The sequence below is a fragment of the Hordeum vulgare genome, chromosome 2H (assembly GCF_904849725.1).
Source record: "Hordeum vulgare subsp. vulgare chromosome 2H, MorexV3_pseudomolecules_assembly, whole genome shotgun sequence".
In the NCBI taxonomy this organism is placed as follows: domain Eukaryota; kingdom Viridiplantae; phylum Streptophyta; class Magnoliopsida; order Poales; family Poaceae; genus Hordeum; species Hordeum vulgare.
This window is the reverse complement of record NC_058519.1, coordinates 491052672-491124760: the sequence shown is the minus strand read 5'-3', so window position 1 is coordinate 491124760 and position 72089 is coordinate 491052672.

Here is a 72089-nt window from a genome sequence, read left to right as displayed (position 1 = left end):
AGGAGAAGGAGGAGGAGGAGAAGACTGGAAGAAGAAGGAGAAGAAGGAGGAGGAGGAGAAGAAGAAGCTGAATATTATTACTTATCTTATTTTGAGCTTATTATGTCATTTTGGAGGAAAATACGCTAAGCTATGAGCTAACCAAGGTTCTTGTGCTATTTTTGACCTAACTAAGCTAATTATGTCATAAATCAACTAAATAAGATACTTATGTCATTTTGGAGGATAATTAGCTAAATATGTCATTTTGGAGAATAAAACTAGAAGAAGAAGGAGGAGGAGAAGAAGACTAGAAGAACAAGGAGAAGAAGAATAAGAAGGAGAATAAGAAGGTGAAGATGATTACTTATCTCAATTTGAGCTTATTATGTCATTTTGGAGGAATATAAGCGAAGTTATGAGCTAACCAAGGTTCTTGTGCTATTTTTGACCTAACTAAGCTATTTATGTCATAAATTAAATAAATAAGGTAATTATGTCATTTTAGAGGATAAATAGCTAAGTATGTCATTTTAGAGGATAAAACTAGAACAAGGAGGAGGAGAAGACTAGAAGAAGAAGGAGAAGAAGAAGAAGAAGGTGAAGATGATTACTTATCTTATTTTGATCTTATCATGTCATTTCGAAGGAAGATACACGAAGTTATAAGCTAACCAAGGTTCTTGTGCTATTTTTGACCTAACTAAGCTAATTTTGTCATAAATGAACTAAATAAGCTAACTATGTAATTTTGGAGGATAATTAGCTAAGTATGTCAGTTTGGAGAATAAAACTAGAAGAGGAAGGAGGAGGAGGAGGAGACTAGAAGAAGGAGGAGAAGAAGAAGAAGAAGGATAAGAAGAAGGTGAAGATGATTACTTATCTTATTTTGAGCTTATTATGTCATTTTGGAGGAAGATACGCTAAGTTATGAGCTAACGAAGGTTCTTGTGCTATTTTTGACCTAACTAATCTAATCATGTCATAAATGAACTAAATAAGCTAATTATTTTATTTTGGAGGATAATTAGCTAAGTATGTCATTTTGTAGAATAAAACTAGAATAAGGAGGAGGAGGAGGAGAATACTAGAAGAGAAAGGAGAAGAATAAGAAGAAGGAGAAGAAGAAGGTGATGACGATTACTTATCTTATTTTGAGCTTATTATGTCATTTTGGAGGAAGATACGCTAAGTTATGAGCTAACCAAGGTTCTTGTGCTATTTTCGACCTAACAAAGATAATTATGTCATAAATGAACTAAATAAGCTAATCATGTCATTTTGGAGGATAATTAGCTAAGTATGTAATTTTGGGGAATAAAACTAGAAGAAGGAGAAGGAGGAGAAGACTAGAAGAAGGAGGAGAAAAAGAAGAAGGAGAATAAGAAGGTGAAGATGATTACTTATCTTATTTTGAGCTTATTATGTCATTTTGGAGGAAGATACGCTAAGTTATGAGTTAACCAAGGTTCTTGTGCTACTTTTGACCTAACTAAGCTAATTATGACATAAATGAAATAAATAATCTAATTATGTCATTTTGAAGGATAATTAGCAAGTATGTTATTTTGGAGAATAAAACTAGAAGATGAAGGAGGAGGAGGGGGAGAAGACTAGAAGGAGGAGGAGAAGAAGAAGAAGGTGAAGATGATTACTTATCTTATTTTAAGCTTATTATTTCATGTTGGACGAAGATACGCTAAGGTATGATCTAACCAAGGTTCTTGTGCTATTTTTGACCTAACTAAGCTAGTTATGTCATAAATGAATTAAATAAGCTAATTATGTCATTTTGGAGGATAATTAGCTAAGTATGTCATTTTGGAGAATAAAACTAGAAGAAGGAGGAGGAGGAGGAGAAGAAGACTAGAAGAAGGAGGAGAAAAACAAGAAGAAGGAGAAGAAGAAGCTGAAGATGATTACTTATCTTGTTTTGAGCTTATTATGTCATTTTGGAGGAAGATAAGCAAAGTTATGAGCTAACCAATGTTCTAGTGCTATTTTTGTCCTAACTAAGCTAATTATGTCAGATATGAACTAAATAAGCTAATTATGTCATTTTAGAGGATAATTAGCTAAGTATGTCATTTTGGAGAATAAAATTAGAAGAAGAAGAAGGAGGAGGAGAAGAAGACTAGAAGAAAAAGGAGGAGAAGAAGAAGGAGAATAAGAAGGTGATCATGTTTAGTTATCTTATTTTGAGCTTATTATGTTTTTTTTGGAGGAAGATACGCTAAGTTATGAGCTAACCAAGGTTATTGTGCTATTTTTGACCTAACTAAGCTAATTATGTCATAAATGAATTAAATAAGCTAATTATTTCATTTTGGAGGATAATTAGCTAAGTATGTCGTTTTGGAGAATAAAACTATAAGAAGAAGAAGGAGGAGGAAGAGAAGACTAGAAGAAGGAGGAGAAAAATAAGAAGAAGGAGAAGAAGAAGGTGAAATGATTACTTATCTTGTTTTGAGCTTATTATGACATTTTGGAGGAAGATACACTAAGTTATGAGCCAACCAAAGTTCTTGTGCTATTTTGACCTAACTAAGCTAATTATGTCATAAATGAACTAAATAAGCTAATTATGTCATTTTGGAGGATAATTAGATAAGTATGTCATTTTGGAGAATAAAACTATAAGAAGAAGGAGGAGGAGGGGAGAAAACTAGAAGAAGGAGGAGGAGAAGAAGAAGAAGGAGAAGAAGAAGGTGAAGATGATTACTTATCTTGTTTTGAGCTTATTATGTCATTTTGGAGGAAGATGCACTAAGTTATGAGCTAACCAAGGTTCTTGTGATATTTTCGACCTAACTAAGCTAATTGTGTCGTAAATGAACTAAGTAAGCTAATTATGTCATTTTAGAGGATAATTAGCTAAGTTTGTCATTTTGGAGAATAAAACTAGAAGAAGAAGAAGGAGGAGGAGGAGAAGTCTAGAAGAAGAAGGAAAATAAGAAGAAGGAGAAGAATAAGGTGAAGATGATTGCTTATGTTATTTTGAGCTTATTATGTCATTTTGGAGGAAGATACACTAAGTTATGAGCTAACAAAGGTTCTTGTGCTATTTTCGACCTAACTAAGCTAATTATGTCATAAATGAACTAAATAAGCTAATTATGTCACTTTGGAGGATAATTAGCTAAGTATGTCATTTTGGAGAATAAAACTAGAAGAAGGATAAGCAGAAGGAGGAGAAGACTAGAAGGAGGATAAAAATAAGAAGAAGGAGAAGAAGAAGGTGAAGATGATTACCTATCTTGTTTTGAGCTTATTATGCCGTTTTGGAGGAAGATACGCTAAGTTATGACGTAACCAAGGTTCTTGTGCTATTTTTGACCTAATTAAGCAAATTGTGTCATAAATGAATTAAATAGGCTAATTATGTCATTTTGGAGGATAATTAGCTAAGTATTGCTATTTTGGAGAATCAAACTAGAAGAAGAAGGATAATTAGCTCAGTTATGAGCTAAGTATGGCGCAGAACACTAGGGAAAACTTACCGTCGTCGTCATCAAGGGTGTGAATCATGGGGGTTGCTAAGGCTGGGTTCACTTGGAGAAGGTTGCCCTGGAGAAGGGGTGTGCGATGCGACTCGGGAGTTATTCTGCACCAAAGATATTTTGCAATGCCTCGTTAGCATGATGACACTCAAATGTTCATACTAGTAATAAACAACCATTGAAATGAAACTCATCGTTCCAACCCCAGAAATGTCCGGCATTAGCAGAGGGGTTTGACCATTCTAGAGGCACATAAACTGCACGTTTGGTTTTGAAGGGTCAATCATATTAGTTAGTAATGAAACTAACATTACATGCATGTTTTGGCTAATATGAAAAAGAAACTTACCACAAGGAGATCATACATGGCCCGATTATCCGCCTAATTCTATGCCCTCTCCTCTTCCAACAACCGAGTCGTGTTCTCCTTCGCGGCCAGGTTCCTCTCCTGCAGAAGCGTCTGGGTTGCCACTCTCTCTTTCTAAAGAGCAGCCTCCAACACGTTGACACAGGCTGGGCTTGCGTTGGTTTTTCCCTTGAAGAGGAAAGGGTGATGCAGCACAGGAGCAGTAAGTACTTCCCTCAGTTTGAGAACCAAGGTATCTATCCAGAAGGAGGGTCTCGTCAAGTCCAGAGTACCTGCGCAAACACAAACAAGCTTGCACCCAACGCTTCAAAGGGGTTGTCAATCCTTTCAAGATTGTTTGCAAAGTGAGATCTGAAGGCGGAAAGTGCAACGAAGTAAAAAGTGTAAGGCTGAAAATATGGTGTGGAGTAGACCCTGGGGGCCATAGTGTTCACTAGAGGCTTCTCTCAAAATAGCAAGTGTTACGGTGGGTGAACAAATTAATGTCGAGCAATTGATAGAACCGCGCAAAGTCATGACGATATCTAAGGCAATGATCATACATATAGGGATCACGTCCGAGACAAGTAGACCGATACTTTCTGCATCTACTACTATTACTCCACACATCCACCGCTATCCAGCATGCATCTAGTGTATTGAGTTCATGACGAACAGAGTAACGCTTTAAGCAAGATGACATGATGTAGAGGGATAATCTCAAACCAATGATGAAAACCCCATCTTTTTACCCTTGATGGCAACAACATGATGCATGCCTCGCTACCCCTTCTGTCACTGGGTGAGGTCACCACACGGTATGAACCCAAAACCAAGCACTTATCCCATTGCAAGAATCATAGATCTAGTTGGCCAGACAAAACCCACAACTCGAAGAGAATTACAAGGATATGAAATCATGCATAAGAGAGATTAGAAGAAACTCAAATAAGATTCATAGATAATCTGATCATATATCCACAATTCATCGGATCTCGACAAACACACTGCAAAAGAAGATTACATCAGATAGATCTCCATGAAGATCATGGAGAACTTTGTATTGAAGATCCAAGAGAGAGAAGAAGCCATCTAGTTACTAACTATGGACCCGTAGGTCTATGGTGAACTACTCACGCATCATCGGAGAGGTCATGCTGTTGATGAAGAAGCCCTCCGTGTCCGAATCCCCCCTCCGACAGGGCACCAGAACGTGGCCCAGATGGGATCTTGCGGATACAGAAGCTTGCGCGTGGCGCAAAAGTGATTTCAATGATCTCCCAATTTTTTTGGGATTTTTAGGGAATATATAGGCGCAACCCCTAGGTCAGGGGGCGCTCAGGGGGGCCACAAGCCTGGATGGCGCGGCCTCCCCCCTGGCCGCGGGGTGGGGGCTTGTGGGGCCCCTGGGGCTCCCCTCCCTTTGCTCCCAAGCTCCCTGATCTTCTTCCTTCCAAAAAAAATCTTTTCGTTGATTTTCTTCCGTTTGGACTCAGTTTCAAAATCTCCTCTGAAAGGGGTCAAAAACATGGAATAAACAGGAACTAGCACTTGGCACTGAGTTAATAAGTTAGTCCCAAAAAATATATAAAAGGCATGCAAAATATCCAAAGTTTGACAAGATAATAACATGAAACCATCAAAAATTATAGATACGTTGGAGACGTATCAAGCATCCCCAAGCTTAACTCCTGCTCGTCCTCGAGTAGGGAAGTGACAAAGAATGAATTTTTGATGTGGAATGCTACCTAGCATAGTTGTCCTTTGCAACTTCTTTCACGTGACATGAATGTTCAGATCCGTAAGATTCAAAACAATAGTTTGCTATTGACATGAAAACAGTAATACTTCAAGCAAACTAGCGAACTAATCATGAACTTTCAAAATAACAAGGCCAAAGAAGGTTATCCCTACAAAATCATATAGTCTGGCTGTGCTCCATCATCCTCACACAACTAATGTAAATCATGCACAATCCCGGAATTGGCCAAGTAATTGTTTTCGCACTCTTACTTTCTCAAATTTTTTTAACTATCACGCAATACATAAGCGCAAGCCATGGATATAGCACTATAGGTGGAATAGAGTGTGGTGTTGGTTGTGAGACAAAAAGGAGGAGATGGTCACACCGACTCGGCGTATCAATAGGCTATGGAGATGCCCATTAATAGATATCAATGTGAATGAGTAGGGATTGCCATACAAAGGAGGCACTAGAGTTATAAGTATGTGAAAGCTCAAAAGGAAAACTAGTGGGTGTGCATCCAACTTGCTTGCTCACGATGACCTAGGGCAATTTTGAGGAAGCCCATCATTGGAATATACAAGCCAAGTTATAAAATGAAGATTCCCACTAGCATATGGTGGTGACAAAGCAAGAAGCTCTGAGTCATGAAGAACATGGTGCTAATATGAAGCACAAGTGTGGAAAAAGATAGTAGCATTGTCCCTTCTCTCTTTTTTTCTTTTTTTATTTGGGCTCTTAGGCCTTTTTTTTGTTTTTTTTTGTTTCTGGGCTCTTTGCCTCTTTTTTATTTATTTCCTCACATGGGACAATTCTCTAATAATGATGATCATCACACTTTTATTTACTCATAGCTCAAAGATCACAATGATGATGACTCCATAGGAAATGCCTCCGACAGTGTACCAGGATGTGCAACGATCTAGCATGGCGTATGACGTTGAAACATCTCGCTAGCTATCTTACAATCATGCAATGGCAAAATGAGAGTGACGGCACAAGTCATGAGACGGAACGGTGGGAGTTGCATAGCAATATATCTCGGAATGGCTATGAAAATGCCACAGTAGGTAGGTATGGTGGCTGTTTTGAGGAAGGAATTTGGTGGGTTTGTGCACCGGCGAGAATTGCACGACACTAGAGAGGCTAGCAATGGTGGAAGGTGAAAGTGCATCTATACCATGGGCTCACATTAGTCATGAAGAACTCACATACTTATTGCGAAAGTTTTTATTAGTAATCAAAACAAAGTGCTAAACGCATACTCCGAGGGGAAGGGTTGGTAGGTGTAAACCATCGTGCGATCCCGGCCTCAACACAAAGGATGACAATCAATAGATCAATTATGCTCCGACTTCCTAACATAGCGGTTCACCATACGTGCATGCTACGGGAATCACTAGCTCCAACACAAGTATCTCTAGATTCACAATACCCTACTAACATAACTCTCAATATTACCGAACCCACGTCTCAAAACTAATTGAGAGGAATCGAAACTTCTCTTTCTACTCAATGCACATGAAGATGGAGGTTTTTTGCATCCTCTTTGGGTACCTAACACATTTGGGACTACTTTCATAGCATAAGACAACTACCAAATCACGCACCGCCGTGGTCTAAAGATATAAGTGAAGCACAAGAGCAAAAGTATCTAGCTCTAAAGATATAAGTGAAGCACTAGAGAAAAAGTATCTAGCTCAAAAGATATAAGTGAAGCACTATGAGCATTCTAGCAAAATCACGATGAGGGCATGTCTCTGTATCTCAAAAAGGTGTGCAGCAAGGATGATTGTGACACAACAAAAAGAAAAGACTCCTAAGATACAAGACGCTCAAGCAAAACACATATCATGTGGTGAATAAAAATATAGCTCCAAGTAATGTTACCGATGGATTGAAGACGAAAGAGGGGATGCCTTCCCGGGGCATCCCCAAGCTTAGACTTTTTGGTGTCCTTGAATTTGGCTTGGGATGCCTTGGGCATCCCCAAGCTTGAGCTCTTTCCACTCCTTATCTCTTTGTCCATGAGAACATCACCCAAAACTTGAAAACTTCACAACACAAAACTTAAACAGAAACTTGTGATAACATTAGTACAAGAAAACAAACTACCACTTCTTTTGGTACTGTAGCAAACTTGAATTCCATCTATATTGATGATGGACTACTGTGTTCTAACTTTTCCATGGCTAGTACCCCCCTCCCCCGATACTAACCATAGTTTCATGAAAACAAGCAACCAACTCAACAAAAACAGAATCTGTCAAAAACAGACCAGTCTGTAGCAATCTGTATACTTCGTATACTTCTGGGACCTCAAAAAATCTGAAAAATTACGACGGCCTGGGCAAAAAGCATATAAATCAGCAGCAAAAATAGTCAACTCAAAATCTCTTTCTGAATAAAAATGAAAAATCATCTCGTGAGAGAAAAGTTTCTGTCTTTTTCCAGCAGGATCAAACAACCATTACCAAGAGTAGTCATAAAGGCTTTGCTTGCCTCAAACAAAAAAGAAACACAAAAACACAATCACAATAGAATTATGAAAGTGTGGACGCAAAAAAATAGAAAGAAAAAGATAAATTCATTGGGTTGCCTCCCAACAAGCGCTATTGTTAGCCCTTAGCTAGGCATAGAAGCGATATAATCACGTATCGTTGTCTTTGGTGCTCAAACCATAAGTGGCCCTCATCATGGATTCATAAGGCAATCTTATTTTCTTTCTAGGATAGTGTTCCATGCCCTTCCTTAAAGGAAATTGAAATCTAATATTCCCTTCCTTCATATCGATGATAGCACCGATAGTCCTTAGGAAAGGTCTACCAAGAATAATGGGGCATGTGGGATTGCAATCAATGTCAAGCACAATGAAATCCACGGGTACATAGTTCCTATTTGCAATAATAAGAACATCATTGATCCTTCCCATGGGTTTCTTGACCGTAGAATCAACAAGATGCAAATTAAGAGAACACTCTTCAATCTCATTAAAACCCAGAACATCACATAAAGACTTTGGAATCGCAGAAACACTAGCACCCAAACCACACAAAGCATTGCACTCATAGTTTTTGATTTTGATTTTGATGGTAGGTTCCCACTCATCATGAAGCTTTATAGGGATAGAGACTTCCAATTCAAGTTTCTCTTCAAGATATTTTATCATAGCTTCGACGATATGATCAGTAAAGGTTTTGTTTTGGCTATAAGAGTGTGGAGAGTTTAACATGGACTGCATCAAAGAAATGCATTCAATCAAGGAGCAACTATCATAATTTAATTCCTTGAAATCCACGGTAGTAATTTCATTACTACTCAAAGTTTTAACGTCTTCTACTCCACTTTTAATGCTTGTAGCATCAAGATAGATGGACTCCGAATCATTGGGGCACTTTTCAACCAAAGTGGATTCATATCCAGCCCCATAATCATTAGGTTTGACACAAGAAAACAAAGATTCAATGGGAGTCACACCAAGCACTTTAAGATCTTCGTGATTCTCATCACGAGAACACGCCTTTTTAAGCCATTCATGTCTAGCACGAATTTGGGCGGTTCTTTCTTGGCTCTCAATCATGGAAACACGCATAGCTTTCAAAGTTTCATCCATGTTGATTTTGGGAGGAGAACGTCTAAATTTCAAAGCATCAACATCACAAGAAATTCTATCCACGCTCTTAGCCAAATCGTCAATTTTGAGTAGTTTTTACTCTATGGATGCAATGAAAATCTTTTGAGAGTTGATGAACTATTTGATATTATTCTCTAGATCAGAGGCTAATCGATTGTAATTTCCATGAGTATTGTTGTAGGAGTTGCCAAAGTTATTAGAGGAGTTACTAGGAAAAGGCCTAGGAACATAGTTTCCTCTAAAGGCATTGTTTATTGCCAAACTTATTCCTACCAACAAAATTAACGTCCAAGCTAGCGTTTCTACTCTCAATCAAAGAAGACAAAGGCATATCATTAGGATCCAAAGCAACACTTCTACTAGCAACCAAATTCATTAACGCATCCATCTTAGCACTCAACGAGTTAATTTCTTCTATAGCGTGTACCTTCTTACTAGTAGGTGACCTTTAAGTGTGCCATTGAGAGTAGTTTGTCATGATGTTGTCTAAGAGCTTTGTGGCTTCCCCTAACGTGATTTCCATGAACGTTCCACCTGAGGCGGAGTCCAAGATATTTCTAGAAGCGAAATTCAAGCCAGAGTAAAAGATTTGAATAATCATCCAAAGGCTCAAGCCATGAGCGGGACAATTTCTAATCATTAATTTCACTCTCTCCCAAGCTTGTGCAACATGTTCATGATCAAGTTGCTTGAAATTCATGATATCATTACGGAGAGAGATGATCTTATCCGGCGGAAAATACTTGGATATATAAGCATGTTTGCACTTATCTCAAGAATCGATACTATTTTTGGGCAAAGAAGAAAACCAAGTTTTTGCACGATCTCGCAACAAGAAAGGGAAAAGCTTCAATTTAATCACATCATTATCCACATCTTTTTTCTTTTGCATATCGCACACCTCAATGAAGGTATTGAGATGGGATGCGGCATCTCCACTAGGAAGGCCAGAGAATTGCTCTTTCATAACAAGATTCAGCAAAGCGGCATTGATTTCGTATGACTCCGCACTAGTGGCGGGAGCAATCGGAGTACTAATAAAATCATTATTATTAGTATTCGAGAAGTCACAAAGTTTGGTGTTTTCGTTCATGGTGACTTCAGCAAGCAAGCAAGCACACAAGCAAACAAAGAGCAGGCGAGAAAAAGGGCGAACGAAAAGGCGAACGAAAAAGGCAAATTGGTGAAGTGGGGAGAGGAAAACAAGAGGCAACTGGCAAACAAAGTAAATGCAAGAGATGAGTTTGCGACACCTACTTGGATGAGTTCTTGACTTGATCTTCCTCCCCGGCAACGGCGCCAGAAATTCTTCTCCTATCCCACAGACAACAGCGCCAGAAATTGACACGTTGACAGAGGCTGGGCTTGCGTTGGTTTTTCCCTTGAAGAGGAAAGGGTGATGCAGCACAGGAGCAGTAAGTATTTCCCTCAGTTTGAGAACCAAGGTATCGATCCAGAAGAAGGGTCTCGTCAAGTCCAGAGTACCTGCGCAAACACAAACAAGCTTGCACCCAACGCTTCAAAGGGGTTGTCAATCCCTTCAAGATTGTTTGCAAAGTGAGATCTGAAGGCGGAAAGTGCAACGAAGTAAAAAGTGTAAGGCTGAAAATATGGTGTGGCGTAGACCTGAGGGCCATAGTGTTCACTAGAGGCTTCTCTCAAAATAGCAAGTGTTACGGTGGGTGAACAAATTACTGTCGAGCTATTGATAGAACCGCGCAAAGTCATGACGATATCTAAGGCAATGATCATACATATAGGCATCACGTCCGAGACAAGTAGACCGATACTTTCTGCATCTACTACTAATAGTCCACACATCGACCGCTATCCAGCATTCATCTAGTGTATTGAGTTCATGACGAACAGAGTAACGCTTTAAGCAAGATGACATGATGTAGACGGATAATCTCAAACCAATGATGAAAATCCCATCTTTTTACCCTTGATGGCAACAAGACGATGCGTGCCTTGCTACCCCTTCTATCACTGGGTGAGGTCACTGCACGGTATGAACCCAAAACCAAGCACTTCTCCCATTGCAAGAATCATAGATCTAGTTGGCCAGACAGAACCCACAACTCGAAGAGAATTACAAGGATATGAAATCATGAATAAGAGAGATTAGAAGAAACTCAAATAAGATTCATAGATAATCTGATCATAAATCCACAATTCATCGGATCTCGACAAACACACCGCAAAAGAAGATTACATCGGATAGATCTCCATGAAGATCATGGAGAACTTTGTATTGAAGATCCAAGAGAGAGAAGAAGCCATCTAGTTACTAACTATGGACCCGTAGGTCTATGGTGAACTACTCACGCATCATCGGAGAGGTCATGGTGTTGATGAAGAAGCCCTCCGTGTCCGACTCCCCCCTCCGGAAGGGCACCAGAACGTGCCCTAGATGGGATCTTGTGAAGATAGAAGCTTGCGGTGGTGGAAAAGTGATTTCGATGATCTCCCAATTTTTTTGGGATTTTTAGGGAATATATAGGCGCAACCCCTAGGTCAGGGGGCGCTTAGGGGGCCCACAAGCCTGGATGGCGCGGCCTCCCCCTAGCCGCGGGGTGGGGGCTTGTGGGGCCCCTGGGGCTCCCCTACCTTGGCTCACAAGCTCCCCGATCTTCTTCCATTCGAGAAAAAATCTTTTCGGGGATTTTATTCCGTTTGGACTCCATTTCAAAATCTTCTCTGAAAGGGGTAAAAAAACATGGAAAAAACAGGAACTAGCACTTGGCACTGAGTTAATAAGTTAGTCCCAAAAAATATATAAAAGTGATGCAAAACATCCAAAGTTTGACAAGACAATAGCATGAAACCATCAAAAATTATAGATACGTTGGAGACGTATCACACCACTCCTCGTTAGCATTGTAATCATCGATGGCCACACACACAATGCCGTATAACTAACCTCGATGGCAAGATCGACTGGCTGTGGACGAGGCCTTATCTCAGGACAGTAGCTCGTCTGGCACACCTTGATCTCCGGGAGAGTGAGAGGACAACATATCAGCCCATGTCCAATGGCTATCGAGCCATGGGGACTCCCGCCACAGATATCATCACCAGCTCTGGATCCAAAGGTTCTTGGCTCGGGTTAAAGTCCTCCCCTCTCCTCTTCTTTCCCTCGTCCTTGTATCTCACAAGCTTGTGGTTGGAGGAGATGTTGGTGAACTTCTCTGGATGATCGAGGTCAGAGTCAGAGAATGCCTTGACCTCCGTCTTATTGTGATGCGCCTAAAAGAGAGGAACAAAGTATTAGTAAAGGGCTCAAGATAGAATGAAGAATGAATTGCATGAATCATGAAGAAAACCACATACCCAGTTTCGTGTGAACTGAAATAAGTTGGCGCTCCCTTGATGGTGTGGCACACCAACCATTTGGGTACGCTAGTCTTTTGCATTGTCGTGGACGGCTCGCCATTGGCCTGTGCACCACTCATCCACCAACGCCTCCCAACAATCCATCTGATCCACACACCATCTTGGGGGCACCTATAAGTTAGTAAGGAGAAATTTGAGTGCTACGCCTATGAATCAAAGCAAGAAAACTACGTACAAGGCCATAAGAATAGGTAATTACCTTCATTTAATGCTCCTTCTTCAGATACTTTCCGCAACACAACTTCTTGTCCTTCCTAATACCACACATGGCATAGTAGTCTCGAACAGCGTGCGGCCGAGCCTCGTGGCGTAAATTCTATAATAGCCGCTTGCACTCGGCCTCGATAACATTGGCCTCCTCCTCCTCATATCCGTCTTCACACCTGTGGAAGGTGATTAGTACAATAACTAGCTATATTGTTAATTTTAGATTGTGTAAAAGGAAAAATTACCCAAAATATATTGATCACCATCTCGGCCCTCATGTGGCACAAGACACCATCGATAATATCCTTCGGCGGGGCTTGGGTAGCCTCGTAGTGCTCCTAGGTAAATCCTAGTGTAGGAAGCTCACCCTCACCGGGCAACGTGACAAACCCTGGGAAGTTTCCCCGACAAAGCACATCAAGGATAGTGTTCAGCTTGCAGACTCCAAGGGGGTGATCCCAACCTCTACAGTATGACAAGGTCAACACATTAGATATTTGAAGAAACTTGAAGGCAAAAGGTACAAAAAGAGTAAATGCACTTACTTCTCCCCTTCAGGCCTAATCACCGGCCTCTACTCGCCGGTCGCCGGCACGACCGAGAGACGTGTACTACCACGCTGGTACACGATGACCCCCTCAACCACCTCGCCCTCACTATCAGTAGACTCATCATCGGCCTCCCCGCCTCCATCAGAATGGCCACTCGGACCTCGGTCCTATTTGGCTAGGTATACCATCCAGACGTCTCCGTGTTGGCCAAAGCCTTTGGGGCGGGAGTCTCCTGGGATGTAGCCCCTAGTACAGGAGTCTTGTGGGCCGAAACCTCAGGAACTGGAGTCTCAAGGGTCGAATGCTCGTCGACCCGAGGCTCCTCGACCGGAGTCCCCGTAGCCTCCACCTCAAATGGGTCCACCATATTAGTCCCGTGCTCGGGTGAATCAGTTGGGGGTGGCGGCAAGGATGGCGTAGCAATCTTTCTACCTCCCCCACGGCCACATCCTGTACCCTTCGCCTTCTTCCCATCTGCCCAACCTATTCTCCCGATGGGCAACAACGCCGACGAAGAAGCACCCGCGGGTGTCCCTAGACTGTCTTCCAAGACTCTACAGAGAGACTGGGTGGAATGGAAGTACCCCTCGCGCGGGCTGCCGAGCGATCTGGACCCGCGCCCACCATCTTTCAACACGTGCCATGATAAAGAGTAAAAGAAATTAGTACAACATAAAAAATTGAATTCTTGACATGAATAATAATATGTCGATATATTATTTAAGTTGGGATGTATACAAACTAATAATAGTCTAGATCAATAAATGCATCATCATCATTATCACGCGTGTCTTCATGAATGTCGTGCTCATAGGGTTCACCAACATCAACTTGTGGAAGGCCTTTCTGTAATCAGTCAAGCATTGACAGGTCTGTCAGGGAACGTTGCATGGGAAACAAAAATTTTCCTACGCACACGAAGACCTATCATGGTGATGTCCATCTATGAGAGGAGATTTGGATCTACGTACCCTTGTAGATCGCACAACACGAAGCGTCAAGAAATGCGGTTGATGTAGTGGAACTTATTCACGTCCCTCGATCCACCCCACGAACCGTCCCACGAACCGTCCCGCGATCCGTCCCACGATTCGTTCCGATCTAGTGCCGAACGGACGGCACCTCCGCGTTCAACACACGTACAGCTCGACGATGATCTCGGCCTTCTTGATCCAGAAAGAAAGACGAAGAAGTAGATGAGTTCTCTGGCAGTGTGACAAAGCTCTGGTGGTGGTGAGGATCTACTCCTGCAGGGCTCCGCCCGAGCTCCGCAGAAATACGATCTAGAGGAAGAACTATGGTGTCTAGATCTGAGTTGCACGTGGCAAAAGTTGTCTCAAATCAGCCCTAAATCACCACTATATATAGGAGGGACCGGGAGGAGGCTTGCCTTGAGGGCCTAGCCCTCAAGGGTGCGCCGGCCAAGGCAGAGGAGGAGTCCTACTCCAATCCTACTCCAACTAGGATTGGAAAGTGGAGTCCTTCTCTTCCTTCCCACCTCTTTTTTTTCTTTGGTTTTCTTTCCTTGGCGCCAAGGCCCTCTTGGGCTGTCCCACCAGCCCATTAAGGGCTGGTGCACCACCCCTAGGGCCATTGGGCTTCCCCCGGGTGGGTTGCCCCCCTCCCGGTGAACATCCGGAACCCATTCGTCACTCCCGGTACATTCCCGGTAATGCCCGAAAACCTTCCGGTAACCAAATGAAGTCATCCTATATATCAATATTTGTTTCCGGACCATTATGGAAACCCTCGTGACATCTGTGATCTCATCCGGGACTCCGAACAACATTCGGTAACCACACATATAACTTAACTATACTAAAACATCATCGAACCTTAAGTGTGCAGACCCTGCGAGTTCGAGAACTATGTAGACATGCCCCGAGGCACTCCTCGATCAATATAGAATAGCGGGACCTGGATACCCATATTGGATCCTACATATTATCCAAAGATCTTATCGGTTGAACCTCAGTGTCAAGGATTCATATAATCCTGTATGTCATTCCCTTTGTCCTTTGGTATGTTACTTGCCCGAGATTTGATCGTCGGTATCCGCATACCTATTTCAATCTCGTTACCGACAAGTCTCTTTACTCGTTCCGTAATACAAGATCCCGTGACTTACACTTAGTCACATTGCTTGCAAGGCTTGTGTGTGATGTTGTATTACCGAGTGGGCCCTGAGATACCTCTCCGTCACACGGAGTGACAAATCCCAGTCTTGATCCATACTAACTCAACGGACACCTTCGGAGATACTTGTAGAACACCTTTATAGTCACCCAGTTACGTTGTGAAGTTTGATGCGCACAAGGTATTCCTCCGGTGCCAGTGAGTTATATAATCTCATGGTCATAGGAACAAATACTTGACACGCAGAAAACAATAGCAATAAAACGACACGATCATTATGCTACGTTCATAGTTTGGGTCTTGCCCATCACATGATTTCTCCTAATGATGTGATCCCGTTATCAAGTGACAACACTTGCCTATGGCTAGGAAACCTTGACCATCTTTGATCAACGAACTAGTCAACTAGAGGCTCACTAGGGACAGTGTGTTGTACATGTGTCCACACATGTATTTGAGTTTCCAATCAATACAATTCTAGCATGGATAATAAATGATTATATGAACAAGGAAATATAATAATAACTAATTTATTATTGCCTCTAGGGCATATTTCCATCAAGGTCATCCGCAACAGTGACCTCTTCTAGTTCCGGCTCTGCTGGTTCTGGCTGAGGGGTGAAGTCAGATTCATTGTCCGTGTCTAGTTCCATGTTCTGGGGTGAAGTACAACAGTTCTTGAAATGTTTCTTTGAAAGACGTGTTTCCTGGAAGAATTCTCCGTCATATGTGTGTGGGTTAATGTGAGGTTCATGATCTTATTTATCTGGGGGAGGTGGTCTATCATGTGGCCGCACTTCATAAACAACATCCCAACCATTCAGATTCTTATTAGTTTGGCAGGTCCATGATAGATAGAAAACTTGGGTCGCTTGTTGAGATGTAATATAGACACCGGGAACATCTAAATGGGTTCTTTGCTTGATTTCTACTAGACCTATATGTTCATGAGTGTTTCTTGTCTCCTTCAGCTGGAACCAATAACATTTGAAGATTATGACGTTCGGTGGGTTTTCACCATAGAATTGAAGTTCATAAATTGCTTCAACTCTTCCATAATACTCGGTACCTCCTTCGCCGATAGGAGAGACACCACAATTTGTAGATTTCCGGTCGGGCATAGATAGATCTTTGCCAAAGGTACGAAAGAGATACCCGTTGATGTTGTATTTCTCAAATGAAAGGACCTTATAGTTAAAACCATTAGTGGCTTGTCTCAATTTGGCATCCATAGACTCTGAATTAGCCTACAAGTTTAATACAAAATGATTGTTGCATTAGCCGTAATTAGACCAAGAAATGAAATGGTCCATTATTGATAATTACCGTTTGTTTGAACCAAGAGATGAAACCGGGATATACACCTCCATGCTTTGCCAGAAGCTCATACTCTTCAACGGAATCAATTTGGATGACCTCTCCATCCGAGAATTTGGCGACGTATCGACTGTAACAAATATCCAGGAATAAGAGCAGTTCAAAGGAATTAGAAGTTGTGGAAAATGTACAGAGAACTTACTCGATGTACGACCGCACTTATGTTAGGTTGTTGAAGATATACAATGAAATGGTCCGCCATTCTTCGACATCCAATATTATTGGTTTCGAAGCACTGGCTAGTGCGAGCTTCCCTTTGAATAGGCTGAGGTTGGAACCACCTTTTTTAGGGTCGCTATCATAGTACCAAGGCTTTGAATTATGCAAATGACGATTTTTGGCCTCGTAGTGTGCTGTCATGAAGTTTGCCACCTCCTCAGTAATGAATGCATTGGCTATCGATGCTTTAATTCTATGTTTATTTTTTACATTTAGCTCAAAGCGTCTTCTACATCCTCTGAGTTGCAAAGCAGAAATGATTTTGCACGGCCCACCCAATTTTGCCTCAGTCGGGAGAAGTAAAATCAAATGCTGCATTAGATTAAAGAAGCCCGTGGAAAGATCTTCTCTAACTTGTAGAGAAACTCTGGTGGCAACTCCTCCATGTCATCCACCACGGCAGGGGACAATGCTTTCGCACAAAGAACATGGAAGAAATAGGTTAGCTCTACCAGTACTAGCCATTCATCCTCAGGTATAAAGCCACGTAACATCACCGGGATTACCCGCTCAAGCCATTTGTGCCAATCATGACTCTTGAGACCAAATATTTTGAATTTTTCAAGACTCGCTCCCCTCTTTAGATTCGATGCATGCCCATCGGGGAACATCAAGTGCATTTTGAGCCACAAGATAATTTCCCTCATATCTTGTCTTCCAGATTGAACCACACATTTGGCTTCGACCAGTTCTACTTACCTTTCGATTGTCGCATGTTTTGTAACGGTCTATGACATAGAGTCTCTTGATCGACTCTAGTCTTAGGACTATCCGTTGACTTCCCCTCTATGCCGAACAATGTACCAAAAATGGCCTCTCTGATATTATTTTCAGTATGCATCATGTCGATGTTGTATGGAAGAAGGAGGTCTTTGAAGTAAGGTAGATCCAAGCATTGCTTGTGAGTCCAGGCGTGTTCTGAATTATACCCCTTGAAAGCGTTTAATTGATCCAGGATGCGTTGGCCTGTCAACGCATGTGGTGCCGATGTTTTGACAACTATCTTTGGTAAAGTACTTCTTGTCTTTTCTGAACTGATGGTGAGGATCCAGGAACCGTCTATGCAAGTCAAAGCAAGAATACTTCTGACCCTGCTGCAACCTATGAAACTGAAGAGCTGCCTTGCATGTGGGACACGGGAACCTTCCATGCACACACCAGCCAGAGAATAGCGCATACGCGGGCGAGTCATGCATCGAGTACATGTACCAGACATGCATGTTGAAGTTTTCTTTTCTAGCGACGTCGTATGTCTTGACCCCGTTATCCCAAGCTTCTTGCAATTCATCCTTAAGCGGCTGCATGTACACATTCAGATTCTTCCCAAAATAGTTGGGCCCTGGAATTATCAACGTCAGGAATATGTTCTTTCTTTGCATAATTTGTCCGGGGGGAGATTGAGTGGAATGACAAATACAGGCCAACAACTGTATTGGGTTGCCGTCATACCAAAGGGATTGAACCCATCCGTGGCGACGTAGACTCGAGGATGCCTTGGATCTGGCGCTTTATCCGGATGTAATGCATCGAAGTCCTTCCACGCTTCCCCATCCGATGTGTGTGCCACCATCTTATTCCCATCTGCATCTAGTTCGGTTCTTTTGCCCAATTTGTGCCATGTCATCTGTGTGGCCGTCTCTTCGACCATGAAAAGACGTTGAAGCCTTGGTATATTGGCATATACCAAAGAACATTAACTTGTATTTTAGTCTGGCTCTTCTCACCCATACCGTTGTCTACCACAACATACCTCGAGGACTTGCAAATGGGACAATAGTCCAAGTCTGCATACTCCTTGCTAAATAAGGCACATCCTTTATCAGAGGCATGTATCTTCTCATAGGGCATCTTAAGTACACGAAGTATTTTGTCTGACCGATACAGGTTTGTAGGCATGACATGGCCTTTGGGTAGAAAGCGTCCAAATAGTGTCATCATCGTGCCGTAGCATTCCCTTCCCAAGTTGAACTGAGCCTTCAGTGCCATTACTTGTGCAATTGCATCCAGCTGACAAAGCTCAGTGTGCTTGTGGAGAGGACATTTTGAAGACTCCAACATTTCATAGAAGGCCTTTGCAGATTCCTCCATCTCATCGTGTGAATTCCGAGCATCATCAAAGTTTTGCACCATGCTTTCGATCCCGGTACCATGATCGTCCGTGCAACGACGAACCACCTCAGGTGTGGTGCATTGTGTAGACTCACAATGAAATGTCCACACCCTATAATTAGGCTTAAAACCCCTCCTCTGCAGGTGTTTAATCATTTCAGCCTCTGTCCTCTTTTTATAGTTGTCACACCCAGGACAGGGGCACCAGTTTGTTTCCTGACCATTTACAAATGCGGCTTTCACAAACTCCCTGATTTTTATAACCATTCTTTGGTCATATCTTTGTAACTAGTGTGACCGGTGTACATCCATGCAAGATCACTCATCTTGCCTAGCTGATAAAGACACTAGATGTATTTATATATAATTCAACATGTATATTCATCAGTTAATCTAGTTTGTCAATTTTATTATGTCCATGCAACCTACACACTAATAGGTAAATATAGGTCCTTGTCGGATTTGGAGATCCAGAAAACCCTAAGGATTCGAACACTGGGACGTGTACGAAGATCTCCCCTTCTTCGCCTCGCCTAACCCACTACTCGATGGAAACGATGAAGGACTCACTCGATGGCGAGAGGAACACAGAACACAACAGTTTACCCAGGTTCGGGCCGTTGCGAAGCGTAAAACCCTACTCATGATTTTGGTGGGTTACCTCTCACGGAGGTGGTGGATGAGTTAGTACAGTGTTGTTGGGCCTCCGGAGGCTGGGCGACTAAGTATGTTGTTCTGCCGTCCAAATGAACTCCCCCCTTTCTCAAGTATCCTACCCTATCCATTTATAGCAGAGTCTCGGGTCCTCCTCCCTCATAGATTCAGCGGGAAGGGATCCCACAACAGCCAATTTTTAAGGGGAACAGGGGAACATGTTGCCCTGCCCAAAGGTGATCTTCGCGTGCAAAGTATTTGTCCACGCCGCAGAAACGGGCCCGTGGATGATGTTTGCCCTGCAGGTGGGGGGCTGTGGCTTTGTTGCACCAGAAGGGAAACCTTTGGAAGATGCCTTTGGAAAACCTGTATGCTCCCGTCTCCTTTGCACCAAAGGGGGAACTGTCCCGTCCTGCCATCTGCTGCTCGCCTGTCCTTCCCTGGCATCACCCTTGACTCCTGAGGCTCAACCTTGCCTCGGAATATCCGCCGTTCCTGAGGGGTCCTGAGGAGGCCCTCTGCGGGTCTTGACGCTGCTCCTCCTCGTGAGGCCTGGCCCCTCACGAGGGCCTTTCCTTGGGCTGTGCCGGGCCCGTTGGTTTGCTCTGGCGAGGCGGGTCTGCCCTGGGCCACAGGCAGGCATGTCTGGGTACCCCCAATCCTAGAACACCGGCAGTCCTAATCCCACCCAAGTATGTGTGGAGTGAGTACGTTCTCCATGCTCTACCCCATTCTAAGACAAAATTTCGGCAGCACCTCCCCGCTGTTCTCCAAATACACGTCTCGGCAAAAAGCCGAGAGAATGTGCATCCGGAGAATAATGGGGAGGCGCTGCAGTATTGTTTTCTTGGAATGGGGTAGAGCATGGAGAACGTACTCACTCTACATATATTCGGGTTGTCCGTGGAAATCGCTGGACAATCCGAATGAGTTACGGTGATAAATATGCAACTGAATGCATATTTATCGATGCAACCCTTTTGGACAAGAGACGCCTAGGTTACGCGACTTAGCATGAAAATGAAATCTACTGAAATGATTAAAAGAGCATAGGAGGTGAAGGTGGATTTGTAGCTCACCCTCGGCTGTAGAGGAAGTAGTCGAACAACGGCGGGATCACACAACAAAATCTTCGACGACGATGACTCCAAGGAGATGAAATAGCAGAAAGCCTGTAAATTTTACAGAGTGAATTTTTTTAGGACATCACATCACATAAATCATTGACAGTTCAAACTATGAAAAAAAAATATTACTAATGACATCACATCACATAAAGCATTCATAGTTCATCATCTTCTTCTTCTTTCCTTATCCTCTTCTTCTTCTTCTTCTTCTTCTTCTTCTTTCCTTCTCCTCTTCTTCTTCTTCTTTTCTTCTTCTTCTTCTTCTTGTTCTTGTTCTTGTTCTTCTTCCTTCATTTCCTTTTTCCTCTTTTTTCTTCTACTCTTCTCCTCCTCCACCTCTTCTTCTCCTCCTCCTCCTCCTCCTCCTCCTCTTCTTCTTCTTCTTCTACTACTACTACTTATTCTTCTTTTCTTCTTCATCTTTTTTCATCTTTTTTCTACTTCTTAATATAACCTACCACTAAACAGAAAAAATAACATGCCACTAAATCTAATATAACCTAACACTTAAACAAAAAAATCTAATCTAATATAACCTACCACTAAATCTAATATAACCTAAAAATTAAAAGAAAAAACAGAAAAAAAAACTCAACGGGGTGAGGGGCCAAGACGGTGGGGGCCCGGTGCGCTGGGGCACCGGGCCGACAGAGCACGGAGGCGCCGGGGCGATGGGGGCGCTGTGGCTGCATGCGAGGTGGCGAGGCAGGGGTGGTGGCGAGGTGGCAAGGCAGATCATGGGGGAGATGGGTGCCGGTGCTATGCGCGCGTCGGGAAACGTCGAGGTGGCGGGGCAGGGGCACAGGGGCTGTGCGTGAGGTGGCGGGCAAGGGCGGTGGCGAGGTGGCGGGGCAGAGCGGGGGAGGGGGCATGGGAGTTACGCGCACCGGGCGCCGCGCGAGGTGGCGGGGCAGGGGCACCGGGGCTGCACGCGAGGTGGCGGGGCAGGGACAGTGGCAAGGAGGCGGGGCAAAGCGCGGGGGTGGTGGGGCACCGAGGCTACACACGCGTTGGTGATGTGGTGGTGGAGTAGAAGGGGATCGGGGAGGTGGTGAGGGGAGGCGTGGGTGGACACAGAGAGAGAGATATGTGGGGGGGGATGCGGGAGAGAGAGAGGGGGTCTGGGCTAGGGGGTAAGGGCCGTTAGCTTAGGAACCTCTTTGTCGTCTGCGGCGGACGACAAAGAGGGGGGTGGGGGCTGGGGTGGCATCAGCCGTTAGGGTATTGCCTTTGTCGTCTGCCTGCCCCTTCATTGTCGTCTGCTGGTGGACGACAAAGTGGGGTTGGGGGTGGGGACTGGTCCCTTTGGCATTTGCCTTGCCCTTCTTTGCCATTTGCTGGCAGATGGCAAAGATTTGGCTCATGACAAAAAGGCCCTTTGCCATTAGCCAAATCTTTGCCGTCTATTTTGTGGAAGCTGACGACAAAGAAGCTCTTTACCATCAGCCAGCAGACGACAAAGAACTGGCTGATGGCAAATTCCCCGATTCTAGTAGTGATTAGCTAAAATAACACAAACGGCTATAAAGATCCAGATGCGTGCGATAGAGGGCACACAGTTAACTATGAAAAATTGTGTGCAATGATACAACATAGGACAAATGATTTAGCGTAAGAAGGTGTGTGTGATATCTGGCAAACATGTCAACAATCAGAATCGTTTGAGAAGACCGATAAGAACACAGATGAGTCATCCTAACAAGCTATGTGTGTTGTGGGAAGATGGTTCCTTGTAAACAATTGTGAGCGATTATTGAAATTATTGCCAACGTGTTCCTTAGTTTAATCGTATAAGATGTGAGTTGCTTTGTTTGCACAACATCTATATGATGTGTATATGGAACAACAACATATATACTTGTTAGAACATGATTACGTAACCAAAAAAGAACACAATGTCATTTCAAACATTGTATCACAAATACCAGAAATGTTACAAGGTTTAAGTTCCAGCCTTACAAGGCCCACATTCAAATATTACAAGGTTCAAACTGATATTAGAAATCAAATTCATCTTCTTCAGAATATGAGTCATGCAATATTTCTGTGAAGGGATCCGCGAGCGAGAAGTCATATATCGGCTTAATATAGTGACTTCCGAATAATTTGTCATTTGAAGTTCCAAACTGAATTTCAGCTTCTGCACAGCCTTTTCCATTTAGTTGTAGACGCCTTCGCTAATCAGCAAACTATTCATTTCGGTGCACTAAATATATGACAAACCTCATTACCTTGAGAACCCTTCCTTTCCGAACAAGGAAACTGGCAAATTGAATCATTGGTTTGGTGCCTTGGTACTGGTTGAAAGTAATTTCTTTCAGATGGAAATCAAGGCATTCAATAGTATTGTTATATTGTGCCACATTTTCCACTTTTGGGCCTGCTTGTATCTACAAATGAAGACAACATATCGGTGCCTAGATGTAGTTTTGTACACTATGTGCATCTTTGATTTGCATGATTTCTAAAATACGTTAATACATTTACATTTCATTCTCAATTGTTCATGATTAACATCTCAAAAATATGTATTGGAATACTACAAATTTCCTTTATAAATCATAGTACATTTGTCATTGTAATCATGGGTAATGTATAAACAAATTGAACTCCTTTGTGGTTAACAATTAATAGGAAAGGAGCATCACTTTGATGTATAGGTTCACTGTTCACAGAAAGCATCTAAGGAATCTAACAACTTCATCCAGATCAGGCCCGATAGATTGCAATGCCAGGATCTTCATTGTGTGCATAGACATGGTGAAGCCCGTGGGAACCAATTTCTGCAAGACAGCTGAACATAGATCAAGAAAAATTAGATAAAATATCATGTACAATAATAAGAAGGATAAGAAGACTCATGTACCTGAATGGGTAAGGATCCAGGTGTAACAAGTTTGGAGAATTCACCACGCAAATAGCCCAACATTGTCAATTTGGGTGCATCAGTGACCCTCATTCTTGTTGGACCTTCTTTATCAAGTACAAACAATCTCTCAAGGAAAGGCCCATTCTCAATGACCATATCGTGAAACACCTCAACTGACTGCATGTTCCTTCACCAACCATGCACATAAATTGTACATGCATTTGTCGTAGCGATGTGGAGGCTACTGAACCCAAACATCACCTAAAAATGAAGGTACCCAAGCATAATATAGCCGCGCAACATACATTCCAAATCCTATTTCAAGATGCTAACACCAATGAGCTCGAGATCCTTTAGTTTAGGGAGATGAATAGAATGTGCGACATTAATGTGGGGGGACAAAGCACTCCCTGAATGTAGCAGGGTGCAGCGTGGGCGCGAGGCGGAGCATGTACGGAAGCATCAAAAGCCGATGTCTAGCTTCAAATATGAGCTCCTCGAGCTGATCTATGGCAGGGGATAAGAACCACTCGTGAAACTTGGGTTCAAGCTTGCACTTGGAATAGAACTTCCTGATGGCAAGGCGTCTAACTCGCCTAGTGTGCGTGGCGAGGATGTGGGACAATGCACCCCCCCTGTGTTTGTGATCCCCTCTATAGAGCTCGTTGTCGTCGATGAGGTCCATGTGGGTGAAGTTCCAAAGGGGGCGCCACCGTTGAGAGAGGACGGTGGTCCACACGACAGATTTGATTGGGATGAGGGACATGATGGTTACCAACATCTCGTTGGGAAGGCTACTAATGAAGTCCATGCTCCCCGAATGATCTTGCGGTCCTGCCTCGACCCTCCCCCGCTTGTTGGCCGCCTCGTCCTCCATTGGAGAAGGACGTGGTCCTTAGTGAAGGCGCTTAGATAAGAATGAAGGAGAAGGAGGAGCATTAATGGAGAACTTGGGAGCGAGGAGGGCGGCGAGTGGAGGTCAAAGGGTTTGATTCCCGGTGAGCCAGCTGCACGACGGACTGCTCACACGCGTCACGTCTAATAAAACCTGCACCCCCGCCCCCACAAACGCATGTCCAGTCCAATAAAATAAGAGAGATGTGTGGCAACATGTGCCTTTAGTTCAAATTTGAAATATGCACACTAAATTCCTAGAAACTCGGTTAATGTATAAAAATATCCAAACAAACCCTAGATAATTCCAAATTTTAATATCACACTCCTAATAATCCATGTTGACCCTCGAAAAAAATTAAGGGGAGAAAAGGCAACGAATGTCATTTCATCCACATGGTGACACATTCCCTAGGCTTCTTGTGAGAAGCTCTGGTTTGTAAGAAGGTTGTGCCAAAACTTTTCCCAAATTGGACAATTTTTAACATGGCGTGTTGGAGCCATTTCGTGAGACCATGCCAAGTTTCATGAATTTCAGATGACTCTTGGATTTATAAGAATTTCAAAACCAATCTTCTCAATGTTTGTGGCTGATACACGACACGAGGGTGTTTGAAATTCATTCTCATTTCTTGCATGGGAACTAAACATGCACCCCGGGACACATGTATGGTTTTTTAACTTAAATTTTGTGCACTGGAGCATGTGCGAACAATCCAAATTTGGAATATGCACACTAGATGCCTAGAAAACTTGGTTGATGTATAAATATGTCCAAACGAACCCTGGATAATTCAAAATTTTAACATGACACTCCTAATAATCCATGTTTTCCTTTGGAAAAAAATCAAGGGGAGAAGAGACAACGAATTCTGTTTCATCCACAAAGGTGACACGCTCCGTATCGGAACCATGAGGCTTCTAGTGAGAAGCTTTGTTTTTTAAGAAGCTTATGCCAAAACTTTTTCCAAACTGGTCAATTTTTTACCACAACATGTTGGCGCCATTTAATGACACCATGCCAAGTTTCATTAATTCATGACGAGTTTTGGATTTATAGGAATTTAAAATCAGGCTTCTCAATTTTTGCGGTCGATCCACGATGCCAAGGTGTTTGAAATTCAATCTCATTTCTTGTATGGAACAAAACATGCACCCTGTGACACACTTATGATTTTTCAACCCAATTTAGTATAATAGAGCATGTGTATGCAGTTAAAATTTAAAATATGCACAGTAGATGCCTAGAAACCTTGGTTAATATATAAAAATATCCAAACGAACCCTGGATAATTCCAAATTTTAAAAGAACACTCCTAATAATCCATCTTGCCTCTGGAAAAAACAAGGGGATAAGAGGAAACATATGTTGTTTCGTCCATAAAGGTGACACGTTCCCTATCGGAACCACGAGGCTTCTAGTGAGAAGCTCTCGTTTGTAAGAAGCTTATGCCAAAACTTTTTCCAAATTGGCCAATTTTTTTACTACAACATGTTGGCGCCATTTCATGAGACCATGCCAAGTTTCATGAATTTCACATGAGTTTTGAATTTATAGGAATTTAAAGCCAAGCTTCTAGATGTTTACCACTGATCCATGACGTCAAGGTGTTTAAAATTCATTATCATTCTTGCATGTGAACTAAACATGCACCTTGGGACACATATATGATTTTAAACCCAATTTGGTGCACTCTAGCATGTGCGTGCAGTTAAAATTTTAAACATGCAACTAAAAGATCAGGAAACTTGGTTATAGTATAAAAATGTCCAAACGAACCCTAGATAATTCCAAAATTTAACACGCCACTCCTATAGATGCACATTCATCGAAGAAATATGTTCTAGCAATTCAAACACCATCCTCTTAGATTTTGTAACCCCATTTTGTCTTTCAATCCAAAATGAAAAATCAAGTACACCTCAAACAGTCCATTAGCAAGAATTGTGTGAAGTGCAGTATAAAATATCTTGGGGTGTGGCTTACTCTAGAAACTTGGTCAGCTACAGTCCACCGCCTACGCATCAACCACACTTGCGCGCCAATTTTTCACCGCATCGAGCGAAATTTTTCGGCAACCGTGGAAATATCTACCTCGCCACTACCAAAATTCACATCTCCCATGTTTGCTCCTTGTTTTCCCAAGTTCAGACGATAACTGCTTGCTTGTAGTGCCGCCTCCTTGTTGGAGACGCTCCTTCCTACTACACGACCTCATCGATCTTTCTAGGTAATCCGCACCCATCCACATCCTTCTCCTCGTTCTCCTTCTTGACCCCACATGCCCCAATAGCGGGGATGACACCTGCCACCCAAATCGTCACCCCATCCTCCAAATAAGCGCCTCCCTAAGCCATGGTGCACACAGTATAGCTAGGATCTCTAGGAGTATTGATACTTGTGATCTATGTTGGGTTTTTCCCCGAAGAGGAGGGGATGATGCAACACAATATAGATAAGTATGTCCCTCAGTGAGAACCAAGGTTATCGAACCAATAGGAGAACCCCACTTTTTCCTGTCTTCAGTGCCTACACACAAAAGAGCACACACTTGCACCCAACACGGGCAAGAGGGTTGTCAATCCACTTGAACTCGTTACTTGCAAGCGATAAGTAGTGTAGTTTGATAGTTGTACAAATATATCTGGAAAATAAATAGAAAGTGATAGGATGTGGATGTCGCCTGGAGGGGGGGAGGGGGTTACTACGCTTTAAAATAATTACGGTTTAGGCTTAGTAACCTAAAACAACTGGGCTCACCTTTGTGCACCAACAACTTATGCTAAGCAAGAAAAACAACTAAGTGATAGCAAGAAATACAACAAGAAATGATATGGCTATCACAAAGTAAAGTGCATAAGTAAAGAGCTCGGGTGAGAGATGAGTACGTCTCCAACGTATCTATAATTTATGACGTATTCATGCCATGTTTACAATAATTCTATATGATTTTGCTATGAATTTATTAGAACTAACCCGGACTGACGGTGTTTTCAGCACAGCTACCGTGGTGTTGTTTTTGTGTAGAAATAAAAGTTCTCGGAATGGGCTGAAAATTTACGGAGAATATTTTTGGAAAATATGAAAAATAATGGAGCAAAAAGATACCAGATAGGAGTCCCGAGGCAGCCACAAGACACCAGGGCGCGCCCCCTGGCATGTGGGCCCCTCGAGCACTCCCCTGATGTGATTCCAATGCCAAATATTCTAATAAATATAGAAACCCCCCAAAACAAACCTAGACCAGGAGTTCCACCGCCGCAAGCCTCCAGAGCCACGAAAAACCAATCTTGGCCCTCTTCGGCACCCTGCCGGAGGGGGTCACCATTATCGGAGACCATGGAGGAGGAAGATGGAGGGGCCATCATCACCATGGATGCCAAGGACCAGAGGGAGAAGCTCTCCCCACCTTGGGGGGGACATGGAGGAGGAGGCACAAGGGGGATACGCTCCCCCCTCTCTCCCGGTGGTGCCGGAGTGCCACCGAGGGAACCATCGTCGTGGTGATCGTCTTCATCACCACTCTCATGTTCTTTTAGCGGTCCACTCTCCTTTACCCGGTTGTAATCCCCTACTTGAACATGGTGCTTTATGCCACATATTATGATCCAATGACGTGTTGCCATCCTATGATGTTTTGAGTAGATTCGCTTTGTCTTATGGGTTGATTGATGATCTAGATTGGTTTGAGTTGCATGCTTTATTATTGGTGCTGTACTATGGTGCTCTCTGTGTCGCGCAAGCGTGAGGGATTTCCGCTGTAGGGCTTTGCAATACATTCATGATTCGCCTATAGTGGGTTGGTTGAGTGGTAGAAGCATAAACCCGAGTAGGTGGGTTGTTGCACATGGGATAAAGGGGACTTGATGCTTTAATGCTATGGTTGGGTTTTACCTTAATGATCTTTAGTAGTTGCTGATGCTTTCTAGAGTTCCAATCATAAGTGCATATGATCCAATTAGAGAAAGTATGTTAGCTTATGCCTCTCCCACATACAAAATTGCAATAATGATTACCGATCTTTTTAACAATTGCCTAGGACAATTCCGCACACCGACCCATTATTATTCCACACTCGCTATTTGTAATATATTCTAAGTTTATGATAACAACACCTAATTTTATATTTTAGTTCTCCGATGTCATGCAAAGCTATTCTGTTCATACCCACAACATAGTTTTATTTCTCGTTCCTAGTTGGAAGCAAACGTTCGGCGTACGTAGAGTTGTATCAGTGGCAGATAAGACTTGAGAGAATATTGCTCTTACCTTTAGCTCCTTGTGGGTTCGACACTCCATACTTATTACTTCCACCTTTGTAAATTGCTACGATGATTCCTTGCACTTGGGGATTATCAAGCTCTTTTCTGGCACCGTTGCCGGGGAGCCATATCGTGGCGTTGATATTCTTGTGTGTGCTTGTTTTCTTTCTTCACAAAGTTGATTTTGTTTTCCCTTTTTGCTTTATTTATTTGAGGGTGAAACAAACAAAAAGAAAATAATGAAAAGTACAAAAAGAATTACTTGCCTCTTATGCCTAAGAAGTTCTCAAAAAGAGAAGTGATTGGAAGGTTGTGCACTGGAGAAGTGAGGGTAGACCTTGAACACTTGTGTTCATGCTCATGGAAGCAATGTAGAATTTTTGATCGAAGTTTCTCAAAAATAGTTATCCCCTTTTATATATCCATTGTATTATAAAAATAATGTGCCAAGATTTGCCTTTAGGTTGATTAGATTGCTTGTTTGGCGTGTGCAGTGCAAAAACAGAACTTTGGCTGTAGTGCGTGAATTTACGTTTTGAAAATTTTACATAGTACTGATATGCACATTGTTTATTTCTTCCTAGTGTTTCAGAATTTTTTGAGTTACAGAAGTATACAAAGTTTCCAGATTGCTACAGACTGTCATGTTTTTGACAGATTCTGTTTTCTATGCATTGTTCTCTTATTTTGATGAATCTATGTGTAGTACGGGGGGGGGGGTATGAACCATGGTGAAGTTGTACTACAGTAGATATAATGCTAATATGAATTTGGAATGAGTTCAAAACAGTACTTAAACCAATATTTTTCTTTATTATACTAACGGATCTCACGAGGGTTTTGTTAAGTTTTGTGTGAATGAAGTGTTCGAAGATTGATGAGGTATAGATAAAAGAAGAATACAGAGAGATAAGAGTTCAAGATTGGGGATGCCCAAAGAACCCCAAGTAAGTATTTCAAGGAGGCTCAAGCATATAAGTTTGGTATTCTTTATTCTTCAACAATTATCTATACCTCGGTTTTTGTTTTGTTCACATGTTATGCGTCTTTAGTGTTTTTCTTCTTGTTATATGCACCCTTCGAGTATAAGAGAGTCCTTCATTGATTTATAGAATGCTTAATATGCTTCACTTAAATCTTTTGAGTATGGCTTTGTAGAGTGCTCTTTGTGCTTCACTTAAATCTTTTGAGTATGGCTCTGTAGAATGCTCTTCGCGCTTCACTTATATCTTTTGAGTATGACCTTATAGAATGCTTCGTGTGCTTCACTTATATATTTTGAGCTTGGATATTGGTTGATGTATATTAATTGTAGAATTCTGTATGAACTTCACTTATATCTTCTAGAGTATGAATAAATCATCATCAGAATTAGGCTTGGAAGAGCATCATTGAAGTAACCATTTCTAGCTAAAAGGCATTAAAGAAAAGCACTTGTTGGGAGACAACCCAACACTTTTACCTTCTGTTTTTATGATTTCACAAGATTAAACTAGTGTAGTAAACATGTTTTGTGTCTTTTATTTCAATAAAGTGCCAAGTAAAGCCTTTGGGATGACTCACAAGATGATAGAATTGATGCTGAACCAAAACAGAAACTTTTGACTCGAGTACAATAATTTTCATTTTTTACTGGAGAGTTATAATGATCTGAAATTTTTACACAGTGTTTATATGCAAATTATTCTGGTTTTCCTAATTTTTAAGAATTTTTAGAGACAGGGAAGTATGGCTATACTACAGATCTTCTTAGACTGTTCTGTTTTTGACAGATTCTGTTTTGCATGCATAATTTGCTTATTTTAGTGTTCCCATAGCTTATATTCAGTATTATCAATTATGGGAATGATAGAATACAGTAGGTATCATGTGGGAACAATTATGAATCTTGTCTTGACAGTACCTAAGTGAATGATCTATCTTTATTACACTAACCCTTCTCACGAAGTTCCGTTAAGTTTTGTGTGATTGAAGTTTCCAAGTTTTGGGTGATATGAGAAGAACAAGGAGAGACAAGAAACTAAGATTGGGTATTCCCAAGGAACCCCCAAGGTAATGTCCATGGAAAACTCAAGTGCCTAAGCTTGAGGATGCCCCAGAAGCATCCCCTCTTTCGTCTCCAACGCTATCGGTAATCTTACTTAGAGCTATATTTTTATTCGTCACATAATATGAGTTTTGCCTGAAGCATCATTTTATTTTGTTGATTTATGTTAGGTGTTATTTATAATTTTGTTTTCAATAAAGAGGTTCCAATAATTGCATTAGGATGCTTGCATTGCATGGTTCGATGTGTGCTGTGTAAAAACAAAAACTCTTGCCGTAGTGTTTGAATTGCCATATTTTACTGGAATGTGGAAAGTTTCTGAAATTTTCAAACAGTGTTTTCATATAAATTTTATAGCATTTCCTAATTTTTCATAAGTTTTTTAGTTACATAATTTCACTGTTTTCATAAATTGCTACAGACTGTTCTGTTTGGACAGATTGTTGTCATAGTTTTGTTATCTACTTATCCTATAGTTTCCATAGCCTATATCGGTAGATATAAATTGTGGAAACGATAGTAAACAGTAGATTATGTTTGAAAATTATTGTACAACTTGTCTTGGTAGTACATGAAGAGTTGATTTATTATTGTGTGTACTAACCTATCTCACGAGTTCTTTTCGAGTTATGTGTGAATGAAGTTTTTGAGAATAGGTGAAACCATGATATGAGAGGATTGAACGAGATACAAAAGCTCAAGATTGGGGATGCCCAAGGCACCCCAAGTAAATATTTCAATAACTCTCAAGCATATAAGCTTGGGGATGCTACGCATCCCACCTCTCTTCATCAACTATCGGTTACCCTATGTTGAACCTAAATTTTTATTCGTTCACATGACACGTCCTATTCTTGGAGTGCGATTTTTCTTTTGCTTGCTGTTTAAATAAAATACTCAGATCTGAAAATCTTTATTGAGAGAGAGAGGTGGAGGAAGTCCTCACATAGTTACTTAATCATTTGACTACTCATTGATCTTCACTTATATGTTTTGGAGTAGTTTTGTCAGTTACTCTCGTGCTTCACTTATATCCTATGAGTAAATAGTTGAATGAATTGAATATCATCAATCTGAAATTATATATGTTTTAAATGCTTATCCCATGGGGAGTAATGACTTCACATATAAGAAGCATAGGTGGTAAAATTTATTGAAAGTTAGGAAACACCGCATTGGTCACTTGAACAATTCATGAAAGAATAGTGAAGGAAGACAGATTCCACATATAAATATACTATCTTGGACATCTTATATGATTGTGAGCCCCATTAATTATTTTAAAACTTGAGAAAATTAGTTGAAGTTGGACAAGGAATGCAACTTAATGAGTTATGTTTGGGTATATTTGCATAGAAGTTATATTGTTATGGATCCTCCAACATGTGGTGCTTGTTTATAACCTTTTGCTAGCCAACACTTCGTACTAAGTAGGGATAATACTTGTGCATCCAAAAACCCTTAAAACAAGTTTTTAACATGAGAGTCCACTATGTATACCTATATGCGGTATCTACCTGCCGTTCCAAGTAAATTTGCATGTGCTAAACTCTAAACCTTCAAATAATATTCTGTTTTGTGTACCTGAATCGCTCATGTAGTGACTAGGGGCTGTCAGTATCTTCCATGCTAGGTGGGTTATTCTCACGATATGCGTTGATTCACTATCATTCATGAGAAAGTGGCTGGTATTCGGGATGCCGAGTTCCATTCTCAAAAATCAAATCAAAATATAATGAAACAAAACTCCCCCAAGATTGTTGTTTGTATGGACGGTACCCATGGATTCAGCTCGTCATGGAGTGTGATTGATTGGTGGAGGGGGAGTAAAAACTTTACCATTCAGTTTGAGAACCATCTATAATGTATCTAGCATGGAAGATACCAAGATCTCTCGGTTGTTATGTTGACAATGAAAGCATACATGCAAATCACTGCTTTCCTCTGCGAAGGGCCAATCTATTTACTTTCATGTTATTTACTACTCTTCATGAGTTAACTTCTTATTCCAACCTCAAAGTATTAGTTTGCAAGCATCATGTGGCGGGGAAAGATCCAAACATTTATATATATATATATATATATATATATATCCATACATATATAGTTGATCATGAATTATTATTGTTGACAATTATCTATATGATAAATAAGTTGGGAGGCGAAACTTTAAGCCCCTATCTTTCTCTATGTTCGATGGATGCAATTTGTTCTAAAAATATGCTTTGAGTGTCAATAATCATGGAAGAGTATATGATAGTTGAGTATGTGGAATTTGCTAAATCAAAGCCCTTGCTTAGACCCTTCCTGAAAATAAGATGAATTGCAATTGTTTGGTGACTGAAAGCATAGTTTGTTAGTTTTCAAGAAACTTTACGGTCTACACTTTAACACGTGAATAGCTTGTTACTTCATCATGAGAAGTTTTATGAGATGAGCTACTGTTTATGATATATATGATGTTAGAAAAAGTGTTTGGAACTATCATTGATCAAATTTATGCACTATGCTAGCATTCACACTTCATAAATTATTATTTTTATCATTTACCTACTCGAGGACGAGCAGGAATTAAGCTTGGGGATGCTGATACGTCTCCAACGTATCGATAATTTCTGAAGTATTCATGCCATGTTTACAATAATTCTATATGATTTTAGTATGATTTTATTTGAACTAACCCGGACTGACACTATTTTTAGCAGAGCTACCGTGGTGTTGTTTTTGTGCAGAAATAAAAGTTCTCGGAATGGGCTGAAAATTTACGGGGAATATTGATAACCCACAAGTGTAGGGGATCGCAACAGTTTTCGAGGGTAGAGTATTCAAGCCAAATTTGTTGGTTCGCCAAAGGGGAAGCGAAAGAATATTCTCAAGTATTAGCAACTGAGTTTGTCAGATTCAACCACACCTGAAAGATTAGTGTCTGCAAGCAAAGTATCAGTAGCAAAGTAGTGTGATAGCAACGGTGTCACAAACGATATGTTGACGACAGACTATTCCTAACTGTTGTATCAATGGCGCCAGTAGGTTGCACGTGAGCGGGTAACTATTCTTCCCCGACAACAGTGTCGGAAAATATTTTGCAACAAGTAACAACGAAGTAGCAAGGAACAAAGTAGCAGCAGCAACAGAGTAACAACAGTAGCAATAGTAGTAGCAAAGTGGCCCAATCCCTTTTGTAGCAAGGGACAAGCCTAGACGAAGTAACGTAGCGAGGACCAGTACTAAAAGACTCGTAGGCAATGGATCGGTGTTGGGTGAGTGTGACGGATGTGATTCATCATGTAACAACTATAACACGGAGAGATATGTAACTAGCTCCCGTTCGTCAATCTAATGTAGGCATGTATTCCGTATGTAGTCATACGTGCTTAGGGAAAAGAACTTGCATGACATCTATTGTCCATCCCTCCCGTGGCAGCGGGGTCTTAATGGAAACTACGGGATATTAAGGTTCTCCTTTTAATAAAGAACCGTACCAACGCATTAACACGCGGTGAATACATGAACTCCTCATACTATGGTCATCTCCGGGAGTGGTTCCGGCAATTGTCACTCCGGGGTTGCCGGGTCATAACACATAGTAGGTGACTAAAACTTGCAACATAGGATCTAAAACACACATATATTGGCGACAACATAATAGGTTCAGATCTGAAATCATGGCACTCGAGCCCTAGTGACAAGCATTAAGCATAGCCAAGTAGTAGGAACATCAATCTAGAACATAATGGATACTAGGGATCAATCCCCGTCAAAACTAACTCGATTACATGATAGATCTCATCCAACTCATCACCGTCCAACAAGCCTACGATGAGATTACTCACGAACGATGAAGAGCATCATGGAATTGTTGATGGAGGATGGTTGATGATGACGATGGCGACGATCTCCCCTCTCCGGCGCCCAAAACGGACTCCAGATCTACCCTCCAGATGAAGAACAGGAGGTGGCGGCGCCTCCGTATTGTAAAACGCGATGAAACCTTCTCTCTGATTTTTTTCCGAGCGAGACGGAAGATATAGAGCTGAGTTTGGGGGCGGTGGTGCCACGTGGGCCCCACAAGCCCTCACGGCGCAGCCTAGGGGGGTGGCTGCGGCCTGTGGGCTTGTGGCCCACTGGCATGCCCCCTCCGGTGTATCTTTGCACAGGTATTTTTCTTTTATTCCAGAAAAATTCTCCGTAAATTTTGAGGACATTCCGAGAACTTTTATTTCTGCACAAAAACTACACCATGGCAATTCTGCTGAAAACAACGTCAGTCCGGGTTAGTTCCATTCAAATCATGCAAATTAGAGTCCAAAACAAGGGCAAAAGTTTTCGGAAAAGTAGATACAACGGAGACGTATCAACTCCCCCAAGCTTAAAACCATGCTTGTCCTCAAGCAATTCAGTTGACAAACTGAAAGAGACAAAAGAAAAACTTTGACGAACTCTGTTTGATCTTGTTGTTGCAACTATGTCTAACTCATAACCAGAATTTCAGCAAGATCACAAGCAAACCACATAAGCAAATGACATCTAGGTCTCACGGTAAACTCAAATCAATGGCATAATCAACTAGCGAGCAAATAATAATAAGACTCAGGTGTGAACACTTCAATCAAAACAACATGAAGTAGTACGAACAGGTGGTATCTCACTAGCTCTTTCTGAGACCGCAAAACATAAATGCAGAGCACCTTCAAAGACCAAGGGCTGACTAAACATTGTAATTCATGGCAATGAAGATACAGTCACACTAATACTCAACACAGTTAAAAGCAAAGCATAAAAATGGCAGAGGTGCTCTCTAATTGGTGCTTTTGTAAGAGGAGGATGACTCAACGGGAACATAAATAGACAGGCCCTTCGCAGAGAAAAGCATTGATTTGCAGAGGTGCCAGAGCTCAAGCTTTTAAAAGAGAGATAATAATTTTGGGTGGCATGCTTTCATTGTCAATGCAATGACTAAGAGTTCTCAACATCTTCCACGCTACACATGCTATAGGCGGTTCCCAAACAGAAAAGTAAAGTTTTGACTCCCCCACCACCAATCAATCACACTCCATGGCTAGCCGAATCCTCGGGTACCGTCCATACCAACATCAATCCTGGGGGAGTTTTGTTTGCAATTATCTTTTCGATTTGAGCATGGAACTGGGAATTCCAATTACCGTCCCCTTTCTCATGAATGATAGTGAATAAACAGATATCGAGGATAACACGCCTAGCATGGAAGATACCAATAGCTCCTTGTCACCACATGAGCGGTTCGGGCATGCAAAACAAATTATTTCTTGAAGATTTAGAGAGTGGCACATGAAAATTTACTTGGAACGGCAGGTAGATACCGCACATAGGTAGGTATGGTGGACTCATATGGCACAACTTTGGGTTTATGGAGGTGGATGCACAAGCAGTATTCCCGCTTAGTACAAGTGAAGGCTAGCAAAAGACTGGGAAGCGACCAACTAGAGAGCGACAACAGTCATCAAAATGCATTGAGAGTAACTAACATTTAGTGCAAGCATGAGTAGGACATAAGTCACCATGAACATGAATATCATAGAGGCTATGTTGATTTTGTTTCAACTACATGCATGAACATGCACCAAGTCAAGCCACTTGAATCATTCAAAGGAGGATACCATCCTATCATACTACATCATAGTCATCTCAACATTCATGTTGGCAACCAAGACAGACCATTATAAGCTCCTAGCGAAGTAAGCATGGCATAAGCAACTATGATCTCTAAGTTGTCATTGCAAACATGTTTCTCTCACAGCAAAGCTGAACTAGGAACAGTGAGCTAGTCATATTTACAAAAACAAAATAGATCGAGTTCATACCAGCTTTTCCAGGCTCAGTCACTTCATCATGTACCATCATTGTTGCCTTTCACTTGCATGACCGAACGATGTGAACAATAATAAGAGTGCTCTTGCATTGGACTATGCTGGAATCTGTAGGCAAACACAAAGGAGAAGACAAAGTAATATGGCTCTTTGAAATCTAAACAGGTATGCATGCAGGAGCCACTAAACATTGTAACCAATATCTTCTACCTTGACCCAAAGAAAAAGAAAACTAATTACACGGGAAAGCTCCCAACAAGCAAAAGAAGAAAAAGAAAATATTTTTGGTCTTTCTCAAACTAGACAGACACACGAAAAGAAAACAAGAAAAAGAAAATAAACTAACATGGATGATACAGTGGCAAAGTGTGAACACCAGCTAACAAAGTGAAAGCATAAGCAAGAATGTAAAGTCGGTGAGAACACATACTCCCCCAAGCTTAGGCTTTTGGCCTAAGTTGGTCTACTCCCAAGGATGGTCCTGGCAAAACCCAAAATCATAATGGGGGTTATACGGGAGTGTTACAGCCACTGCCTGAATAGCTGCCTCACAGAGACGAGCAACCTTTGACTCCCTCTCATACTCCTCTGCCTCTCCTCTGGTTATGTAATATCTCCGTTTTACCTGAAAGTCAAAGAAAGCAGGAGCAGGAAGGGTAATATGGAAAACACACTGCCGGTTAAATATCAAACGGTATAGGAGGGATTCATCATCCCTCTCAAGGAACTGGTAGCGTGTCAAAGCAACGCGATCAAGGAAAGCTGTATGGAGCGGGGGATCTCCTTCACGGATGGGTACTCCAAGAAAATTTGCTATGCGAGTGGCATAGATCCCACCAAAGAAATCCCCTTCAATAGCATTCTTATTCAACCTCCTTGCTATTACAGCTCCCATGTTGAAGCTTTTGTCACCCGTCACTGCGCTCTTAAGGATATTAAGGTCGGGTGCGCAGAGGTGACAATGATCAATCTTGCCATTAATGCATCTGCCTATGAAGAGGGCAAATTAATGCAAGGCAGGAAAATGAATACTCCCCATGGTAGCTTGCGTAATGTCTCTAGTTTCTCCAACAGTAATACCAGAGCAAAAATCTCTAACCGAAGATTTAGGAGGATCATTGAGGCTACCCCAAATAGGTATTTTGCAAATTTTATTGAAATCCTCTAAATCCATGGTATACGATTTATCATAGAGATCAAACAGTACCGATGTCTCACGGCCAGCTGAAAATTTGAATCTACGAACAAAAGAGGCAGTGAGAGCAACATACTGTTCACATTTATCGGAGATGAATTATTCGAGTCCGACGCTGTGAACAAGTGCATCAAACTCATCTTTGAAACCTGCCTCAATCATAAATTCATCAGAAGGCCATTCACATGGTTGTACCTGCGCGTCCCTTGGTTGGTAAGGATCAGGCTCCCGAATCGCAAGATGGGGACCTCTCTTGCTTGAGGAACCACCATGAAAGTTTCTCCTGAACATCTTACTTTTCTGAAATTTTCAGTGACCCAAAGGAAAAGTGAACAAGGCTCAACTAAACTAGTAGCAACTACTCCCACAAGTGCCTAGAGGCCATATTACGCATCAAAACTACTTGGGACAGGCTAGAATTAGCATGCAAAGCTCAAGAACATGGTCACCAATGCAGCAAAAATACGCGGAGTATAAGGCACTAGAGCAAAAGCTAATTGGACCAATGGAGGAGTCACTTACCAAGGAGTAATTTCCCCAGAACAGTTCGGAGAACGGTGATTTGAGCAAAGTGATCGAAATCCCAACAAGAGGAGCAAGAACACGGGTTTGAGCTGCGAAACGATTTTTTCTGGAGATAGGAGAACCAGATGAGAGCAAGAATGAGTGGAGGGGGTGCCTGTGGGCCCCACAAGCCTATGTGGCGCGGTCAGGGGGGTGCCCGCGCCCCAAGGGCTTGTGGCCCACTGGTACAGCCCCAGACAAGCTCTTCGTCTCAGTATTTTTAAAAAATTCCAGAAAAAATCATACTTGATTTTCAGGACGTTCGGAGAACTTTTATTTTCGGGGTACTTTTCTACCGGACGCTAAAACAGAAAACAGGGAAAAAAAACTAAACCTATCAATTTTCTTCTAAGCAACCTAAAGTGAAAGCTTGGAACAGAGGTTTGTGACTCCTTGATTCATGCATCTCATGGTCATCGAAAGAAATCCGTCAGTGAGGTTGATCAAGCCTCTTTGACAAACCTTTTCGAATCGCAAAAGAAGACGGAGAATTTTCAAACAGTCACTAAGTCACCTCAATGGGGATGTGTGTCTCCCCAACAAGCAAATCATACTTCATCTTCACATGAGGAATAGGGCATTCAAAGCTCCCAGTAAGAATCGATGAAGTCTTTTCGATAGCATTGATGCAATGTACTCGATATTGTTTCTTCAGAAAGTGCACCGTATGCTCATTACCGTTGACATGGAAAGTGACATTGCCTTTGTTGCAATCTATAACAGCCCCTGCGATGTTTAAAAAGGGTCTTCCGAGGATGACAACCATGGCATCGTCCTCAGGAATATCCAAGATAACAAAGTTTGTTAAGTTGGTGGTGTTAGCAACCACGTCAGGCACATCCTCGCAAACGCCGATAGGGAAAGTAGTTGATTTGTCGGCCATTTGCAGAGAGATTTCTGTGGGTGTCAACTTATCCAGTTCAAGTCTACGATAAAGAGAGAGAGGCATAACACTAACACCGGCTCCAAGGTCGCATAACGCAGTTCTAATGTAGTTGCCTTTAATGGAGCAGGGTATAGTGGGCACACCGGGATCACCTAGTTTCTTAGGAGTTCCACCCTTGAAAGTGTAATTGGCAAGCATGGCAGAAATCTCAACCTCGGGTATCCTCCTCTTATTAGTCACAATATCTTTCATGTACTTAGCATACGAAGACATTTTGAGCATATCTTTCAAATGCATCTGCAGAAAGACAGGTCTGATCATTTCAACGAAGCGCTCAAAATCCTCATCATCCTTTTTCTTGGATGGTTTGGGAGGAAAGGGCATGGGTTTCTGAACCCATGGTTCCCTTTCTTTACCATGCTTCCTAGCAGCGAAGTCATTCTTATCGTATCTCTTAGTCTTAGGCTGTGGGTTATCAAGATCAGGTTCAATCTCCACATCCTTATCATTGCTAGGTTGAGCATCATCATGAACATCACTATTGATATTATCATTAGGCTCATGTTCATCACCAGATTGTGTTTCAACATCAGAGACAGAGATATAGTTTGGACTCTCAGGTGTAGCAGCAACAGGGTTGCTAGTGTGCAGGTTCCTATCATCTTTCTTCTTCTTTCTAGGATGACTAGGTGCATTAGTGCTAACTCCTTGAGAATCTTGTTCAACTCTCTTCGGATGACCCTCAGGATACAGAGGTTCCTGGGTCATTCTACCGCCTCTCGTGACGACTCTGACGGAATTGTCATTCAACTCATTGATCAAGTCATTCAGAGCTTTAAGTACTTGTTCTACCTGAGTAGTAACCATAGAGGCATGTTTACTGAGAAGTTTAAGATCATTGACGTTTCTGTCCACACAAGCACTTAAATGACTAAGCATACGAGCATTCTTTTCCAATTGTCTGCTAACATAATCATTGAAACTTTATTGTTTGGCAACGAAGTTATCAAATTCATCCATGCATAAGCTAGCAGGTTTATGAAAAGGAATATCACTCTCATCAAACCTACGCAGAGAATTTACTTCTACTACCTGTATCGGGTTATTGAGACCATGGATCTCTTCGATAGGTGGTAGATTTTTGACATCTTCAGATTTAATGCCTTTCTCTCGCATAGATTTCTTGGCTTCTTGCATATCTTCAGGACTGAGGAATAGAATACCTCTTTTCTTCGGAGTTGGCTTAGGAGGTGGTTCGGGAATAGTCCAAGCATTCTCATTGCACAAGATGTTATTCAATAGAATCTCAGCTTGTTCTATGGTTCGTTCCCTAAAAACACTACCGGCACAACTATCTAAGTTGTCTTTGGAAGCATCAGTAAGTCCATTATAGAAGATATCAAGTATTTCGTTCTTCTCAAGAGGGTGATCAGGCAAAGCATTCAGCAACTGGATGAGCCTCCCCCAAGCTTGTGGGAGACTCTCTTCTTCAGCTTGAGCAAAGTTGTATATTTCCTACAAGGCAACTTGCTTCTTATGGGCAGGGAAATATTTTTCAGAGAAGTACTAGACCATATCCTGGGGGCTACACACACAACCAGGAGCAAGAGAAGTGAACCAGGTCTTAGCATCATCCTTTAGCGAGAAAGGAAACAACTTGAGCATGTAGTAGTGGCGGATATTTTCCTCACTAGTGAATAGGGTGGCTATATCGTGCAGTTTGGTAAGATGGGCTACAACCGTTTCAGACTCATAACCGTGAAAAGGATCAGATTCGACTAGAGTGATTAACTCAGGGTCGACAGAGAATTCATAATCCTTATCGGTCACAAAGATAGGCGAAGTGGCAAACTTCGGGTCGTATTTCATCCTAGCGTTCAGAGATTTTTCTTTCCACTTGCGCAGTAAATTCTCAACATCATAGTTATCCTTACACGCAAGAAAATCCTCATCTATCTCTCCCTCCATAACATAGCGCGTATCAGGCAATTCACGCATAGTAGCAGGTTCTACTTCAATAGTATCAGTACTTTCAGAAGTATCAACACATCTAGCAACAACTCTAGCAATTTGTGCATCAAGGGCACCTAGTGGCAAAGCAGTATCAAGCATAGCATCATCAGGCATAGTATCAAGCATAGCATCATCAGACATAGTATCAAGCATAGCATCATTAGGCATAGTATCAAGCATAGCATCATGGGCAACAGAAGTAGCATCATCAAGCACAGGCGACATATCAAGATTTCTAGCAGGAGGTGATGTCGCAAACTTACTCATAACTGAAGGTGAATCAAGTGCGAGCTAGATGGCACTTCCTTACCTCTCCTTGTAGTGGAGGGCAAGATTTTAGTTCTTGGATCTTTCGGATTCCTCATAGTGACCAGTAGATGAAAATCCCAAGTGACTCAGAGAATATAGCTGTGCCTCCCCGGCAACGGCGCCAGAAAAAGGTCTTGATAACCCACAAGTGTAGGGGATCGCAACAGTTTTCGAGGGTAGAGTATTCAACCCAAATTTGTTGGTTCACCAAAGGGGAAGCGAAAGAATATTCTCAAGTATTAGCAGCTGAGTTTGTCAGATTCAACCACACCTGAAAGATTAGTGTCTGCAAGCAAAGTATCAGTAGCAAAGTAGTGTGATAGCAACGGTGTCAGAAACGATCTGTTGACGGCAGACTATTCCTAACTGTTGTATCAATGGCGCAAGTAGGTTGCACGTGAGCGGGTAACTATTCTTCCCCGACAACAATGTCGGAAAAGATCTTGCAACAAGTAACAACGAAGTAGCAAGGAACAGCAGTAGCGGCAGCAGGAGAGTAACAATAGTAGCAACAGTAGTAGCAAAGTGGCCCAATTCCTTTTTTAGCAAGGGACAAGCCTAGACGAAGTAATGTAGCGAGGACCAGTAGTAAAAGACTCGTAGGCAGTGGATCGGTGATGGATGAGTGTGATGGATGTGATTCATCATGTAATAGCTATAACACGGAGAGATATGTAACTAGCTCCCGTTCGTCAATCTAATGCAGGCATGTATTCCTTATGTAGTCATACGTGCTTAGGGAAAAGAACTTGCATGCCATCTATTGTCCATCCCTCCCGTGGCAGCGGGGTCCTAATGGAAAATATGGGATATTAAGGTTCTCCTTTTAATAAAGAACCGGACCAATGCATTAACACGTGGTGAATACATGAACTCCTCATACTATGGTCATCTCCGGGAGTGGTTCCGACTATTGTCACTCCGGGGTTGCCGGGTCATAACACATAGTAGGTGACTACAACTTGCAAGATAGGATCTAAAACACACATATATTGGCGAAAACATAATAGGTTCAGATCTCAAATCATGGCACTCGGGCCCTAGTGACAAGCATTAAGCATGGCCAAGTAGTAGCAACATCAATCTAGAACATAGAGGATACTAGGGATCAATCCCCGTCAAAACTAACTCGATTACATGATAGATCTCATCCAACTCATCACCGTCCAGCAAGCCTACGATGAGATTACTCACGAACGATGAAGAGCATCATGGAATTGTCGATGGAGGAAGGTTGATGATGACGATGGCGACGATCTCCCCTCTCCGGAGCCCGAAACAGACTCTAGATCTGCCTTCCAGATGAAGAACACGAGGTGGCGGCGCCTCCGTATCGTATAACACGATGAAACCTTCTCTCTGATTTTTTTCGGTCGAGACGAAAGATATAGATCTGAGTTTGGGGGTGGTGGTGCCACGTGGGCCCCACAAGCCCTCACGGCACGACCTATGTGGGTGGCCGCGGCCTGTGGGCTTGTGGCCCACTGGCACGCCCCCTCCGGTGGATCTTTGCGCAGGTATTTTTCTTTTATTCCAGAAAAATTCTCCATAAATTTTCAGGACATTTCGAGAACTTTTATTTCTGCACAAAAACAACACCATGGCAATTCTGCTGAAAACAGCGTCACTCTGGGTTAGTTCCATTCAAATCATGCAAATTAGAGTCCAAAACAAGGGCAAAAGAGTTCAGAAAAGTAGATACGATGGAGATGTATCATATTTTTTGGAAAATATGAAAAATAATGGAGCAAAGACATACCTGAGAGAAGTCCCGAGGCAGCCACAAGCCATGAGGGCGCGCCCGTGGCTTGTGGGCCCCTCGAGCACTCTCCTGACGTGATTCCAACGCCAAATATTCTTATAAATACAGAAACCCCCGAAAAGGAACCTAGATAGGGATTTCCGCCGCCGCAAGCCTCTAGAGCCACGAAAAACCAATCTTGGCCCTCTCAGGCACCCTACCGGAGGGGTCACCATCACCGGAGACCATGGAGGTGGAGGCACAAGAGGGAGACACTATCCCCCTCTCCCCCGATGGTGCCGCAGTGCCACCAACGGAACCATCGCCACGGTGATCATCTTCATCAACATCACCTTCTTCATCACCATCCTCATCTTCTTTTAGCAGTCCACTCTCCCGCACCCCGCTGTTGTCCCCTACTTGAACATGGTGCTTTATGCCACATATTATGATCGAATCATGTGTTGCCATCCTATGATGTTTTGAATACATTCCCTTTGTCTTATGGGTTGGTTGATGATCTAGATTGGTTTGAGTTGCATGCTTTATTATTGGTGTTGTCCCGGTAATATATCCTAAAATGGAAAAACCTATCAAGAGCAAACCTATATATATTACACCTAGTCCTCTTGAGATAGATGACGATGATCTTGGCTTCCTCAAGATGGACCACCTTTCTTGATTGCGTTGGTTTGATGAAGCCTAGTTGATTGCTCCCCCATACTCACTATGGACGAGCCACTCTTCAGCACATCTTCACAAGTCCATTGCCACCACAATGGACGACAAGCTTCAAGCATGATATCTTCGTGATGCTCCACTTGAACTTGCACACCGTAATCTTGATGACGATCACCACTTGATGTCATCCTTCATAGGTTGAATGAGATCTTCCTGTTTACGCAAACCCATGGAAACACACCTAACCCCACAAAGAACTCTCACAAAAACCATGGGTTAGTACACAAAAGCGCTATGGAAAATTCTTACCATACCATGGGATCACTTGACCCTCTCGATACATCTTATACACTTTGTGTGTTGATCATCTTGATTTACTCTTTGCTTAGTCTTGATCAACCTTGTGTATTTATGACCAATATTTGGATAATACTTTGAATACCACCTTGGTCATCATATAAACTCTTTGAAACCAACAGATGGACTTCAAAAAGTGCCTATGAAAAAAATCCTTCGAATATAACTCAATGCAACCATTAGGCCATAGGGATTGTCATCAATTACCAAAACCACATACGGAGAAATATGCTCTAACAGAAAGTAAATAAGAATATCAAGTTATTTGGTATCTTTGTATTTATATTTGTGAATAGACCCAGGGGCCATAGTTTTTGCTAGATAGTTCTCTCTCGTAGAAGGCATACGGTGGGTCAACAAATTACTATTGGACAATTGATAGAAAAGCGCATAGTTATGCAATATTTATTCATGGCAATGATCATTACATATAGGCATCACATACGTAAGCAAGTAGACCGACTCATGCCTGCATATACTACCATTACTCCACCCATCGACCGCTATCCAACATGCATCTAGATTATTAAGTAAAACAGAGTAATTCTTGGAGAACAATGACACAGTGTAGACAAACAAATTCCAATTAATATGAATCAATTCCATTGTTTTATCCTTAGTGGCAACAATACAAATACATGCCTTGTCTCCTACTTTGTCATTGGGATATAGAGCACTGCAAGATTGAACCCACTACAACGCACCTCTCCCACCGAAGATAAATCAATCTAGTTGGCCAAACTACATCGATAGATCACAGAGAATTATTAAGGTGTAATAATCATGAAAATATACGAAAGACTAGCAAGGAATAGAACATAATATCATGAGTAATCGGAACATAAACTTACAATTCATCGGATCCCAACAAACGCACAACACAAGAAGATTACATCCAATAGATCATCACAAAGATGCGATGAACTTTGTATTGAAGATCAAAAGAGAGAGAGATAGCCATATAAGTACTAACTATGGACCCATAGGTCTACGGTGAACTACTCACACATCACCATGGGAGCAGCAAAGATGATGTATAGGCCCTTCATAATCGACACCCCTCCGACAAGGCATCAGAACAGGGCTCCACATGGGCACACGGCGGAAGAGAAGCTTGTGGCGGCGGAACTAGTGTTTCGGGTGGCTCCCTAGGTTTTTTGGGATTATTGAGACTTTATAGGATGGAGAGGAATGCGAGAGGCCAAGGGAGGTGGCCCAAGCCATCACGGCGCAACCACCCCCGGGACGTGCCCTGTTGGCTTGGCGCCACCCCGTAGGACCTATGGTTTCCATCCGAAGCTTCCAGGTCCTTATTTTGTCCAGAAAAAATCGTCAAAAAGTTTCGGGTTATTTGGACTTCGTTTGGTACGGTATTCCTAAAACACAAAAAACATGCAGAAAACAACGACTGACACTTGACACTGGGTTAATAGGTAGCGCTCAAACATAATGTAAAACAACAAGTAAATTCCTAAAAAACGTCCTAGAATGATAATATAAAAGCATGAAAAAAATTTATAGATACGTTGGAGACGTATCAAGCATCTGGCAGCGGAGAAGTAAATCACAACCCTATGCGTGGTTGAGGTTGCAAGGGCTGTCATGCGTGCTGACCACGAGATCTTAGAGGAGAACTTTGTTGTAGAGGCCACCGTCGACGCCTCGTGGACGAATGCCGCCACACGGTTGGCTACTTTAAATGATAGTTTGTGGTGTTCTCTCGAGGCCACCACCAGTACCTTCTTGTGAGGTTAATATGCAATCCGATCTTCTAGTATATATGTTATATATATTGTGCAATGTGATGCTCACTTAAATGTTTGGCTCATTCGTTGTGGCGTTCATTTAACTCTTTGGTTCAATTCTAAAATGTGATGTTCAATTCTTGTAGATTCAGTTTTGTATTATTGTTGAAAGCATAACTTATCCCTAGGTGATTTGGTAATTAATAACAACATATATCTCATTGGACTAATGATTCTACCAAGTATGTTTCAGGAAAAGTTCAATGACTGGATTGTCAAAGGAATGTGAGGAGATCCCCTAGATGCAAGGAAGATCAATTGGCAACAAGATTAAATACTCTAATTTTGCATTTTATGAGAAATCACATTTGAGTCCATAGGAAAGCCAATACTATTAAAAATGGATGAGGTATCTATGATGATCTGGTTGCTCAAGTGCTTAGAGTTAGCCACCAAAAATACTCATGAATTCCCGCACAAAAAATATTATGTCCAAACCCCAAAGTCATAATTTAGTGCCACAAATACTTCCAAATTGGCCCAACTGAGTTTTATCCTAGGCAGAATCGAGAGCCAACCCAATCATCTCGGTGCCACCAAGTTCCATTTCGGAGCAACCGAAAACACTGACCAACCTACCGATGTCTATTTGCTTAAAATTAGAATTTCCGATTTTTGCAAATCGTCGCCACCGAGTTTGGGTAATTTCCGATTTTTGCAAATCGGCGCCATCAAGTTTGTGTAATTTTCCAATTTTTGCAAATCGGACTCACCGAGATTTATATATCGGTCTCACAGAAACGCCAAAAGTTGCCACATTTTGCACTAGTCGGTGCAACTGAGTTTTTTGCTTCGATTTTACCGAGATGAGCAATAATGTTGTAACGCTTGGATTTTTTGAGATGCCTATATAAACCCCTCCACCTGCCTCTCATTCGAAGAGGAAGCACTCAGAACAAGCCAACACTTTCCCCATCTATTTTTGAGAGATAACCACCTACTCATGCGTTGAGATCGAGATATACCACTCCAACCATATGAATCTTTATTTCTAGCCTCCGCAAGTTGCTTTACACCCAATCAATCTCTTCTACCAAGCCAAACATGTGAGAGAGTGATTGAGTGTTGAGGAGACTATCTTTTGAAGCACAAGAGCAAGGAGTTCATCATACATACCACATATATTATCTTTTGGAGAGTGGTGTATCCTAGATTGGTTAGGTGTCGTTTGCGAGCCTATGACCGTGTGGAGTTGAACCAAGAAGTTTGTACGGGCAGGGAGATCACCTACTTAGTGAAGATGTACCCGAGTGAGGCTAGTCCTTTGTGGATGTAAGCCATGATTTTATAGACAAGGTTGCTTCTCCATGGACCCTTCGTGGGTGGAGCTCTCACTTGACTCTCGCGGCCGTTACCCTTTGTGGGTTCAAATCTCCATCAATGTGGATGTACGATAGCACTGCCTATCAGAACCACACAAAAAAAATCTCCGTGTCATCTTTGTGTTTGATCTTCCTATAGAACCCTCTACTTACATGTGCATGTCTTTACTTTCCGCTGCTATACTCTTAGACTTGCATGTGTAGGGTGTACTTCACTTGGTATAATTACTAAAATTTACCAACTATTAAAATTGGGAAAAGGATAAGTTTTTATTTGGTCAAGTAGTCTAATCACCCCCTCTAGACATACTTCTGATCCTACAGTTATGCAATGAGAAATATATTGAATTTGGCTATACTAAATGCATGGGAAACATATACAGTTGCTACATTTCCTAATTCTTAAGATTGGTTGGTTTGGATAACAGTCTTTTCCAGGTGGTTCAAATTAATTTGCTAGATCTGCAATGTGTTTATTTTACATCAATATATTTACTTAAAGTACGCCAACTATCACTTAAACTGACCAATACCTACCTTATATGTGTTACAGGGAAACAATGGGAGACATTAAGGTTTACCACTAAGGCTTGCACATGCATGGTCCTTTGGCTAATGGTACATTATTGTGCAATTGCAGGAACCATTCTAATTTATAGGTTTTTAACTTTTTGGTCTTGCATATGTAGGTCCTCCAGTCAGAGGTTTAGACCCAATGTTCGATCCATTTTGCATATGGGGAAATGACATGTCCATGAGTATTGGTCAAGTCAAGAAACTCAGAAAGATTGTTAGGATAAAAATACTAGTGATGAATAACAACAAGATCTATGTTTGTAGAATGAAGAAGACATCAGCCAACTATAGGATGGTATTCTTTTACCTTGTTTTTTTGCTTTGTGCCATTTCAAAATTTAGAATAGATATTTATGCATATATTTGTTTGCAGTCCTTTACAAAGTAGTTCATCGAAGATTACCTGTAACGTCCCGGACACACCCGCCGGTGGTCGTTACTCCTGGAGGGATCTAGACTACCCCCCATAGTTCAATACTAGTATTTTCTGCGCACTTTGTCCTCACTCACGCGCACCCGGGACCAATTCCCGGATGGTCACCCATCCTAGAACTACTCCAAGCCAAACACACTTAAACTGGGAGTTCGGGTCACAGGAACGTTCCCTCTTGGCACAAACGTTTGTGCATCCATTCCAGTACATGTGCCATGCAGTGTGCCACGACGGGTCACAAACATCATGAACAACATGACCACACACTAGTCCATAAACATCCATGTAACCACGAGGGTCGGATCTGATACCAACTCGTAACGCCCTTGACACACCCGCCGATGGTCGTTACTCCTCGCGGGATCTAGACTGGCCCCATAGATCAATAGATAGTCTTTTATCTGTTTGAATGGGCTCCCAGAAATGAAGGAATTCCTTATTTATATGAGTAGTCTATCATCCCTAATATGCAGGCTATCACATTACCTCTCAAACTACCTGCATGGTCAAGAGATGAAGAAGGTATTCATTCAACACCCATGGTACAATATTGAATTCTTCCTTAAGAGGTTGAAAGGTTGGGTGGGCAATCATCCACAACCAGTGGCCTAAAGTTGCAAGGACATTCAACATCACGGAAGGATCAATACTCGCCTTCAGATTCATCAGTTTTGCAGATGAGATTCATATGTCTATTTGTCGAATATGATGCTACTTTCCAAAGCTTTTAGATGTTGCATGTGAAACTTGGTGCTGTGGAGTAATGTCGTAGCTAGCTACTCCCTCCGTTCCTAAATAGAAGTATTTTTAGTGATTTTACTATGGACTACATACGAATGTATATATACATACTTTAGAGTGTGGATTCATTCATTTTGCTCCGAATGCAGTCCATAGTGGAATCTCTAAAAGGACTTCTATTTAGGAATAGAGGGAGTATATGCCTATATGATGTAACTGAGTGCTGAAGCTATCTGACATTGAACTCTAATGTAATTCAGTTATGAAATCGTGGTTGCTATAACACGAATATGAGATATATGGTCCGTTTGATTTGAATTATCAATTTGATTACTAAAAGGATTAACAATAATAGGCCAATTAGCTTGCTTATTGGTGTTTTCTAATGCATACGGTTTATCGGATACCACCGTGGGCGATGACCTCAAACAACCCACATAATTTCTAGAAAGTAGGTGTTTTGGATCAATGAACAATCACACAACTTCCGACCGACAAATGTTTGCGTTAGGCCACCTTGCACAAACGTTTCCACGTAAAAGCAATGTGTGATGGACCACCTATTCCATACAGTTTCTTCTAGGAACCGTGTCGGCCAGCGTTGATGCGGAAGGGGCATGGGGGGCCTGATCTGGCCGACCCTGGCTGGATCTGGCGCGGAGGTGGCTGTGCCCGTCGTCCCGTGTGTCTGGCCGACGGCCGACTGGGTTGGCTGCGGCTTACTCGTCGACGATGGAACGCTGGGGCGGCGGCCCCAGGACGCGAAAGTGTCGACGGGATCTTCCCTCGCAGAGGTCGTCCGGTGGCTGCAAGGTGGCGGATCTAGGCCCCGCGCGCTCGGATCTGGTGGAGAGGCGGGCTGTCGGCCTGTGTGTGTGTGTGTGTGGCGGGGAGGTGCGTGGGGTCACAGGGGGGGTGTGGCGGGGAGGTGCGTGGGGTCAGGGCAGGATGGTACTGCCCTGCGTGCCCGCGAGGCTTGGCGAGTTGTTCTACGGTTGGCCCAGATCCACCAGGATCTGGCCTGTGCGGTCTCGTCAGCGCCGTTGTGGGGCAAGGTTGGCTGCAGTGATTTCTGCACCCGGTGGTGGTTGGCATCGGTGTGCTGCCTTGCGTGCTTGGTCATGTGGCTTGGGCGTGGACGGTCAACATGTTTCCAGAGACGATTTGCTGGGCAGGCTGCGGTGAGGATGGATTTGGTAAGCTCCGGGCGAAAGCCTTGCTTGACCTCGGTCGTTGCCGGCGTCGACGACGTCCTAGGACGTCGTTTCCCTCCTTGGAGGCGTCGTCGTGGAGCCCCTTCACCACCATTGTTGCCTCGGTCTCGGGCTCTCCGGGTGAAAACCCAAGTTTCGACCTTGGTCGAAGCGGACGTCGATAGCGTACTTGTCGCTTCCCTCTTGGGGGCGACGCCTTGGAGGTCTGGTCCTTCGTCATTCCACGGTGGCTCGGGGGGGGGGGGGGGGGTTTGCGGGTTCGTCGTCGGCCAGGCGTGTGCGCAGCCTCGGGGCTGGTGAGGGAGTCGGAGCGGCGGCTCCGGAGAGCAATGTTGCGGAGTGTCGGATCTGGTCGTGTGGGCGGCAGTGTTGACAGCTCAGATGGAGCGTCGCCTCGGGGTCGGCGGGGAGGTCGGAGCGGCGGCTCCGAAGAGCACCTCAGTGTCGTGGAGTGTCGGTTCTGGTCGCGTTGGCGGCAGAGTCGTCGACTCGTGTGGAGCGCGGCCTCGGGGCCAACGTGTGTGCGTTTCTGTGGTTTGTAAGGCGGAGCGACGGCTCCGGGTCGTGTGGTGGAGTGACAACTCTGGTTGTTTGGGCGACAGGGAAGTCGGCTCGTTAGGTACGCATCACCGGGGCTGGTGTGTGTCGATGTATCGGTTTTCGGCCAGTTTTTTTTATAAACTGTCCAATTCCCTTCTTCTTAATGCAAAGGCAGAGCTCCTGCTGGTTCCTCAAAAAAAAAATACTTTTGTTCCCTTTCTGGTCCAAGTAAAAAAAATCTTTCTATTTTGACACTCAAACTTTATTTTGGTCCCTCTAAGACATTTTCATAGTTTTGGCTACTAACACCGTTAAACACAATAGGAAAAGTTCATTTTACCCCTAATGTATTTTGTGACCAAAATTATGAACTTGAAGTCAAAACAAATGTCGGCTGCGTGCGGACATAATGCGTCGGTGCATTGAAGTTAGCACAACAAAATTATATTACAAGATTGTAATGAGAAACCCATCTTAATAAGAACCAGTGCACTAACATGTATGAGCAGTATACACATGCACAACAATCTCACGGTTTATCTCTTCACGCACATCACATAGAAGAGATCCATCTCTCAGTTTCTCTCTTTGCACACGACATACTACACATCACATCACGCACACTCAGCAAGCACACACTCAAGCATGGAAATCACGCACCCAAGGCGACCCAGCTAGAACGGCCACCACTCAGGCACGGCAAGCACGCGCATCATGTGGGAAGCGGTTGAAGAACTCACTCGGGCACCACGGCTGGGGCAAGCTGGTCGGGCAAGGCGAGTGCACACGACGTGGTCATCTAGCTGGCAGTGGGAGAAGGTCACCCCTGCCACCAATGGACCTCCGGCGCCACACGGCCGTGGACCTCTGGCGCCGCGACTTGGCCCACACAGTGCCGCCTCGTCAGTCCTTCACTGCTTGGCTACCCTCCGCCTGCCCACCATGGCCTTCCACCGTGCCATCCGTAGCAGCGTCGGCTGCACCCTTCTCCATGCCTCGCACCACGCGATGGGGTTAGGGCTCCGTGAGAAGGAGGGGAATTGGGAGAGTCCGTTCGGTCAAACTAGAATTTTCTTTTTTCAACGTGCTAAAGGAGGGGTAAATAAGACTTTCAAATTCACATTTGACGGTATTAACAGCAAAAAGTGACGGAAGTGTCGTGGAAAGAATAAAGTGAATTTATGGTGTTAAAAAGACAAAAATGAAAAATCTAGAGCCAAATAGGGAACCAAATTTAAGACAGGGCCAAATAAAGAATTCTCTCCCAATGTTCAACGTGTGTCAAGATTGGCCACAACTGCACTCGTCACTAGAAATATGGGCACTCTTCTAGCATCGAACATGGTACTCAATAATATATATTTCACATATAAGAGGTAGTGTGGTTGCGCTAGATGTTGGACCGACAGCTACGTCTTAGCATATGATACTTTCTAAAAAATCCTTTATTTCCTCCCCCCGGAACCATCTTTACCTAATGTGGTTTTCAAAAATAAATAAATTAAATAGTTTTCTTTGTGTCCAACCTATAAACTTGCTACCCATCTTGCATAGCTAAGCAACTACCATAACTCATATCTATGCCAAATTGTGTTTCCCGGGTTATAAAGGTCAATGTAATAACAACGTCTAGAATGTCACCTATGTCATGCAAGTAGGATCGACTACTGGCAATGCAAAATCACAAGGATTGATGCATGAAAATAAACTACATCATGAGTAAAACTTGGGTGAATCAACATGGTCAAATGTTGTTTGCCTAGCTCACCAAAGTCTTTAAATGCTTCGGGTCCTTCTCCAAGTTCTTTGTGTACTTTGCTATCTAACATCGAAAGAACGAAACACAATAAGCAACACAACAAAACAGCAAAATAGAAGTGCTCTAAGAATAGGAAATTCACTTTTCTTGGAATTCTCTGGTTATATGAAAAATAACCAATGTGGACATGTTGTTTTCGGCGCTACTGAGATTTATGAACATTTCATTTTGCTGGATATAATGGGCAAACAGACATGCATGAACTCCATGAAATGCCTTTTTATAAAAACGTATGAAAGCACTCATTAAATCAGGCATGATTTTAGAAATATTTATAAATTAGTTTCACTGGACTTGGAGGCCGTAGGAATATTTTAGGGATTTTCAAACTTGACCATACATAAAGAAATGGCCTAATAATTGATGTTCTAGAGACAATGTAAGGAACATATTCATAAACTAAGTTATGAACTTAGAAGCATTTAGGAATTTGAAGAACTGCATTTGGAGATCATATGATCGATCTAGGAACTATGAAACATGTGCTTTATATGAAGGAAAAATCGGTTTGCTATATGACTGTGTAGGACAACCTACCAGAAATATGTGCAAGCTAGTCCATTGGATATGGCATGATCTTAGAAGTCCTCGGAAATTTGAATCATCGGATTTGGAAGTTAGTTGAATCTTCTATTGAATTTGCAATATATTTGGAAAAGAAAAGGAGAAGGAGATATATCTAAATGGGCCAAAACTGGAGTGCGGAGGAACACACTAGCCATGACCCAGCTAAAGCATAATGGTTCGGGAGGTCTATACGGCGCCTTTAGCGCCGGTTAGGCAAACCGGCACCTGCAGCGCTCCTTCTCGTGGGCCGGCTCATGTAAAATGTGTTGGTCCTTAAAAATCGAAAAAAAGTTTATAGAATTTAAAAAAAATCAGATTTGCAAAAAAAGTTAAATGATTGTAAAAAAAGTTTACCGATTTATTAAATATGTTTATGTATTTTCAAAAAGTTCACACAATTCAAACAAAATGACTTTAAGAAAAAGTTCATCGATTTTCGAAAAAAGTTCATCAATTTTTAAAAACAGTTCAATGATTTTCCAAAAAGTTTATGAATTTTAAATTATGTTCACCGATTTTCAAAAAAGTTCATCGATTTTCAAAAAAGTTCACCGATTTTCAAAGAAACTCTTCAATTTGAAAAAAAGTTGCCTCATGCTTTGGTATTCTGGTGGATGTGGACTCGAATGGGATATTCAAAAGTTTTTATGAAAAAATTAGAATCAAGGTAGCATGCAGAGATCCCACCAAAATTCCATATGAGAGGCTAGTTGAGATGAAAAAGAAACTATACATTCTGTTTTTCACTGTTGAAGGATTTGAACAAGCTGGGGAGGGATCTGAGGGTGATGATGATGACCCTGATTTGGACATTGGATATGATGACAAGCTCGATGATGAATTTGATCATAATGGGAAAGATTCTATGGATGATGATGCTAATGAACCTATAGATGAACTTGATAAGGCACACTTTTCCCATGGAAAGCCTTTTGGTTCTGGGAGCAAAGGTGAAGGGACTTGTGTCTATGCAACTAAATTCCACCCCATGATGCTAGGTGATGAGGGGCATGAGCAATTCATTGATCAAATAGAGATCAAAACACCTTCTGAAGACGTGAGAGACTTTCCTGAAACTGCTGAGATGTTACCACTACAAGATGATATGGATATTTGTTCACACATGGAGTATTGTTCTACCCAACTTAGGAGATTTGAGATGATTGATTCTGAAGGGGAAGATGAGGTTAATCTTCTAGAGATGGAATGCCTCCATGAAAACCTAGCTGCAACTCTTGGATCTACTAAGAGATCTTTGATATAATCAATGGAGATGGCAGAGACTAAGGAGAAGCTGAAGGGGGACTCAAATCAATCTAAGAAGTGGGGGCCTGTGCTCTCTACCGGACCTACTACAAGACATAATGGAAACATCAAAATCATGGAGAAAGCTACTTCTTATTTTCAAAAGAAGAACTTGGAAATTCCCGCTTCCTTCCAAGGTAAATTTTTTGTTACTTCTAATGCAGATCTGCTTGCTGATCAAGTGACTAAAATTGATTTATGCATGGGTGATAGTTCTATGGAACAAAATGATATTATTCGAAATTTAGTTCTTAGGGAGAGTCTTAGAAGTCTTGAATTTGCGGATGCTAATCCTGAAAATGTTTTACCTGATAACCTATACACTCCTTCACGTAATGTATATGGGGGTTCTCCCCCAGGTGGTGTTGGTGCTACCATTAGATCAGAAGGCGATGCTGATCTAGGTAGCTCTTGCCCAAATTTGAGACAATCTAGAAGGCTTTGTGGCCTATCCCACCCTTTTAAAATTTCATTATAGGTGCCTTCTGGAATATTCGGGGTGTGGGTCAACCTGGTAAAATTTAATGCCTAAGTGATTTCCTTAATATGAATATAGTAGACTTTGTTGGTTTCTTTGAAACCAAGAAAGAGAACATTGAGAATAACACCTTGAACAATATTGCGGGCAATAAGAATTTTATATGGCATCAACTGTCTGCCAAGAAAACAGCTTGTGGTGTCCTTGTGGGCATTAATAGTGATATCTATGAGATTATTGGCTTTGTCAATAGGAAATTATGCGTGATTGCTACAGTTAAGAATAAAACTGACAAGATTGTCTGTCAATTTGTTGTTGTTTATGGTACGTCGTACAATGAGCATAAAGTTGAGTTTATTACGGAACTGCATGATGTAATGAATAATGCTTCTTATCCCATAATGTTGGGTGATGATTTTAATCTTTTTAGATCTGAATTTGATAAAAGTAGCAGTGATGTCAATAACTGTGTTACTTTCCTATTCAATGACTGGATTAATAAGTGGGGTTTGATGGATATCAATATTGCTAATAGGAAGTACACTTGGTGTAACAATCAGGACAACCCCATTTTTGCTACCATTGATAGAGTTTTTGTTTCCCCATCTTGGGATACCTTGTTTTCGTTATCTGTGTTGAGGGCTCTTCCAAGAATTGGAAGTGACCATACTCCCCTTCTGCTTGACACTATGGCTCGGAGGGTTACCTCCCCAAAGGTATTTAGATTTGAGAAATGGTGGTTAGAACAACCTGATTTTAAAAGTCTAGTGGAGACTGTGTGCAGTTCCCCAATTTAGGGGAAAGATGCCATAAATGTTTGGCTTATTAAGTCTAAGAGGCTTAGGAAGAAAATTAAAGGTTGGAGTGATAACATTGAAGCGGCCCTTAAGAAGAAAAAGAGGGGGCTAGTTCAGGAATTTGATATCTTAGATATCTTTGCGGAATCTGGACGTGTTACTGATGAGGACAAGGCTCGTATGAACGAAATTAAGAGTGATTTGGAGAACATTATGAGGTAGGAAGAGACTGCCTTATGGCAGAGATCGAGAGACTGTAGAATCAAAGGTGGAGATAATAATAACACATATTTTCATGCTTTAGCAAATCACGGACACCGTAAGAACCATTTATCTGAGCTAGTTGGGGACTCTGGCCCTGTTTATACTACAAATGAAATGTTGGAGGTGGCAACATCCTTCTATAAAGGACTGTTTGGCCATGAAGAGAGGCATAACATTCATCTTGGGCCTTCCTTTTGGTGGAAAGATGAATTGATTACTCATGGTGAAAATGAGATTCTTCAAAAGAATTTCTCGGAAGAGGAAATTAAAGAGGCCATTTTTGGCTCATATGCTAATGGTGCACCAGCCCGGATGAGCTTTATTTTCTTTTTTACCAGACCTTTTCGGATCTGATTAAATCAAACTTTATGGCGATGGTGAGGGATTTTGAGGAAGGTAGATTGGATATACATAGAGTTAATTTCACTCTGATCATTTTAATTCCAAAGGAGCATAATGCCAAATTTATGAAGAAGTTCAGACCTATCAGTCTTAGCAATTGTGCTCTACAAATATTCTCCAAGGCGCTTACTAATAGGTTGTCTCCTATTAGTAACAGATTGATCTCCCCTAATCAAACTGCTTTTATTAAAGGGGGATATAGTCTTGAAAGTGTGGTTCTTGCTCATGAAGTGATTCATGAGGTGAAGAAATCTAACTCCCCTGGGCTTGTGCTCAAACTTGATTATGAAAAAGCTTATGACCAGGTTAGCCGGGATTTCCTATTTGAGATGCTTGAATCCATGGGTTTTGGATCCAAGTGGATCTCTTGGATCAAGAGATTACTGTTTCAAGGCACCTTTAGTGTGCGGATTGATGACACCACTGGTCCCTATTTCATGGGTGGAAAAGGTCTTAAGCAAGGAGACCCTATATCCCCCCTTCTATTCAATCTAGTGATTGATGTTTTCTCTAAGATGCTGGCTAAAGCCTCCAATCATGGTCTGATTTCGGGGCTGTTAACAAATGCAATACCGGGTGGAGTAATTTGTCTTCAATATGCAGATGATACTCTCCTCTTTCTAGAGGTTTCCTATGAGAAAGCTAAAAAAACTAAATGGATTTTATCCCGCTTTGAGAGTTTATCGAGTATGAAAATCAATTTTAATAAAAATGACTTGATTACCATTAATGTAGATGAAGAGAGGGCGAACTTCTTTACCCAGATTTTCTGCTGTAACCAAGGTTCCTTTCCCATTAAATATCTGGGAGTGCCTCTGCGCTATGAAAATCTAAAGAGGGAAGACTTACAGCCTTTAATTGACAAAATTATTAATAGTATTTTCTGTTGGATGGGTAGATACCTTACATATAAAGGTAAAATAATTATGTTGTGTGCTTGTATTGTAAGTATTCCTGCTTATCTGATGGCAGTGATGAAATTCTCCAAGTGGACGATTAATGCTATTAATTCCCAAATGGCACATTTCTTATGGGGAAATGTGGGAGACCAACATAAATACCATTTAGCCCATTGGGGGTTGGTCTCTAGGAAAAAAGACTTTGGAGGTTTGGGGGTACCCAATTTGAGGGAATTTAATATGGCCCTTCTGGCTTCATGGGGAAAGAGGTTCTTTGATAATAACAGTAGTGACTCGAAGACATTAATTGCTTATAAGTATAATGTGTATGCCCCAAATATTCTATGGTCTAGATAACACGTAGGCTCCCCCTTCTAGAAGAGTGTTTCCTGGGCTTTACAAATTTCCAGAAACTTTTATTCATGGAAAATTGGTAATGGTAATAATATTAGTTTTTGGCATGATACCTCGGGTGGGGATTGTTCCCTTAAAGTCAGATTTTGGGAGTTGTTTGATATCTGCAACCAATGGGAATGCTCGGTGTCCCAGGTTTGGGATGGGATAACTCTTAAACTTTCCTTTAGATGTTGTGTGGATCACAAGGTTATGGTGAGGTGGGAACAACTTATTGAACATATTAAAAAATTCCCGTTGTCGGAATCCCAGGACTTAGGTGTTTGGCTCCTAGAGCCTAATGGTAAATATTCAGTGAAATCCTTTTACACGTGCATTAACTTTGGTGGTGTTATTTCTCCTTTTGGAGATACTCTATGGAAAACTTTGTGTCGTCAAAATATTCATGTTTTCCCGTGGTTGTGTGTGTACAACAAAATTTTAACTAGGGATAATGTGGCTAAAAGGAAAATAGTGGATGATCTATCTTGCTTGTTCTGTAATGAAGCTGAATCTATTCAACACCTGTTCTTTGACTGTGTTAGTGCTGCTAGTATTTGGTGAGTAATATCCGAGTTTTTTCATATTCGTAGAATCCAATGCTTTGATGATGTTTCCTCCCTATGGAGTTTAAACAAAAAAAAGGCATGTGCTTAATTTGCTAACTGTTGCCTCCTTATGGAGCATATGGAGATTGAGGAATGTATTCTGTTTCCACGGGCGCACATGGAGCGGCCTGGGCTGCGGCCTTGTCAAGCTAAAAGGGATTTTGTAGCAATGGATGTTTTTTGCGACACTGCACAAGCGGACACACTGAGGCGATTCATCCTTCTACTGGACAAGCACCAGGGGAACTCATGCGGATAACATGTATCTGAGCAACTGATTATCTTCCTTGGTCGTTGTAATAATAAGAATTAAGATTGTTGCTAATGTTTGCGCCAAACTGCTTGGGTGCTCTTTATGTTTTCTTGTCGTTTGCTGGTCGTTTTCAGCCCCTCCTTCCATACATCTCCTGAGTGTTGTGCCTGGGTTGGGTGCTTTTCGGTTTAGCTGTTGGTGATCGTTGATGTGTAACTTGGTTGCTTGGCTGCTTCATTGTAATAAAATAGGGTAAGAGGGTAACCCCTTACTTTTTTTAAAATAAGTTCACGTGCTAGAACCCAGCTCGGATCTCTAAATGGGTCGGCCCGTGACGGAGCGCTGCAGACGCTAGTTAGCAAAATTTTCCTTTAACCGGTGCCTGTGGCGCTAAATAGAGTTTCCCTAATGGTTCAGCCACACAAAGGAGCTGGTGACACCAAAGGTGTATTCGCGTGAGTGTGCTTTCATCGCGTGAAGGCAATCCCTCGAAGCCGCCCCCACATAACGATTGGGCCCGGACAACAACCACTTACAGGTGGGGCTCACCTTCTCTCTCTCTCCTCACCCCATTTCTTCTACTCGATGATGATAGACGCAAAGGAGGCCCGACTGAGGGTGTGTCGCCGCTCTTCGGCGACATAGGCCACCTCTGGCGGTGCTCAGTCCACAAGAGCGACAAGCGCGATGAGGCGCGCCTATAAAGGTAGGACACAAACCTCGGGGTGATCGGACGGGATTGCACCATCGGCCATGGCGGCAACAGATGACGGAGGAAGATGGTGAGGGCATTGTGGTGGCACGGAGGAGGTGGTAAGGTGCTGGATAGATCTTCCCCCCCTCGGGGACCTCTTTGGTGTGGTTGGTTGGGCCGAGGAGGTTGCAGACAACTTGAATTCAAGCAGGGTCCAGAGGCGGCAATGGTTGCCACTGGAGGAGGAAGATAGCATGGGAGCGGGAGGGGTTTGGTCCAAGAAGGTTCTAGGAGCAAGAGGAGGGTGCTAGAGTGCGAGAGAGCCCAGAAAGGGAGTATAAGCAAGAGAGCAACGAAGAGTGCCTCGGTGGCCGCTTGAGAGCTGTCGAGCACCGAGTGTGCACACACATGCACTGCACTGGAGGCTTCCTAGCATCATGGGGTGCACTGGTGGTCAAGGGGAATGCTGCAGTGCACGTGGATATTTCAAAGTGGCTCCCAACGAGCAAACCAGTGAGGTTTTGGCTTGGGAATTGTTTTCTATCGGTCAAAGGCATGGTCACCACTATGCATGCAAGGATTTCTTCCATGCTCATGCGAGCCATAGGAGGCACAAGAATTTAATCTCCAAGTTAATAATGGATGGCGCGCTGATTTCTGTTCATGAAGACATGGCTAAGGGGATTGACTGTTTCTTCTTTGGTGTGCTTGGGGCGCACCGAAAAGGGCGTACACGCTTGATCTAGAGGCGATTGGTGTACCAAGAAGGATCTCAGCCACTTGGACCATGATTTCTTGGAGCGGGAGGTTTGGGAGGTTGTGTGTGCGTAGGGAATCAACAAAGCGCCGATGCCTAATGGGTTTCCACCACGTTTCTATATGGCTTGCTGGCAGATCATCAAGGGCGATATCATGGACGCCTTCACGGTCTTTGGGAGATTGGATTTTAGGGGACTGACTTCGATTAATCAGGCCTTCATTACTCTACTGCCTAAATCCATTGATGCGATTGAGGTTTGGGACTTCCAGCCCATCAGTTTGATACATAGCTTCCCTAAGTTGGTGGCCAAAGTTTTGGCTGGACGTGTGGCGAAGGAGATGCCAAGCATCGTGGGGACGCACCAGAGCGGTTTCATCAGCGGCCGGTGCCTTCATGACAACTACATGCTAGTGCAAGGGATGGCTAGAAAACTTCACTCCTCGGCAAGACAAGCGGTGATCCTAAAGTTGGATACTACGAAAGCCTTTGACATGGTAGACTGGTCCTTCCTCCTAGAGGTCCTTAGACACGTTGGTTTTGCCGCTAAGTAGGTTGCATGGGTGGCAGGTCTCTTGGCGTCCTGTTCGACACGAGTACTGCTTAACGGAGTGCGAGGGGAAGTCATCTACAACACGTGTGGTCTCAGACAAGGGACCCGGTGTCGCCGCTCCTTTTTGTCATCATCATGGAGGGTCTCCACTACCTTCTCAAGCACGCGGCCGAGCTCGGCGTTTTATCACCCCTTGGTCCCACCGGTTTGATGCAGTGCACTTTGATATTTACCGACGACGTCATCACTATTATCGCACCGGATTGTCTCAGCTTACGGGCCTGCTCTCTCATCCTGGAGGATTTTGGTGTGGCCTCGGGTTTGCATATCAATCGAGCCAAGTGCTCTGCACACCCAATCATATGTTTGGATGAGCAACGACAGCTGATTGCGGATGAGATTGGTTTTCAGGTGTTGGGCTGGTCTTGTTGCTACCTTGGGCTTCCCCTGGGGCTATGGAAGGCAATAACAGTGCAACTACAATTCATTGTGGACAAGATGGCGGACAGACTACCAACGTGGTAGGCCCGACTACTTTACCAATCGGGTAGATTGGAGCTGTTGAAAACAATGCCCATTCATGCGATGATGGCACTTGATTTGCTAGTAAAAAAACATTGGAGGCTGCTATCAAGATTTGCAGGGGATTTCTGTGGAAAGGTAGAAGAGATGTGAGTGTAGGGCACTGCCTAATGTCTTTGGACAAGATGTGCGCACCAAAGGAGCACGGATGGCTCAGCGTGCCTAATCTATGACTGATGAACTTGGCGCTCAGGTCCAGACGGCCTTGGCTCGCAAGGACTAACTGAGACAGACCGTGGAAGGAATTCAACATTCAAGTGGCGCCGGAGTCTCTCCCGATTTATAGGATGGCTTCCAAGTACTCTTTGGGGGATGGGTCGACGATCTTGTTCTGGACTGGTTGGTGGTTGCTGTAGGAGCGCATTCAAGATCTCATGCCAAGCCTATTTAGCATTGTCAAGAAGAAGGCGGTGTCTCAATGCACTGTGAGACATGCAATCAGGGATGGCTGGTGGCATGAGGTCTCCCCAAACATGTCTGCCCTGGCGCTGCTTCAGTTTATCACTCTGGTTGACCGGCTGTAGGAGGTGACGTTTTGGAGGGGGTGCCTGACAAGATCGAGTGGATGTGGGAGGCAAATGGCTCTTTCTTAGCACATTTGGCTTATCGTGCTTTCTTTGCTAGTAGGGAGGTCGCCGCAGGCGCACTGCAGGTGTGGAGATCACGGACACCGGCAGCATGCAAGTTCTTCGCCTCGCTGGCCATGAAGGGTAGATGTTGGATGGTGGATAGGCTCCAGTGAAGACAATTGCCGCACCCCTCCTCCTATCCATTCTGCGATCAAGAGCCACAGACAATTGATCACATTACCCTTGGTTGTGTCTTGGCTAGACAGGTGTGGATGGTGGTCGGCAATAACTCGAGCAAACCGGAGTGGGTGCTGCAAGTGGATGATATACTAGCGGAGTGGTGGCCTGGCCTGGACCCCCAACCGAGACTAAGGAAGGAGACGTGGACGGTTGTGGCTCTAGTTATATGGTCGCTCTGGAGGCACCGGAACCACATCGTCTTCAACGGGGCTGTGCCATCGGCGGAGGCAATCCTTAGGCGGGTTGACATTGAAGGCTAGGATTGGAAGGCGGCATCACTCCTGAGAGAAGATAATTCCTTCCCTACTAGAGTTGATAGGTGGTCTGACAATGAGTAGTCGCTAATGTAATGATGACTAGCTTTCATAGTCGTGGCTGGGTTGTAAAAACATGTAGCCGTCTTGGCTATTTCTATCTATGATCTCGATACGTCAAGCTTTGACGTATCCTTGAAAGGCCCTAGACGGCAACCATATGATGTCTAGGGAGTGAGGCATGGGTGTCTGGGTACACCGGTGAGTTCTCACAAGGTAAGGAGTAGTGTGGAGCAAGTTTAGCAAGTGGGAAGTTTTGTGGCAGAAACACTGGGCAAACACGAGGGGTTCTTAGGTTGTAGGTAATGGGATGAAACCTTGTGTGTTGTTCTTTCGCACACTGGGTGCACACTTACACCAAGTTTCATACTGTTTACATGAAGGTAGATATCACTTGTGATACTTCCTTTTTGAATGATCTGGTAACGAATCAGAAAGTACCCCACACCTATTTCCCCAAGAAGTGACCTAGGTTATCGAACCACGAGAGGAAGGTTCCCTTGAAGCGATGGTAGCATGCAATTTTTAAAGGATTATTTCTAGCTTTTGACCAGATCAACCAAGCTAGTAGTGATGTAGAACTTATAATAAAAAGAAGGTACGAGTATTGAGGACTCAATGCTTACAACCATGTATTTGTTTTCACATGACATAGGGTGTTAATTTGTGTAGTGGAAATTACCCATCGAGATGTGCTTGTTATGAACCAAAGTGGCGGATGTATACAAATAATATCTTGACCAACACGAGTTCCGCATGAAGAATGAGTTGTCCTACCAAAGGCCCTATCTGTCGCACGGGGTTGCCTCGATAATTAAGATTATAATAATTAGATAAGAACTTTGGGTTTTTATGACAACATGATACGTCTCCAACGTATCTATAATTTTTGATGGTTTCATGCTATTATCTTGTCAAACTATGGATGTTTTGTATGCCTTTTATATCTTTTTTGGGACTAACTTATTAACTCAGTGCCAAGTGCCAGTTCCTGTTTTTTCGTGTTTTTGACCCTTTTCAGAGGAGGATTTTAAACGGAGTCCAAACGGAATGAAACTTCCAAAAAGATTTTTTTCGAAACAGAAGACAATCGGGGAACTTGAGAACCAAGGCACGGGGCCACCAGGGACCCCACAAGCCCCCTAGCAGCAGTCAGGGGGCCGCGCCTCCCAGGCTTGTGGGCTCCCTAAGCCTCCTCTGCCCTAGGTCTTTCGCCTTTATATTCCCAAAAATTCCAAAAAAAATCAGGAGATCATCAAAAGTACTTTTCCACTGCCGCAAGCTTCTGTCTCCGCAAGATCCCATCTGGGGCACGTTCTGGTGCCCTGCCAGAGGGGGGATTCAGATACGGAGGGCTTCTTCATCAACACCAGGACCTCTCCGATGATGCGTGAGTAGTTCACCATAGACCTACGGGTCCATAGCTAGTAGCTAGATGGCTTCTTGTCTCTCTTGGATCTTCAATACAAAGTTCTCCATGATCTTCATGGAGATCTATCCGATGTAATCTTCTTTTGCGGTGTGTTTTGTCGAGATCCAATGAATTGTGGATTTATGATCAGATTATCTATGAATCTTATTTGAGTTTCTTCTGATCTCTTATATGCATGATTTCATATCCTTGTAATTCTCTTCGAATTGTGGGTTTTGTTTGGCCAACTTGATCTATCATTCTTGCAATGCGAGAAGTGCTTGGTTTTGGGTTCATACCGTGCGGTGACCTCACCCAGTGACAGAAGGGGTAGCGAGGCACACATCGTGCTGTTTCCATCAAGGGTAAAAAGATGGGGTTTTCATCATTGGTTTGAGTTTATCCCTCTACATCATGTCATCTTGCTTAAGGCGTTACTCTGTTCGTCATGAACTCAATACACTAGATGCATGCTTGATAGAGGTCGAAGTGTGGAGTAATAGTAGTAGATGCAGAAAGTATCGGTCTACTTGTCTTGGACGTGATGCCTATATGTATGATCATTGCCTTAGACATGTCATGACTTTGCGCAGTTTTATCAATTGCTCGACAGTAATTTGTTCACCCATTGTAATATTTGCTATTTCAAGAGATGCCTCTAGTGAACACTATGCCCCCCGGGTCTACTTCACACCATATTTTCAGCCTTACTCTTTTACTTCGTTGCACTTTCCGCCTTCAGATCTCACTTTGCAATCAATCTTGAAGGGATTGACAACCCCTTTATAGCGTTGGGTGCAAGCTCTTTTGTGTTTGCGCAGGTACTCTGGACTTGACGAGATTCTCCTACTTGATTGATACATTGGTTCTCAAACTGAGGGAAATACTTACTGCTCCTGTGCTGCATCACCCTTTCCTCTTCTAGGGAAAAACCAACGCAAGCAAGTCTCCGTCAACGTGTCAATTTCTGGTGCTGTTGTTTGAGAAGTAGGAAAAGGATTTCTGGCGCTGTTTTCGGGGAGGATCAAGTCAAGAACTCATCCAAGTAAGTGTCGCAAACTCATCTCTTGCATTTACTTTTTTAGCCTCTCGTTTTCCTCTCCCCCACTTCTGAAAAACAACAAATTACAAAAATATTTTCCCTTTTCTTCGTTTGCCTTTTTCGTTCGGCCTTTTCTCTCGCTTCCTCTTTGTTCGCTAGTGTGCTTGCTTGCTTGCTGAAGTCACCATGACTAAAAACACCAAACTTTGTGACTTCTCGAATACTAATAATAATGATTTTATTAGTACTCCGATTGCTCCCGCCACTAGTGCGGAGTCATACGAAATCAATGCCGCTTTGCTGAATCTTGTTATGAAAGAGCAATTCTCCGACCTTCCTAGTGAAGATGCCGCATCCCATCTTAATACCTTCATTGAGCTTTGCGATATGAAAAAGAAGAAATATGTGGATAATGATGTGATTAAATTGAAGTTTTTTCCTTTCTCGTTGCGAGATCGAGCAAAAACATGGTTTTCGTCTTTGCCCAAAAATAGTATTGATTCTTGGAATAAGTGCAAAGATGCTTACATATCCAAGTATTTTCCGCCGGCTAAGATTATCTCTCTCCGTAATGATATCATGAATTTTAAGCAACTTGATCATGAACATATTGCACAATCTTGGGAGAGAATGAAATTGATGATTAGAAATTGTCCCGCTCATGGCTTGAGTCTTTGGATGATTATACAAATCTTCTACGCTGGCTTGAATTTCGCTTCTAGAAATATCTTGGACTCCGCCTCTGGTGGAATGTGTTGGAAATATGCCCTAGAGGCAATAATAAAATGGTTATTATCATATTTCCTTGTTCATGATAATAGTCTATTGTTCATGCTATAATTGTATTAACAGGAAATAGTAATACATGTGTGAATAAATAGATCGCAATGTGTCCCTAGCAAGTCTCTAGTTGGCTAGCTCGTTAGTCAATAGATGATCATGGTTTCCTGACCATGGGCATTAGATGTCATTGATAACGGGATCACATCATTGGGAGAATGATGGATGGACAAGACCCAATCCTAAGCATAGCACTAGATCGTATTGTTCGTATGCTAAAGCTTTTCTAATGTCAAGTGTCTTTTCCCTCGACCGTGAGATTGTGCAACTCCCGGATACTGTAGGAGTGCTTTGGGTGTATCAAACGTCACAACGTAACTGGGTGACTATAAAGGTGCACTACGGGTATCTCTGAAAGTGTCTGTTGGGTTGGTACGAATCGAGTTCGGGATTTGTCACTCCGTGTGACGGAGAGGTATCTCTGGGCCCACTCGGTAGAACATTATCATGAGCTCAATGTGACTAAGGAGTTAGTCACACGATGACATGCTACGGAACAAGTAAAGAGACTTACCGGTAACGAGATTGAACAAGGTATAGGTATACCGACGATCGAATCTTGGGTAAGTTCTATACCGACAGACAAAGGGAATCGTATACGGGATTGATTGAATCCTTGACATCGTGGTTCATCCGATGAGATCATCGTGGAGCAAGTGGGAGCCACCATGGGTATCCAGACCCCGCTGATGATTATTGGCCGGAGAGGTGTCTCGGTCATGTGTGCCTGTCTCCCGAACCCGTAGGGTCTACACACTTAAGGTTCGATGACGCTAGGGTTATAGGGAATTGTTATACGAGGTTACCGAAAGTTGTTCGGAGTCCCGGATGAGATCCCGGACGTCACGAGGAGCTCAAGAATGGTCCGGAGGTAAAGATTGATATATAGGACAGATGGTTTTGGACACCGGAAGTGTTTCGGACGTCACCGGTAACGCACCGGGACCACCGGAGGTGGCCCCGGGGGTCCACCGAAGGGGGCAACGACCCCAAAAGGCTAGATGGGCCTAGTGCGGGAGGGAACCAGACCCTAGGTGGGCTGGTGTGCCTCCCACACCCAGCCCAATGCGCAAGTGGTGGGGGAGAGGGGGCAACCCTAGGCACAGGTGGGCCTTAGGCCCACCAAGTGGTGCGCCACCCCCTCCCACCCTAGCCGCCGCCCCCTTTCCCATCTGGTGGCTGCCGCACCATCTAGGGGGGAACCCTAGTGGTGGCGCAACCCCCCTACCCCTCCTCCTATAAATAGAGAGGGGTTTTGGCCCTTGGGAGATAGACTTCTCCCTCTCCCTCGGCGCAGCCCTGCCCTTCTTCCTCCTCCTCTCTGCCGGTGCTTGGCAAAGCCCTGTCGGGAGACCTCGTCTCTCCGTCAACACCACGCCGTTGTGCTGCTGGAGTTCTTCCCCAACCTCTCCCTCCTCCTTGCTGGATCAAGGTGCGGGATACGTCACCGGGCTGCACGTGTGTTGAACGCGGAGGTGCCGTAGTTTGGCACTAGATCGGAATCGCTGCGAGTACGACTCCATCAACCGCGTTCTAGCAACGCTTCCGCTTAGCGATCTTCAAAGGTATGAAGATGCTCTTACCCCTCTCTCGTTGCTGGTCTCTCCATAGGAAGATCTGAATATGCGTAGGAAAATTTTGAATTTATGCTACGTTACCCAACAGTGGTATCAGAGCCAGGTTTTCTATGCGTAGATTCTTTGCACGAGTAGAACACAAAAGTTGTGGGCGATGATTTGTCAATTTGCTTGCCGCTACTAGTCTTATTATTTTCCGGCGGTATTGTGGGATGAAGCAGCCCGGACTGACTTTACACATACGCTTACGTGAGACTTGTTCCACCGACAGACATGCACACCATGCATAAATGTGGCTAGCGGGTGTGTGTCTCTCCTACTCTAGTCGGATTGGATTTAATGAAAAGGGTCCTTATGAAGGGTAAATAGCTTTGGCATATCATCGTTGTGGCTGTCACGTAGGTAAGAAGGTGTTCTTGCTAGAAACCCAAATCAGCCACGTAAAACTTGCAACAACAATTAGAGGACGTCTAACTTGTTTTTGCAGGGTTTGACATGTGATGTGATATGGCCAAAGTTGTGATGTTGCATGTATGATTTATGAGATGATCATGTTATTGTAATAGGTTTCACAACTTGCATGTCGATGAGTATGACAACCGGCAGGAGCCATAGGAGTTGTCTTAATTTATTGTATGAGATGCAACGCCATGTGCTTAGTACTTTTACTTCATTGCTAACGGTTAGCTATAGTAGTAGTGATAGTAGTAGTTGGCGTGACGAATTCACGGAGACACGATGATGGAGATCATGATGATCGAGATCATGGTGTCACGCCGGTGACGATGATGATCATGCGATGCCTGCAGATGGAGATCGAAAGGGCAAAGATGATAATGGCCATATCATGTCACTATATGATTGCATTGTGATGTTATCATGTTTTTCATCTAATTGCTTAGAACGACGGTAGCATAATAAGATGACCCCTCTTAAAATTTCGAGAACGTATTCCCCTAAGTGTGCACCGTTGCGAAGGTTCGTTGTCTCGAAGGACCACATGATGATCGGGTGTGATAGATTCTAACGTTCGCATACAACGGGTGTAAGCCAGATTTACACACGCGAAACACCTAGGTTGACTCGACGAGCTTAGCATGTACAGACATGATACAAGATACCGAAAGGTCGAACATGAGTCGTATGGTTGAATACGATCAGCGTGAAGTTGCTCACCATGGTGACTAGTCCGTCTCACGTGATGACCGGACACGGGTTAGTCAACATGGATCATGTATCACTTAGATGACTAGAGGGATGTTGATTTAAGTGGGAGTTCATACTTAATATGATTAAATGAACTTAATTGTCATGAACTTAGTCTAAAAGTTGTCTTTATAAATATTGTAGACGGCCAATGTCAACCTCAATTTCAACGCATTCCTAGAGAAAAACAAGCTGAAAGATGATGGTAGCAACTATGCGGACTGGGTTCTCAACTTGAAGCTCATCCTTGAAGCAGCTAAAAAGGCTTATGTCCTTGATGCGCCGCTAGGTGAACCTCCCGCTCCTGCAGCAGCCCAGGACATTCTGAACGTCTGGCAAACGTGGAGTGATGGCTACTCTCTCGTTAGGTGTGGCATGTTATACAGCTTAGAAACGGGGCTCCAAAGGCGTTTTGAGCAACACGGTGCATATGAGATGTTCCAAGAGCTGAAGCTAGTTTTTCAAGCTCATGCCCGTGTCGAGAGATATGAAGTCTCCGACAAGTTCTTTAGCTGTAAGATGGAGGAGAACAGTTCTGTCAGTGAGCACATACTCAAAATGTCTGGGTTACACGGTCATTTGACTTCCGGATGATGCTATAATTGACAGAATCCTCCAGTCTCTCCCACCAAGCTACAAAGGCTTTGTTCTTAACTACAACATGCAAGGGATGGAGAAGACCATTCCCGAGTTGTACTCGATGATCAAGTCTGCAGAAGTAGAAATCAAGAAAGAGCATCAAGTGTTGATGGTCAACAAGACCACTAGTTTCAAGAAGGGCAAGGGTAATAAGAACTTCAAGAAAGACGGCAAAGCTGTTGCCGCGCCCGGTAAGCCAGATCCCGGGAAGAAGAAAAAGAATGGACCCAAGCCTGAGACTGAGTGCTTCTATTGCAAGGGAAAAGGTCACTGGAAGCGGAATTGCCCCAAATACTTAGCGGACAAGAAGGACGGCAACGTTAAAGGTATATGTGATATACATGTTATTGATGTGTACCTTACCAGCGCTCGTAGTAGCTCCTGGGTATTTGATACCGATGCTGTTGCTCATATTTGCAACTCAAAGCAGGAACTGCGGAATAAGCGGAGACTGGCCAAGGACGAGGTGATGATGCGCGTCGGGAATGGTTCCAAGGTCGATGTGATCGCCATCAGCACACTACCTCTACATCTACCATCGGGACTTGTTTTAAACCTTAATAATTGTTATGTAGTACCAGCTTTAAGCATGAACATTGTATCAGGGTCTTGCTTAATGCGAGACGACTACTCATTTAAGTCAGAGAATAATGGTTGTTCTATTTATATGAGTGATATGTTTTATGGTCATGCTCCGCTGGTGAATGGTTTATTCTTGATGAATCTCGATCGTGATGTTACACATATTCATAGTACGAGTACCAAAAGATGTAAAGTTGATAATGATAGTCCCACATACTGTTGGAATTATGCCCTAGAGGCAATAATAAATATAGTTATTATTATAATTCCTGTATCAAGATAATAGTTTATTATCCATGCTATAATTGTATTGAATGAAGACTCATTTACATGTGTGGATACATAGACAAAACACCGTCCCTAGCATGCCTCTAGTTGGCTAGCCAGTTGATCGATGATAGTCAGTGTCTTCTGATTATGAACAAGGTGTTGTTGCTTGATAACTGGATCACGTCATTGGGAGAATCACGTGATGGACTAGACCCAAACTAATAGACGTAGCATCTTGATCGTGTCATTTTGTTGCTACTGTTTTCTGCGTGTCAAGTATTTATTCCTATGACCATGAGATCATATAACTCACTGACACCGGAGGAATGCTTTGTGTGTATCAAACGTCGCAACGTAACTGGGTGACTATAAAGATGCTCTACAGGTATCTCCGAAGGTGTTAGTTGAGTTAATATGGATCAAGACTGGGATTTGTCACTCCGTGTGACGGAGAGGTATCTCGGGGCCCACTCGGTAATACAACATCACACACAAGCCTTGCAAGCAATGTAACTTAGTGTAAGTTGCGGGATCTTGTATTATGGAACGAGTAAAGAGACTTGCTGGTAAACGAGATTGAAATAGGTATGCGGATACTGACGATCGAATCTCGGGCAAGTAACATACCGAAGGACAAAGGGAATGACATACGGGATTATACGAATCCTTGGCACCGAGGTTCAAACGATAAGATCTTCGTAGAATATGTAGGATCCAATATGGGCATCCAGGTCCCGCTATTGGATATTGACCGAGGAGTCTCTCGGGTCATGTCTACATAGTTCTCGAACCCGCAGGGTCTGAACACTTAAGGTTCGACGTTGTTTTATGCGTATTTGAGTTATATGGTTGGTTACCGAATGTTGTTCGGAGTCCCGGATGAGATCACGGACGTCACGAGGGTTTCCGGAATGGTCCGGAAACGAAGATTGATATATAGGATGACCTCATTTGATTACCGGAAGGTTTTCGGAGTTACCGGGAATGTACCGGGAATGACGAATGGGTTCCGGGAGTTCACCGGGGGGGGGGGGACCCACCCCGGGTAAGCCCATAGGCCTTGGGGGAGACACACCAGCCCTTAGTGGGCTGGTGGGACAGCCCACAAGTTCCCTATGCGCCAAGGAGAAGAAAATCAAGAGAGAAAGAAAAAAAAGGAGGAGGTGGGAAGGAAGGGGGACTCCCTCCCACCAAACCTAGTCCAACTCGGTTTGGGGGGGGGGGGAGAGTCCCCCTCCTTGGACTCGGCCGACCCCCTTGGGGCTCCTTGAGCCCCAAGGCAAGGCCCCCTCCCTCCCACCTATATATACGGAGGTTTTAGGGCTGATTTGAGACGACTTTTCCACGGCAGCCCGACCACATACCTCCACGGTTTTTCCTCTAGATCGCGTTTCTGCGGAGCTCGGGCGGAGCCCTGCTGAGACAAGGTCATCACCAACCTCCGGAGCGCCGTCACGCTGCCGGAGAACTCTTCTACCTCTCCGTCTCTCTTGCTGGATCAAGAAGGCTGAGATCATCGTCGAGCTGTACGTGTGCTGAACGCGGAGGTGCCGTCCGTTCGGTACTAGATCGTGGGACTGATCGCGGGATTGTTCGCGGGGCGGATCGAGGGACGTGAGGACGTTCCACTACATCAACCGCGTTCTCTAACGCTTCTGCTGTACGGTCTACAAGGGTACGTAGATCACTCATCCCCTCTCGTAGATGGACATCACCATGATAGGTCTTCGTGCGCGTAGGAAAATTTTGTTTC